General features: G+C 45.4%; 1 protein-coding gene across 1 annotated transcript; it reads left to right on the top strand.

Annotated features, from left to right (window-relative positions):
- The first annotated feature begins 3030 nt into the window (after positions 1-3030).
- UTP14A (UTP14A small subunit processome component) lies at positions 3031-19298 on the top strand. The gene is made up of 15 exons (XM_044305727.1): positions 3031-3146; positions 5635-5716; positions 5853-5923; positions 7860-7924; positions 8662-8804; positions 10709-10864; positions 11469-11588; positions 11674-11768; positions 13569-13692; positions 13778-13855; positions 14512-14863; positions 15878-16326; positions 16651-16847; positions 17757-17856; positions 18721-19298. The coding sequence occupies exons 1-15, from the start codon at positions 3124-3126 to the stop codon at positions 19009-19011; spliced, it is 2346 nt and encodes a 781-aa protein (XP_044161662.1). The 5' UTR covers positions 3031-3123; the 3' UTR covers positions 19012-19298.
- The last annotated feature ends 52791 nt before the right edge of the window (positions 19299-72089 follow it).

The raw sequence follows: 72089 nt of genomic DNA on the forward strand, positions 1-72089 counted from the left end.
TCTCATATAGTGCCATACAGTGACCACATGATGCCATACAGTGCCCACATAGTGCCATACAGATCTCACATAGTGCCATACAGTGCCCACATAGTGCCATACTGATCTCACATAGTGCCATACAGTGCCCACATAGTGCCATACTGATCTCATATAGTGCCATACAGATCTCATATAGTGCCATACAGTGACCACATGATGCCATACAGTGCCCACATAGTGCCATACAGATCTCACATAGTGCCATACAGTGCCCACATAGTGCCATACTGATCTCATATAGTGCCATACAGATCTCATATAGTGCCATACAGTGACCACATGATGCCATACAGTGCCCACATAGTGCCATACAGATCTCACATAGTGCCATACAGTGCCCACATAGTGCCATACTGATCTCATATAGTGCCATACAGATCTCATATAGTGCCATACAGTGACCACATGATGCCATACAGTGCCCACATAGTGCCATACAGATCTCACATAGTGCCATACAGTGCCCACATAGTGCCATACTGATCTCACATAGTGCCATACAGTGCCCACATAGTGCCATACTGATCTCATATAGTGCCATACAGATCTCATATAGTGCCATACAGTGCCCACATAGTGCCATACTGATCTCATATAGTGCCATACAGTGCCCACATAGTGCCATACTGATCTCATATAGTGCCATACAGATCTCATATAGTGCCATACAGTGCCCACATAGTGCCATACTGATCTCATATAGTGCCATACTGATCTCACATAGTGCCATACTGATCTCACATAGTGCCATACAGTGCCCACATAGTGCCATACAGATCTCATATAGTGCCATACAGTGCCCACATAGTGCCATACAGATCTCATATAGTGCCATACAGTGCCATACACTGCCCACATAGTGCCATACTGATCTCATATAGTGCCATACAGTGACCACATAGTGCCATACAGATCTCATATAGTGCCATACAGTGTCCACATAGTGCTGTACTGATCTCATATAGTGCCATACAGATCTCATATAGTGCCATACAGATCTCATATAGTGCCATACAGTGCCCACATAGTGCCATACTGATCTCATATAGTGCCATACACTGCCCACATAGTGCCATACTGATCTCACATAGTGCCATACAGTGCCCACATAGTGCCATACTGATCTCATATAGTGCCATACAGATCTCATATAGTGCCATACACTGCCCACATAGTGCCATACTGATCTCATATAGTGCCATACACTGCCCACATAGTGCCATACTGATCTCATATAGTGCCATACACTGCCCACATAGTGCCATACTGATCTCATATAGTGCCATACAGTGCCCACATAGTGCCATACTGATCTCATATAGTGCCATACAGTGCCCACATAGTGCCATACTGATCTCATATAGTGCCATACAGTGACCACATAATGCCATACAGTGCCCACATAGTGCCATACTGATCTCATATAGTGCCATACAGATCTCATATAGTGTCATACACTGCCCACATAGTGCCATACTGATCTCATATAGTGCCATACAGATCTCATATAGTGCCATACAGATCTCATATGGTGCCATACAGTGCCCACATAGTGCCATACTGATCTCATATAGTGCCATACACTGCCCACATAGTGCCATACTGATCTCATATAGTGCCATACTGATCTCATATAGTGCCATACAGATCTCATATAGTGCCATACACTGCCCACATAGTGCCATACTGATCTCATATAGTGCCATACAGTGCCCACATAGTGCCATACTGATCTCATATAGTGCCATACACTGCCCACATAGTGCCATACTGATCTCATATAGTGCCATACAGTGCCCACATAGTGCCATACTGATCTCATATAGTGCCATACAGTGACCACATAGTGCCATACAGATCTCATATAGTGCCATACAGTGCCCACATAGTGCCATACAGTGCCCACATAGTGCCATATTGATCTCATATAGTGCCATACAGTGCCCACATAGTGCCATACTGATCTCACATAGTGCCATACAGTGCCCACATAGTGCTGTACTCAGCTTCGGTCAGTGATTTTAGCCAAAACCAGGAGCGTCTCTAAACACAGAACAGGAGCAGATCTCTCCCTTAGGCCTCTTGCACTCGACTGTATGTATTTAGCGGTCTGCAAAAAACGGATCCACAAAAAATACAGATGACGTCCGTGTGCATTCCGTATTTTGCAGGGCGGAACAACCGGCCCCTAATAGAACAGCACTATCCTTGTCCGTAATGCGGACAATAATAGGACACATTCTATTTTTTTGGGGCGGAATGGAAATGCAGAAACGGAATTCACACTGAGTACCTTCCGTTTTTTGGGCGGACCCATTGAAATGAATGGTTCCGTATACGGTCTGCAAAAAAAAATAAAACTGATCGGAAACGGAATGAAAATACGTTTGTGTGCAAGGGGCCTTATACCTTACGTCTGTGGCTCCAATCACTGAGGGAAATCACTGACCGAACACTGAGGCTTCACACTGGTGTTAATGGTCGGTGCAGCAGGATTTTCCGCGCTGCGGCCGGATCTCCGTCAGTCTCCATTATAGTAAATGGGGCCGGACGGACTTCACACGCTGCACACGGTAGTTACGGATCCGGGAGGCTGTTCGCCTGCTGGAACCATTACCACCAGTGTGAACCAGGCCTGAGGCGGAGTTCACATTTCCGTTCTCCTGATCCATCAAAGAAGAAGAAAAAAAAACAGGATCCTGTAAAAAAAGGTGATGTGAAATAATAGATGTCTGATGATGTCTCCCTGGGAGCTGAACCGCAGCCCAGGCTCAGCCGCAGTCTGTGTGAACACTACTCTATGGGCTGGAGCTCCCTCAGTGTCCGGTGTGTGACTCCAGCGCCCTCTGTCATCTCACACTGGTAATACACGAGACCTCGCTCATGTTCTCAGTGCGGTGTCTTGGCGCCATCGTGCGGTCACTTTCCACCATTGCACACTGCGGTCTCTGCGGCGGGAGGGTCACGTGGTGCGCGTCACTGTGAGGGCAGCGATGCCGGGGATAGCGCGACAGTTTTGGCAGCGCAGGAAGTGGATTCGTTTTACGGCAGGAGGCCCACGTGTTGTATGGTGGTGAAGAGATGAGTCCAGCCAGGAAAAGAGGGTGAGTGGCGGCTGCAAGAGCGCAGGCAGCGGACTACAAGTCCCAGCATGCCGGGAGCGTGTCATTGCCCGAGAGTACTGGGACTTGTAGTGCCACACCAACTTGGAGAGGGGGGAGGTGGATATGGGAGAGATGGTATCTGCCAGACAGGTGACTGCGGTGTGTGTGGGGGTCTCACATCCAGGGACTGTGGTCTGTGTGGGGGTCTCGCATCCGGGGACTGCGGTGTGTGTGGGGGTCTCGCATCCGGGGACTGCGGTGTGTGTGGGGGTGTCGCATCCGGGGACTGCGGCGTGTGTGGGGGTGTCGCATCCGGGGACTGCGGCGTGTGTGGGGGTGTCGCATCCGGGGACTGCGGCGTGTGTGGGGGTGTCGCATCCGGGGACTGCGGCGTGTGTGGGGGTGTCGCATCCGGGGACTGCGGCGTGTGTGGGGGTGTCGCATCCGGGGACTGCGGCGTGTGTGGGGGTGTCGCATCCGGGGACTGCGGCGTGTGTGGGGTGTCGCATCCCGGGGACTGCGGCGTGTGTGGGGGTGTCGCATCCGGGGACTGCGGCGTGTGTGGGGGTGTCGCATCCGGGGACTGCGGCGTGTGTGGGGGTGTCGCATCCGGGGACTGCGGCGTGTGTGGGGGTGTCTCATCCGGGGACTGCGGCGTGGGTGGGGGTCTCGCATCCGGGGACTGCGGCGTGTGTGGGGGTGTCGCATCCGGGGACTGCGGCGTGTGTGGGGGTGTCGCATCCGGGGACTGCGGCGTGTGTGGGGGTGTCGCATCCGGGGACTGCGCTGTGTGTGTGGGGGGTGTCGCATCCGGGGACTGCGGCGTGTGTGTGTGGGGGTGTCGCATCCGGGGACTGCGGCGTGTGTGGGGGTGTCGCATCCGGGGACTGCGCTGTGTGTGTGGGGGGTGTCGCATCCGGGGACTGCGGCGTGTGTGTGTGGGGGTGTCGCATCCGGGGACTGCGGTGTGTGTGGGGGGCAAATACAGATGGGATAATCCGGGAAGGTACAAAGCGGTTCGCAGATGTAGGAGAACAGTCTAAGTCCAGAGACAAGCGCAGAAAAGGATAATGAAGCGCACCGGGCGAAGTCTGAGCTACAGCAGGATGAACCTGGAGTGAAGGAAATCAAAGTCTTAAGACCTGCGCAGGAAGTAACGAGAGAGCGCGCGATGTAGAAGCCCGAGACTATGCGCAGCAGCAAGTGGGAGTAAAGATGGGAGGAGGGGAGAGAAGGAAGGGACCGCCACAGTCAGCGCTCCCTTAACTGATCCCATCAGTACACATAACAATGTTGAAGCCATTGATACGTTTCCAGGCCAGTGAGGTCCTGATCAGAGGACTTGCAGATCATCCCGGCCCCTTCTACTAACACTCTGCCCGAATCCCCTGAAGACGCCAGGCTAGCTGGCGATACATGTCGGGGGGCAGCGTGTGAAGGAATTTTAGACAGCAGGTGCACGGGCTCCCAGAGAGACATTACTAAAGAGACTGTATGTGTAGCGCAGGAATTAAGCAAGAGTGAGCAGCAAACTGACCCAGCGCGCCATGTCCCTGCGGCGCATACACTGCACCGTTAACGAGAAGTAACCAAGTGACACAGCTGATACTTTTATTCAGTCAGTTTAAAGAGGACCTTTCACTACTCTACAAACGAAAAACTAACTATACCTGTGGGCAGAGCGGCGCCCAGGGGTCCCCCTGCACTTACTAGTAAGTCTGGGCGCCGCTCCGTTCGCCCGGTATAGGCTCCGGTGTCTGCGCTCCCTCTGACTGATTTCTTGTAGGAGGCGTGTCCCTTGCTGTAGTGCTGGCCAATCGCAGCGCACAGCTCATAGCCTGGCTATGAGCTGTGCGCTGCGATTGGCCAGCAGTGCAGCAAGGGACACGCCTCCTACAAGAAAACAATCAGAGGGAGCGCAGACACCGGAGCCTATACCGGGCGAACGGAGCGGCGCCCAGACTTACTAGTAAGTGCAGGGGGACCCCTGGGCGCCGCTCTGCCCACAGGTATAGTTAGTTTTTCGTTTGTAGAGTAGTGAAAGGTCCTCTTTAAGTATAAAAGCAACAATAAAAGTTACCTTTTAGTATGTAGTAAATAGCGCATGTAACAATGAGGCTTTTTTGGTCTTTCTGACCATTAGTAAATCATGCCCTTACAATAGAGTGCCCCCATACGGTAGAGTGCCCCCTTTACCCCCCCCACCTTACAGTAGAGTACCTCTTACATCCAGTGACGGGCAGGCATGAGGGGGGGGGGTCTCGTGGTCCGACGGGCAGGCATGAGGGGGGGGGGGGGGGTCTCGTGGTCCGACGGGCAGGCATGAGGGGGGGGTCTCGTGGACCGACGGGCAGGCATTAGGGGGGTCTCGTGGACCGACGGGGGATCTTACAGACTGATGAACATGGGGGGGCAGGAATGTAAGGGGGGGGGTAATCTGAGATGGTGTTGACCTGTCAGTGACCAGAGATGTGACCCTTGTTTTCAGCTGCAGCCTCCAGACCCCGATCACCATGGAGGAGGAGGGCCTCTTTGTGACGGAGCCTCCAATGAGCGCCAGCGAGGACGAGGTATGGACCAAGATTTTATGCTTCCTTCTTCTGTGACATGTGGAGCCGCAGCCTGAACTACAGAGAGGAGGCTCATAATTTACAGGGGGTTCAGGGGTTCATAGACTTATCTGACAATGTTCTCCTCTTCCTCCAGGAGGACAGCGATGCGGAGCGCCGGCACCGGAAGCTTCTGGACGCCATCTCTGCTCTGGACGGCAAGAAAAGGTCTGTGCAGCCATAGGGAGTGCGGCGGCGGCCTGTCATAGGGAATGTGTGCGCCCGGCCGCTCCGTCAGGAACATGGAAGAAAAAACAGATGTGAGTACCTGCCAAAAATGGACGCACACTAATGGTTAAAAGTATGTACAGCTTTACTGGATCAAATCTAAAAACTATTAAAACCCCAAAAAGGACTACAGGCCTCAAGTGCCCCCCCCCCCCCCCCAGCACATACATAATACGACCAAGGAAGGGTACAGAACGTGCTGAATGAGCTGAATCAAAAATAAAGTGCTGACCATAGAAAGTCAAAGAAATAATTCTATACAATATAATAATAAAGAAAACACGAGAAATAATATAATCAAGGAAACGTGATGTGACACCAAATGTGCAAATATAAAAAGTGCTAGAAAACCTAGGACCTGGAACAATGAGACCTCTTTCTGGGTGCAGTGAAGCTGAACCCCACGTGTATCACCGCCATAGGCTGTGTGCGGCTTCATCAGGGGTAATCTGCAAATATATTCAGTGGGCGGGCAACATCAATATCGTAAATATCTATCTATATATAACACATGCTAAAAAAATAAATAAAATGCAAATAAGAAATCAGCGTGATATTTGTCGTTCTTCCCTTGATACATCTCAGTACTGCACTCCTTACACACGCGCCGTCATTCACTGGCGCATGCGCTGTATGCATATTTGTTTCGATGTTGGGCATCGCACACTTCCTGTCTCTCCTGCGCTCCACCTCAAGCATGCGCAGTGGACGCTACGCGGTCTGATTAATCACGTGTTTTATACATTTGTTTGATTATGGGCTAAACAAAGGATCATGTTTATTTGCATATTACCCCTGATGAAGCCGCACACAACCTATGGCGGCGATACGCCAGACCCTGAAAGAGGTCTCCTAGTTCTCCGTCCATTGTTCCAGGTCCTATGTTTTCTAGCACTTTATATATTTGCACATTTGATGTCACATCACGTTTCGTGTTCTCTTCATTATGTTGTATTTTATTTCTTTGACTTTCTATCTCTGGTCATTCAGCAGAGTGATTGACCCGTTCTGTACCCCTTTATGTCGTATTATATATGTGCTGGGGGGGTGGGGGGGAGATACTCCTATATATTGTCTCGAGGCCTGCAGTCCTTTATGGGTTTGTTTTTCACTTTGGTCCAGTAAAGCTGTAGGTACTTTTAACCGTTGGTGTTCGTCATTTTTGGCATGTACTTACATGTGGGTTTTTGTTCTTCACATATGTGCGGATAGCACCCTTTCTTTACCTTTATATTTTGATGGTGCTCTCCAAAAGATTTTTGATCCATCAGGAACATGAGACACCCCGTTGTTAGATGTTGTGGGGGTCCCAGCAGTCGGACCCCCAGCATTCATACTTCACCATCCTGTGGGTAGAGGATAAGTCACACCTGGCACATCCCCTTCGGTGTCCGGACCAAGTGTCACTTTCCAAGCCTATAAGATTGTGGTTGGGAAGTTGTGGCAGCGGGCGGCTCTGAAGCTGCATGCGGCGGGCGGCTCTGAAGCTGCATGCGGCGGGCGGCTCTGAAGCTGCATGCGGCGGGCGGCTCTGAAGCTGCATGCGGCGGGCGGCTCTGAAGCTGCATGCGGCGGGCGGCTCTGAAGCTGCATGCGGCGGGCGGCTCTGAAGCTGCATGCGGCGGGCGAGCTTTAGCAGTTTGGCACAAGCCGCAGAGAGCGACTCTGACTCCGATTGGCTGGTTCGTGTCTCATGTTGCTGGTGTGATCATTCTTACAAACGATCCAACGGACGGCGGATCAATCACGCTGCCTCCGAGCTTAGAGGTCATTGGCGCACCCACAGCCCGGTCCCGGGTGCCATTGAGTTTGTGCAGCAGATAAGCAGCACGGAAGCTGCCCCGTGTCCTCAGCATGCACACTTTGTCTGTTGCAGGAAGAAGTTGTCGGAGCGGACGGAGGCAGGCCTCCAGGTGTCAGAGTTCGGCATCAGCGCTGAAGGTAGAGCCGAAGTTCTGTTTTTGTCTCCTTTGCTGTTCTATTCTGCAGCTTCTTAGTTATATCGGTTCATTGGAAAGCTGGGTGACCACCAGTATGTCAGTCATTGCAGTTCAAACTGCCTGAGAGGTGCACAACAAGACAGAATTGCAGTTCAGACCTCCAGGAAAGCTGGGTGACGACCCCAATAATAAGTAAGTAGCTGTGCTATTCAGGCATCTAGGAAAGCTGGGTGACGACCCCAATAATAAGTAAGTAGCTGTGCTATTCAGGCATCTAGGAAAGCTGGGTGACGACCCCAATAATAATGAAGCCACTGTGCTGTTCAGACCTCCAGGAAAGCTGGGTGACAACCTCAGGAGTCCCAGAGCTCCGGATTTATTCTACTACTGGGATATTTCTCTGCTGTAATACAACTGCTATGTCGGATCTTGAAGCGTCGGCTCAGCAGAGATCCCCCCCCCCCCCCCCCCACTCCCGTATAGAATGTGTCGGCAGATAAAGAACCATTTGGCCCATCTAGTCTGCCCAATATACTGAATACTATGGATAGCCCCTGGCCCTATCTTATATGAAGGATGGCCTTATGCCTATCCCATGCATGCTTCAACTCCTTCCTGTTTAATGAGGCTGATTAGCCTGTCAGGATCCTAGGAAAGCTGTGTGACTATATCTGGACCCTGCTTTCCTGGGCTGCTGCCTGTCGTACTCTGCCATCCTGTAATTTTTTTTGTTTTTAGGCGCTGGCGAGAAGATAAACCTGACAGATCTCATCGACTCCGTTAAGAAAGTGACCCCTCTGTCCAGCGTGAAGAAGCAGCTAACGAAGCTGAAGGAGACGAGGAGCGTGGAGCTGCCGCTCAGCAAGGAGGAGACGCAGAAGGTGCGCCCGGCGTGTGTGCCATGGGGGCTGCAGACTGTCTCACCTCTGGGACCGTCTATAATAGACCGCCTGTCCCACCTCCTTCCACCACTAGGGGGAGCCTTATAAAATGCAAAAATAGTACATAGATTTAGAAAAATCTAGAAATTGTGGTCTGTCCTGAAGGGGTTAAAGGATTCATAAAGTTTAAAGGGGTTCTACAGTTTGTTTTAACTGATGATCTATCCTCTGGACCCCCGCCGGTCAGATGCTGATGATCTATCCTCTGGACCCCCGCCGGTCAGATGCTGATGATCTATCCAGAGGTTCAGGCGAACTGCAGAACCCCTTTAAGGTTTTTTTCGGTTAAAATAGCTTTTTTTTTTTTAAGCTTGTGCCTGCGTCCAGCGCCCTGAAGGAGAAGGCCCGCATATGGTCACATGCACCGCTCCAGCCAATCGCTGGTGACAACCAGCAGCACATCGCCGCCGCATCATGTCTCCATGTGACCATGGGCGGCCGGATGCAAACAGCGCGGGGGAGCAGAGCTGTCAGGGCTCTGGTTGCCGGCACTATTACCGGAGCACCCCTTTACTAAACGTTTAATGTAAAATTTGGCATCTTTTGTGTCAATTCCTTACCATTTTTCAGGTCTCTGCTTGCTGTCAGTGACTGGACTGTGCTTGTTTACACACACACACACACACACACACACACACTGATAAGCTGTACAGATCTGTTCCTGTGGATACAATTGTAGCAGAGCCTCTTCTGTGAGAAGTACTAGGTCAGGATGAGACAGCAAGCAGAGATCTTGAAAGTGTTGGGGATTGTATGCATCAAAGGGGTGTTCCGGCTTCATGACATTGATGCCCTGCCCTCTGTTTCCCTGCGCGCTGTCTGCCTTGTACCCGTGGTGCAGTCTAATTCCAGCTCCTCCGTCCTGTTCACTTCAATGGTATGAGCAGTGGTAACTGCACTGCGCAGCTGCTACAGACAGCGCGCAGCTAAACTGAGAACGCAGCGCTCGCTCTAGAGCACTTCACGCGGCTGATGGAACCGGACCTTCCCCACTCTGATACTGACCCCCCCTATCCTGAGAACAGGTCAACAACTTCATGAAACCGGAACTCCTCTTCAAAGGGCTGTTTCTTGTTGTTTTTTTTTACAGTCGCAATGCAACTAAAATGTAAAGTCCTGCGGCAGCAGGTCTTAATTAACCCTGTTGGGTCTTAATTGCATCAAAATTCCCTGCTTTCCATTCATCATCATGGTTTAATACTGTTTTTAAAATAAAATAAAATCCTGTTTTAATCCCTTAGTAACCACCCATACACCTTTTTACGGCTGTCACTAAGAGCGAGAGCATGGCTGTAACATAACAGCCCGGATCGGCAGGAGCGCCAAGCTGAACTGTTTAACCCTTTACAAGCTGCAGGCAATGGCGCCCGCCACATGTAAGTGGTTGCAGAGGAAGCGGACTCCCTGTTTGTCCCATCAGCACCCCGCAAATTAGATTGCAGGGTGCCAGTGCAGCAGGCCAGGGCCTAATGAAGGCCCCAAGCCTGCCTCCGGCAATTCTCAGCAGGCTGTGGCTCTCTGGCGCAGCCTGCTGGTCAATGTCAGCATATCACTGACATTAGAATGCATTACACCATAGGAATAGTGCATTGTATTTGAGAAGCAGTTGAAATATTGCTTATTATGGGACTATTAAATGGTTAAAAAAAAAAAATATATATAATTTTTTTTGTTATGTATTTAAATGTAGCCCTTGATAACAAATGCCGAATATCTAAGCCTCAGGCTTGTCCGGCAGTTCCCTCTGCGCCGCAGTTGTATGTTCAGCGGTTGCCTCATCTGTAGTAGAAGTCGGGCAGTTGCTCTGTAGACAATTCCCTCTGAATGTATTTTATTTCTTACAGATCCAGAGAGTCGTCTCCTATAAAAGGACGTCAGAAGAGATCTCCAAGTGGGACAACGTAGTGAAGGAGAATCGAGGTGCGGAGAGGCTGGTCTTCCCCCTCAACGACCAGCCGCTGAAACCTGCGCCCATAGAGGACACCATGTCAGGGTGGAAAGTGGGTGACCCTGCATAGACCTCATAGATCTGTCTGTTGGGGGGGTTCTTTGTTACTTTTTGGACACAACTTGATTCTTTTTATTTCTTGTCTGGATGTATTTTATTTATATCTGTTCCCATTACTTACCATTCAGGGGTCCTTCCCCTAGGTCTAGAGATTGCTGTTCCATACTGGTTATGGCGCCCCCTGCTGTTCCATACTGGTTATGGCGCCCCCTGCTGTTCCATACTGGTTATGGCGCCCCCTGCTGTTCCATACTGGTTATGGCGCCCCTTGCTGTTCCATACTGGTTATGGCGCCCCCTGCTGTTCCATACTGGTTATGGCGCCCCCTGCTGTTCCATACTGGTTATGGCGCCCCCTGCTGTTCCATACGCAAGAAAAAGCAAAGGGTAATAGGAATACTAATTCCAAGGAAAAAGCTAACGCACCCCTCTAGAAAACACTTTTAACATTATGGTGTGTTTCAAGAATATTCACACCGTTTTGTTTTTATTATTTATTGTGTAACTTCGCTCCTGTTCCCGGTCATCGGTGTCTACTGTGAGATCCTGTGAAGATCCGAGGACGGGCCCTTGAATTCTGTGTGTCCTCCCTTTTAGGCGAGCACGCCGCTGGAGATGGAGATATTCAGCATCCTGCATAAAAACAAACAGCCCATCACTGATCCTCTGCTCACCCCCATGGAGGAAGCATCACTGAAAGCCATGAGCCTGGGGGAGGTGAGAGCAGATGCAGGGTGCAGCAGGCTGAGGGAGGGAGGGAGAGAGGAGAGGATGAGGAGGATTTACCTGTGTCTTGTTTTAGGCCAAACGGCGCCGAGCAGAGCTCCAAAAAGCAAGAGCCCTCCAGTCCTACTATGAGGCCAAAGCACGAAGAGAAAAGAAGATCAAAAGCAAAAAGTAATAATTCATTATATAAAGTACATTTTTATTCCTCGTTGTTACATCCTGTATTATACCCCAGAGCTGTACTCACTATTCTGCTGGTGCAGTCACTGTGTACATACATTACTTATCCTGAGTTACATCCTGTATTATACTCCAGAGCTGTACTCACTATTCTGCTGGTGCAGTCACTGTGTACATACATTACTTATCCTGTACTTATCCTGAGTTACATCCTGTATTATACCCCAGAGCTGCACTCACTATTCTGCTGGTGCAGTCACTGTGTAGGGACATTACTTATCCTGTACTGATCCTGAGTTGCATCCTGTATTATACTCCAGAGCTGTACTCACTATTCTGCTGGTGCAGTCACTGTGTACATGCATTACTTATCCTGTACTGATCCTGAGTTACATCCTGTATTATACTCCAGAGCTGCACTCACTATTCTGCAGGTGCAGTCACTGTGTACATACATTACTTATCCTGTACTGATCCAGAGTTACATCCTGTATTATACTCCAGAGCTGCACTCACTATTCTGCTGGAGCAGTCACTGTGTACATACATTACTTATCCTGTACTGATCCTGAGTTACATCCTGTATTATACTCCTGAGCTGCACTCACTATTCTGCTGGTGCAGTCACTGTGTACATACATTACTTATCCTGTACTGATCCTGAGTTACATCCTGTATTATACTCCTGAGCTGCACTCACTATTCTGCTGGTGCAGTCACTGTGTACATACATTACTTATCCTGTACTGATCCTGAGTTACATCCTGTATTATACCCCAGAGCTGTACTCACTATTCTGCTGGTGCAGTCACTGTGTACATACATTACTTATCCTGAGTTACATCCTGTATTATACTCCAGAGCTGTACTCACTATTCTGCTGGTGCAGTCACTGTGTACATACATTACTTATCCTGAGTTACATCCTGTATTATACCCCAGAGCTGCACTCACTATTCTGCTGGTGCAGTCACTGTGTACATACATTACTTATCCTGTACTGATCCTGAGTTACATCTTGTATTATACTCCAGAGCTGCACTCACTATTCTGCTGGTGCAGTCACTGTGTACATACATTACTTATCCTGTACTGATCCTGAGTTGCATCCTGTATTATACTCCAGAGCTGCACTCACTATTCTGCTGGTGCAGTCACTGTGTACATACATTACTTATCCTGTACTGATCCTGAGTTACATCCTGTATTATACTCCAGAGCTGTACTCACTATTCTGCTGGTGCAGTCACTGTGTACATACATTACTTATCCTGTACTGATCCAGAGTTACATCCTGTTTTATACTCCAGAGCTGCACTCACTATTCTGCTGGAGCAGTCACTGTGTACATACATTACTTATCCTGTACTGATCCTGAGTTACATCCTGTATTATACCCCAGAGCTGTACTCACTATTCTGCTGGTGCAGTCACTGTGTACATACATTACTTATCCTGAGTTACATCCTGTATTATACCCCAGAGCTGCACTCACTATTCTGCTGGTGCAGTCACTGTGTAGGGACATTACTTATCCTGTACTGATCCTGAGTTGCATCCTGTATTATACTCCAGAGCTGCACTCACTATTCTGCAGGTGCAGTCACTGTGTACATACATTACTTATCCTGTGCTGATCCTGAGTTACATCCTGTATTATACTCCAGAGCTGTACTCACTATTCTGCTGGTGCAGTCACTGTGTACATACATTACTTATCCTGTACTGATCCAGAGTTACATCCTGTTTTATACTCCAGAGCTGCACTCACTATTCTGCTGCTCTTTCCAGGTATCACAGGCTGCTGAAGAAAGTCAGACAGAAGGAAGTGTTGAAGAAGTTTGAGGAGCTGCGGAAGTTTAATCCAGATGGGGCCCTGGAAGAATTAGAGAAGCTGGAGAAAGCCAGGATGCAGGTGACTGGGGGTTGGGTGTTTGGGGGCCGGTGGTTGTTCTGGGGGTCGTCCAGGGATATGTCCTGACTCTTGTTTTCTCTTCCAGGAGCGGATGTCTCTCAAGCACCAGAACAAAGGGAAGTGGGCGAAATCCAAGGCCATTATTGCCAAATATGATGAAGGGGTGAGTGTGTCCTCTAGGTCCTGGGAGCAGTGTTCTGTACAGCCGGGTGCCGACTGCCGAGTCTTGATGCATCAGAAAATGCAAGCGACTATAGGAAACCATGAAAGTGACTGTGCAGTATTGGGATCAGTAATGGGAATGGCAACAGCAGCACATAGGATTTCAGGAGAAGGGTGTTCTGCTCTTGTGGAGGTCACAGGAAGACCGTTACATAGTGTAAATAGCAGGGTCCTCCCAGCAGCACAGAGTATTTCAGGAAAGGAGTGTGCTGATCATGTGGAGGTCACAGGCTAAGAGTTACATAGTGCAAGGAGCAGGGTTTCAGCAGCACAGAGGATTTTCAGGAGAGGAGTGTGCTAATCTTGTGGAGGTCACAGGATGAGAGTTATCTAGTGGAAGGAGCAGGGTCCACAGCAGCACAGTGGATTTTAGCACAGGAGTGTGCTGATCTTGTGAAGGTCACGGGATGAGGTTTACATAGTGGAAGGAGCAAGGTCCCAGCAGCACAGAGGATTTTTAAACAGGAGTTTTCCTTGTGTGAGGTTACATAGTGGTAGGTGACCGTCTCCCAGCAGCACGAAGTATTTCAGGAGAGGCATTGCTTCCCATACCTTTTGTTATCTGGTCAGTCATGTGCCTCCATCTTTATCATTTAGGCGCGCAGAGCCATGCAGGAGCAGCTCCAGAAGAACAAGGAGTTAACCAGGAAAGTTGTGGTGGTGTCCGAGGATGAGGAGGAGGAAGAAGAGAAGGTGGAGGAGATCATCCCGGACTTTGTCAATGAGGCACAAATGAGTCTGGAAGGAGCGAACCCCTGGATGACAGGAAAGCTGAGGAACGATGCAAAGGATCCTGAGACCCAGGAGGAGACGCAGGTGGAAGAAGAGGTGAATGCCAAGACCGACGAGCAGGAGGAGGAGGAGGAGGAGGTGGAATCGGAGGAAGAGGCATTACTGCACGAGTTCCAGGGCAGAAGACGCCTGCGCAAAGAACTGGGCCCAGAGCCGGGTGAGTATGGGTCCTGCCCGATCACTGAGCATGGTATGATCCCAGCTAAGTACCGGTGGCGAGGTGACCAGTACAGGGCCGTATATGGACCACCATAGGGGTGAGCAACCAGCTGTTGTGAAACTACAACTCCCAGCACACTCCATTCAATCCTGTGGGAGTTGTAGTTTCACAACGTCTTGCCTGCCAGAGGTTGCTGATCCCTGTTATAGAGGGTGAGGTCCACAGATTGAGAACCCAGGAGGGGCCCCCCGACAACGTTGGCTGACCCTGGAGCGGATGCCTTCTGAAAAGAGTAGGTTGTCGACTGTGTCCAACCCTCTTTAAAGAGGACTCCTAACCTCTCCTGACACATCTCCTGTGTGTCACCCACCCCCCCCTTCCCCCCCCCCCCATGCTGGAACATCTTTTCTTTGAGTTCCTCTGTTACTCTTCTTGGAAATGTATGAATATATTGACACCTGGGCGTTAGCGGTTGGGGGGGGGTCTCTACGCTGCTTATCATTGCCCAATCAGTGCTTCCTGTGCAGGAGCGCTCCTTGTGACAGAGAATGGTCGCGGCTTGCCCCATTGAGGGACTTTTTACCTGTCGCCCTCAGAGGCAATGTTCTTCCAGTGATGATAACTTTAGACAAGAGCTGGAAAAAAACATTTTTGTCGTTGTCAATTTTTTGTTTCAATATTTCCAGGAGGAATAACAGAGGAACATTGCAACAAAGTGTGAGAATAGATAATTCAGAAAAAAGCTTTAATTCCTCAGAGGTGCTATAACTGAAGGTCTCTATGCACCTGTAACAGACCCTCAGCTGTGAGAAGCATTACATTTGTGCAAGTTGTCAGTCACTGGCATGTGTCCATTCAAATCCATCTAGCAGAGGTGTTGAAAGTCTATTAGAAAGTTGCAGAACGTTTTATCTATTTCAAATCCGTGCTTTCCTTGAAGGCCTCATTCGCACACAGCAGACGCTCTGTAGATTTGTCGCCACCTTTTCTAAACTTCTCCATCTTAAGCAGGGACGGTAGCGGACAGCGCGGCAGAGGACGGCGCCCGAGAAGTGTCGCAGTTCAATACGCTATTCCAGAGGTTACTGGACCAGAACAAGAAAGAAGAGCAAGCGCAGGAAAACATGGCGGCCGAGGAGGAGGAGGAGCCAGTGACGGCTGAGGAGCAGGTGGAGCAGGACAGAACCGAGGAAGAAGAAGGTCCGGTACTATTAGAGAGCCTGGAGAGGAACCGCACCCTGGAAGATCTCGAGGCTCTCGGGGAACAGGAGCTGCTGGATGAGGGGGTCTCTCAGCGGGACAGGCCCCCCAAGAAGCTGGCGGAGAAGACCTCACAACCAACCGGGAAAAAGCGATCCAAGAAATCAAAACTCATCGACTCGAAGGACATTCTGCCGACTAAGGCGCGACCGGTGCAGGCGCCATTGCTGCCCACTACAGTGGAGGCAGAGGAGGAGGAGGTGAGTAGGAAGATTTAAAGGGGTAGGTTCCCAGTTGTACAGTCACCTTGGGCAGTGGCATATAACAGAGGAGGAGGGTTCCTGGTCCTAAAGACTTATCTCCTCCATTCACATCCAGAGCTGCGTTCAGAACATTCCTAGATTCCCTTTTTAAGTCGCAGGGTCACACCCCTCGCTGCTGCCCCCTGCCGGTACGGGGGGGAAATGTCAAGGTTGCACTGGGCTCCTGGTAGAAAATTCAGCAGCACCTAAACCGTAAGTGTACTGACGGACGGACGGACCTACCTCACCCCTTGTGCCGTTGTGTTCCCATTGCACGTTTAGATTGATGACGACGCCGAAACGAGTCAGAAAATGATCATCCAAGAAGCGTTCGCCGGTGATGATGTCATCGGCGACTTCCTGAAAGAGAAGCGCGACGCAGCCAAAGCCGCGAAGCCCAAAGACGTCAGCCTGGTGCTGCCGGGCTGGGGAGAGTGGGGCGGGACCAACCTTAAAGTCAGCAAGAAAAAGCGGCGCAAGTAAGTGTCCCGTAAAAAGCGCGCAGAAAAGATTGCGCTTTATGGCAGTCTCTCTCCAGTCCACGATGTTTTATTTATTTTCCCCTCCGGTTCCCAGTTAGTTAATGTATTTTTTGCGATGGTCGTCTCTTCCGCGCTCTCGCCCCGAGGATGCCGCCTCATGTAATAATTAGTTGGCATCTCTCCGGTTTAGATTAACCCCTTGTGGACCATCCTAACGTTAGAGCGTCAGTATAACCTATCCCGCCCCCCGGAGGAGTTGTCCGCGACCGTTCTCTGGCTGATTTGTTAGTGTTGGAGCCGGAATCTAAAAGGAAAGTTTATTATTTTTATTCTTTATTTTTTTTTTTTTTTTTTTGTTGTTTGTTCAAAAATTGTAAAGATTTAAAGCAAGCGATTTCCTCCATTCCCCTCCCCCCCTCGGGGCGCACATTAATATGAATATTGCTTGTTCTTGGAAGCCCTTTGGGGAGCGCGGAAGCTGCTGACGCTTGTGTTTTTGCTTTGAAAAGTGTAAATTGGAGAGAGTCCCCTGTGCCGGTGCCGGGATGGTCTGCGCCGCGCTCCAGTTAGCATGCCGCCGCCGCGCAGGGGAAGCGAGCACACTGACAGCTAGGGACTTCCTGCAACGTTTATTATATTTTATTCTATATTTTTTTTGTAATTAAATAGAGGTGAGTACAGGTTAACGAGCAACAGAACGGAAGGAAATGTATCTCATGTTAACCGTTCGCTTACTGGAGAGAAGTTGCTCTGCTCTTACCGCATTGCGCCTTTACAGCTGGAAACCGCGTGCTGAACGGTTCTGCCTCTGAGCGCTGTCGGACCAGGCTGCTGCAGGGTTCGCCAGGTTTAGTTAAAATTCCATCCACTAGTTAAAGTTGGTTGAAGAACTTTATTTTTTTTTAGGTTTATTATTAAAGCGCCCCCTGCGCCTCCACGGAAAGACGAGCGCCTTCCTAATGTCATCATAAACGAGAAGAGGAATATAGAGGCTGCGGCCCATCAGGTGGGTGCGGAGGACAACGGGGGTCTCCTGGGGATGATGATGATGGATGATTGATCTGCAAGCTTAAGGATTTATGTGATATTCAATGTCTATGTGAAATCATGAATTTTTGGGGGTGCCCCCAATAATGTGCCCCGATCCCTTAAGCCATTTTGCACATTAACTCTGTATTTTATGGTGAAGAACTGTATCGTACGTACCATGTACTGATCTATAAGGAACTTGATATCTTATACTCCAGTCACTTCCAAAGCTGCATTCACAGTTCTTCACGTTATGTATAATGATTAGGTTACGTTTACACTAGCCTCGAGGTTTCAGTTCTTGTAACAGCCCCTTCAGACAGTGAAGCTAGCCCGGGTATTGCTTCTATGGCAGTATTGTAACCCCCTCGGGGGGGGGGGGCAGAATACTGTGTTGAAATCAAGCATTGTAAATATTCTTAAAGGAGCATCCCTTTAAGTTATTTAAATTACCCAAGTGCTGTCCGACTGCAAATGAGCAGCAGAAGAATTGTGAACGCAGCTCTGGTTGTGACTGGAGTAGAAATTAACACTGTCATGACTGTGGAATTATTTATAGATTGGTGTCAGCTTGCAACGATGGCGATGTCCTGAGCGTTTCCAGTGCATTCTGGGAGATGTAGTGTATTTTTGCATAAGACTATTGTAAAGCATCTGGTGGAAGCTCGAGCTGCAAATCAGTATAGAACATTCCATAGAAAGACTGATCCAAAAGGGGCAGCAGTAAGGGGGTTCCCGCTTCCTAAAAGGAAAGCAGCAGACTTTTGAATGCAGCTCTGGGTGTGAATGGAGAATATGCAATTCAATTCTTAACATTTCATGAATTTCTTCTGTCCTCCAGGTTAATGAGCTGCCGTTCCCCTTTAACAGCCGGCAGCACTTTGAGAGCAGCATCCGGGCCCCGGTGGGCAGCACATGGAATACCGAGGGGGCCGTTCAGAAGCTGACGACCCCACGGGTGATTACCAAGCAGGGGCACATCATTGAACCCATCACCGAAGACGTCTTCCAGAAGCACAGTGCCACCAAGAAAGCGGCCATAGAAGTGGAGGAGCCAAAGCCGCAACCAAACCAGCAACCCCCGAAAAGACCTAAGAAGAGCAAAAAAATGACAAAAAAAAAGAAAAAATAGAATAGGGACAGTGACCTTCACCCCGGACGGCCGGGTCAGCAGCTGGAAGGGTCCCTGACTGAGGACCCCGGGGACCTGATGTTTAACCCATTGTGCTGCCTCCAGCTTTGTATGTGGGAAATTGCTTGAATAAGAATTAATCATGATAAATTATTAACGAAACCAAGTGCGAAGAAGTGCGACCCCAACAAGTGTCCTGCGGTGACCCCAGCCTGGAAACGCCCATAAAGCAGCCTGTGACCACCTGACGGCACTCTATAGCGCCCTCTGTTAACCTGAACACTTCACTAAAAATGTTTTTTTTTTTTAAAGGCCCACAAGGATAATAGATGCTCCTAAACCGAAGAGATTGTACAGTGTAAAGAGTTTCTTCTATAAAACATAAAAATAAAAACATCAGTTGTAATAATTATTTCCTGTATATGCAGAGTGACTCCATTAGCAGAATAGTGAGTGCAGCTCTGGAGTATAATACAGGATGTAACTCAGGGTCAGTACATGATAAGTAATGTATGTACACAGTGACTGCACCAGCAGAATAGTGAGTGCAGCTCTGGAGTATAATACAGGATGTAACTCAGGGTCAGTACATGATAAGTAATGTATGTACACAGTGACTGCACCAGCAGAATAGTGAGTGCAGCTCTGGAGTATAATACAGGATGTAACTCAGGATCAGTACAGGATAAGTAATGTATGTACAGTGACTGCACCAGCAGAATAGTGAGTGCAGCTCTGGAGTATAATACAGGATGTAACTCAGGATCAGTACAGGATAAGTAATGTATGTACACAGTGACTGCACCAGCAGAATAGTGAGTGCAGCTCTGGAGTATAATATAAGATGTAACTGAGGATCAGTACAGGATAAGTAATGTATGTACACAGTGACTGCGCCAGCAGAATAGTGAGTGCAGCTCTGGAGTATAATACAGGATGTAACTCTGGATCAGTACAGGATAAGTAATGTATGTACACAGTGACTGCACCAGCAGAATAGTGAGTGCAGCTCTGGAGTATAATACAGGATGTAACTCAGGATCAGTACAGGATAAGTAATGTATGTACACAGTGACTGCACCAGCAGAATAGTGAGTGCAGCTCTGGAGTATAATACAGGATGTAACTCAGGGTCAGTACATGATAAGTAATGTATGTACACAGTGACTGCACCAGCAGAATAGTGAGTGCAGCTCTGGAGTATAATACAGCATGTAACTCAGGATCAGTACAGGATAAGTAATGTATGTACACAGTGACTGCACCAGCAGAATAGTGAGTGCAGCTCTGGAGTATAATACAGGATGTAACTCGGGATCAGTACAGGATAAGTAATGTATGTACACAGTGACTGCACCAGCAGAATAGTGAGTGCAGCTCTGGAGTATAATACAGGATGTAACTCAGGATCAGTACAGGATAAGTAATGTATGTACACAGTGACTGCACCAGCAGAATAGTGAGTGCAGCTCTGGAGTATAATATAAGATGTAACTGAGGATCAGTACAGGATAAGTAATGTATGTACACAGTGACTGCACCAGCAGAATAGTGAGTGCAGCTCTGGAGTATAATACTGGATGTAGCTCAGGATCAGTACAGGATAAGTAATGTATGTACACAGTGACTGCACCAGCAGAATAGTGAGTGCAGCTCTGGAGTATAATACAGCATGTAACTCAGGATCAGTACAGGATAAGTAATGTATGTACACAGTGACTGCACCAGCAGAATAGTGAGTGCAGCTCTGGAGTATAATACAGGATGTAACTCGGGATCAGTACAGGATAAGTAATGTATGTACACAGTGACTGCACCAGCAGAATAGTGAGTGCAGCTCTGGAGTATAATACAGGATGTAACTCAGGGTCAGTACAGGATAAGTAATGTATGTACACAGTGACTGCACCAGCAGAATAGTGAGTGCAGCTCTGGAGTATAATACAGGATGTAACTCAGGATCAGTACAGGATAAGTAATGTATGTACACAGTGACTGCACCAGCAGAATAGTGAGTGCAGCTCTGGAGTATAATACTGGATGTAGCTCAGGATCAGTACAGGATAAGTAATGTATGTACACAGTGACTGCACCAGCAGAATAGTGAGTGCAGCTCTGGAGTATAATACAGGATGTAACTCAGGATCAGTACAGGATAAGTAATGTATGTACACAGTGACTGCACCAGCAGAATAGTGAGTGCAGCTCTGGAGTATAACACAGGATGTAACTCAGGATCAGTACAGGATAAGTAATGTATGTACACAGTGACTGCACCAGCAGAACAGTGAGTGCAGCTCTGGAGTATAATACCAGTTTTTAATTTAGGACTTAGCAATGCAAAGTATTCACTCATTGACAAGAAATCCCGCACAAAGAAGTTGTATTTAAACAGTGTGTGGCTGTAATAATGATAAATGTAAGTGATTATAACAGTGGAGCAAAGGAGAAATTTATTGGGAAAAACTGTGGAATTGAAAGATGTTGGACCACCTCTAGCCTGGATACGAGATCAGATACGGCCTCTAGCCTAGATACGAGATCAGATACGGCCTGGATACATGATGAGATACGGCTGGACATTGAAGCTTACAGATTCTGTATGGTATCCTGCGACACATTTGCCCACAGGTGTCACAGCTGGTCCCATAAATACTGGACTGACGATAAATCTGGTGACCGCCCAGAAAGGGTTGTAATCTGGAGGAGACATTCCTGGTGCCTTCTGCTGTTTTATCCTGCTAAAAAAAATTGGAAGCCCTGCCCGGAGAGGAACACGTGGCGGCAGGATGTCCTGCACGTATCGCTGAGCTGTTGGTGTCCTCGTATCACTACTAGGAGTGACTGACTGTCATATGCGATGGCTGCTCTCCAGATCATCACCAGCAGTGGGGACAATGTGTCGCTCCACAGCAAATGCAGGATAGAAGCCCTCACCACCAGACCTCCATAGTCCAACCTGACCGGATCCTAACCAGAACCTGGATTGGTGTCAACTGGGTGAAATGTCTGAGTGAATTGTAGAGGCATGTCTAGCTGTCAACCATCTCTCACCAAGAGGTACACTGCTCTAAAGTAGGCTCTGAGAGCCTCTTTATCGGGCAGCAGGGAAAGCACTTTCACGCCCTCTTGTGGCAATACCCAGTGTGTAATCAGAGCAGACCTGTAATCATCTACATATCTGCAGGACGAGTGCTGCAGCATCTGACATTTCTGGCTGGCTGGTGTAGATGTCAGTGGTGTTCTACACCAGAAAAGTGGGATAGAAAATGTGGCGGGGCCTCCAGACCCCCCCGACCGTCTCCACACCCTATTTCGCAGAGAAACGGCAATTTTAATCCAAAATGTCGTTGAAAAGCTTGCAGTCCTGCAGTTTGCGACTTTTCACGCCACATAAGTGCTGTACCTTTGTGATAAATCTGTTCGTGTCTCCAATTTAGGGCTCAGGCACATAACTTATTTCCTGTCCGTTCCGTTTTTTTTTGTTTTTTTCTGCGGACCGTATGCGGAACCATTCATTTCAATGGGTTCTGCAAAATATTACGGAATACACACGGACGTCATCCGCATTTTTTGCAAAGCGTGAGCTTCTAATTGAAGGGTTTTTCTGTAATTAAATCCTAATCATTCTATAATGCAACTTTTTAATGTTCTCTGCTTCAGTTTCTATTTTCAAACACTCTGCTTACTGTCAGTGAATAAGATGATTTCCATGTTTTCTCCAGGGGGACTTGGCCGGTAACCTTGGCTGGCGACCCCTCGGCCTCTTCGCTGTCACCGTGGATAAAGAACTGCGCAGCGTTTTAGGGGCTTCCATTAATTTATCTTTTTATCTTTTATCTTCAAGTTTCAGATCTATCTATACAGGACTGCACCGCCCCTTTAAAAAAGGCGGCGCAGGGTGAATGCGCCATATCAGTAATGTGCGGTCATAGACCGGTCTCCAGGGATTCATACATTTCCACCCACTTTTCCTCTGCATAGTAAGTGGCGTCGCTCCTTATGCAGATTTAATAAAGGGACATAAATGGAAATTTTACATTTATTACCGACATTTATTTTCTGCGCACAGAACGTGTATCACAATGCGGAGGACGCTGCGTCTCTCGTCTCAGCAGATTCTATCACCGTTCATCATGGATCCGAGTTACTTGTGTGGGATGTAAATGGGTTAGAGGAAAATGATTCCGAGGACGGACGACAGACAGAATTAGAATACACTTAAAGGGAACCTGTCACCAGTTTTATGGTGTCCTAACTAAGGGCAACATAAATAAGTGACTGATTCTCTTAGCAAAATGCTGGGTCACTTTCTTTAATTGACCCAGTCAATCTGCCAACATCTTGTATTGAAAAGCCCCAGCTGATAATGATGAGTCCTGAATATTCATGAGCTCCTGTCCCTCCCCGCCCACCTGCTGCTGAATGACGGTTTGTTTCCATATGAATCAGCAGCAGGTGGGCAGGGGAGTGGCTATAGCTCTGAATTAAATATACGCTGGACTCAATGACATCACGCTGGACTCAAATCAGCTCATTAGCATGCGGCATCTTTGTGTGTATATTATGAGGTAACCATCTGTCACACCAGTAAGTGAATGCATCTAAGGCACTTTTTAGTAGTTAATGATTGTATATAATTAGTTAGATTATAATCAAATATCCACATGACAAGTTCCCTTTAAGGTCATGTGAGTTACATCAGCCTCTACAACCACATTGGCGAAGCGTCGCTGTTGAAATCCTAGTCACTCACACACCAGCTGTCCTATACTAAGCCTATAGCAACCAATCAGAGCTCATATTAATGACCTGTAGCTAAATAGAAGCTGAGCTGTGATTGGCTGCTATATCCAGGCCGACTGCCTCCACAGACAATGGCTCCTGGAGTCTGGCGGTTCGGTTACTAAGCCTATTTTTTGACAAATAATTGGAAAGCGCCGGGTGAAAATTTCCACTCAAAACAGTCTATGACGTTCCCCGTGCAAAATTTTGTGATTGTAAATGTGACGGTGCGGATTCCTTTAGCGGAGATATACACACATACATACACTCAGCTTTATATGTTAGATATAGCTCTGTCTCGTATGCAGATGTACAGTACATGATTTACAGACAGACTGAGAGGCAGTACTATCTGTACCTACATCATATACAGGGAGAGACTGAGAGGCAATACTATCTGTACCTACATCATATACTGGGCGAGACTGAGAGGCAGTACTATCTGTACCTACATCATATACAGGGAGAGACTGAGAGGCAGTACTATCTGTACCTACATCATATACAGGGAGAGACTGCGAGGCAGTACTATCTGTACCTACATCATATACAGGGAGAGACTGAGAGTCAGTACTATCTGTACCTACATCATATACAGGGAGAGACTGAGAGGCAGTACTATCTGTACCCACATCATATACAGGGAGAGACTGAGAGGCAGTACTATCTGTACCCACATCATATACAGGGAGAGACTGAGAGGCAGTACTATCTGTACCTACATCATATACAGGGAGAGACTGAGAGGCAGTACTATCTGTACCTACATCATATACAGGGAGAGACTGCGAGGCAGTACTATCTGTACCTACATCATATACAGGGAGAGACTGAGAGGCAGTACTATCTGTACCTACATCATATACAGGGAGAGACTGAGAGGCAGTACTATCTGTACCTACATCATATACAGGGAGAGACTGAGAGGCAGTACTATCTGTACCTACATCATTTACAGGGAGAGACTGAGAGGCAGTACTATCTGTACCTACATCATTTACAGGAGGAGACAGAGGCAGTACTACAGTCCTGATCAAAAGTTTAAGACCACTTGAATAATGGCAAAACATCCTATTTAGCATGGCTGGATCTTAACAAGGTTCCAAGTAGAGCTTCAACATGCAAAAAGAAGACATGGGAGTGAGACAAAACATTTTTTTCAGCATTTATGTTAATAAAACCAACGAATAAACTGAAACAGGCTGTTTTTCAGCTGATTAAAAGTTTAGGACCACACCTCCCAAAAAAAACTAAACCCCCCCAAAACAGAAATCCAACTTCCAAACATGAACTCAGTAATGAGTAGCTCCGCCGTTATTGTTTTGGCATGCTTGATGCAAGCGTTTCCATGAGGTGAGTGGGAACATTTCTCCAAGTGGTAAAGATGGCCTCACGAAGGCCATCTACTGTCTGGAACTGTTGTCCATTTTTGTAAACTTCCCTTGCCATCCATCCCCAAAGGTTCTCAATTGGATTTAGATCAGGGGAACACGCAGGATGGGCCAAAAGAGTGATGTTATTCTCCTAGAAGAAGTCGCTTGTCCTGCGGGCATTGTGTACGGTAGCATTATCCTGTTGAAAAACCCAGTCGTTACCACATAGACGAGGGTCCTCAGTCATGAGGAATGCTCTCTGCAACATCTGGACATAGCCAGCGGCCGTTTGACGCCCCTGCACTTCCTGAAGCTCCATTGTTCCACTGAAGGAAAAAGCACCCCAGACCATTATGGCGCCCCCTCCACTGTGGTGCGTAGAAAACATCTCAGGTGGGATCTGCTTGTCATGCCAGTAACGTTGGAAACCATCAGGACCATCAAGGTTACATTTTTTGTCTCATCAGAGAATAAAACTTTCTTCCACCTTTGAATGTCCCATGTTTGGTGCTCTCTTGCAAAGTCCAAGCGAGCAGTTCTGTGGCGTTCAAGGAGACGAGGTCTTTGAAGACGTTTTTTGTTTTTGAAGCCCTTCCGTCTCAGATGCCGTCTGATGGTTATGGGGCTGCAGTCAGCACCAGTAAGGGGCTTAATTTGGGTCGAGGATCGTCCAGTGTCTTGACGGACAGCCAATTGGATCCTCCGGCTCAGTGCTGATGAAATTTTTTGGGTTTTCCACTTGACTTTTTTGTTCCATAACCCTCAGGATCATTTAAGACATTCCAAATGACTGTCTTACTGCGTCCCACCTCAGCAGCGATGGCGCGCTGTGAGAGACCCTGCTTATGCAGTTCAACAACCCGACCACGTTCAAAAAGGGAGAGCTTTTTTGCCTTTGCCATCACAACGTGTGACTACCTGACAGAAGATGACAATGAATCCACATCTTTGCACATATTTGGCCTGTTTCAGTTTAATTGTTATTTTCAATTAATTTAATGCTCAAAAAATGTTTTGTCTCACTCCCATTTCTTCTTGTTGCATGTTGAAGCTCTACTTGGAACCTTGTTAAGATCCAGCAATGTAAAATATGATTTTTTGCCATTTTTTAAGTGATCTTAAACTTTTGATCAGGACTGTATCTGTACCTATATCATTTATAGGAGAGATAGGGAGGCAGTACTATCTGTACCTACATTATTTACAGGGTGATACAGGGAGGCAGTACTATCTATCTACATCATTTATAGGAAGAGACAGGAAGGCAGTACTATCTGTACCTACATCATTTACAGGCAGAGACAGGGAGGCAGTAATATCTGTACCTACATCATTTACAGCAAAAGACAGGGAGGCAGTACTATCTGTACCTACATCATTTACAGGATAGACAGGGAGGCAGTACTATATGTACCTACATTATTTACAGGTAGAGACAGGGATGCAGTACTATCTGTACCTACATCATTTACAGGGGAAGACAAGGAGGCAGTACTATCTTTACCTATATCATATACAGGGAGAGACTGCGAGGCAGTACTATCTGTACCTACATAATATACAGGGAGAGACTGAGAGGCAGTACTATCTGTACCTACATCATATACTGGGCGAGACTGAGAGGCAGTACTATCTGTACCTACATCATATACAGGGAGAGACTGAGAGGCAGTACTATCTGTACATACATCATATACAGGGAGAGACTGAGAGGCAGTACTATCTGTACCTACATCATATACTGGGCGAGACTGAGAGGCAGTACTATCTGTACCTACATCATATACAGGGAGAGACTGAGTGTCACGGACGGTGTACAGGAAACAAGGCAAAGCAACATGTATAAACGACTCGCTGCATCCAAAAACTAAGGAACCAAGGGAGACTCCTGCAGAAGACCTGGCACTTTCCCTGGCTGCTCAGCCTATGCAAAGATCCGAATGGTGGAGGTTTGCATATCCACGAACCTTGACTATAAAGCCCTGAGCACCCTACAATAGTGAGGGGACACGAGTCCGACCACCGGCTCCCTACACAAGATACGGAGGGAGTCAGGGTCACCTGGGATCCAGCAAACAGATATTAACAGATAAAGGTACACTTAGCTTTGAAGCAAACAGGAGGCCAGATCAGCGTGCACACACACTCCAGGAAGTAATATAAGCCGCTCAGAAAAGCCTTCTGGGGAAGAATTTAAAGGGAAGCAATTAACACATGACAGCTGAGAGAGGCTGACGAGAGGAGGAGCTGAATACCACAACACAGAAATTCAAGGAGGAGGTTCTGAAAGGCCTCTGTCAGAGCTTCTCAGCTGTCTGGTTGTGACAGTACCCCTCCCTCTACGAGTGGACTCCGGACACTCAGAACCCACCTTCTCAGGATGGGACCTATGGAAAGCCCTGATGAGACGAGAGGCCTTAATGTCCGTCACTGGGACCCACATCCTCTCCTCAGGACCATACCCCTCCCACTGAACAAGGTCCTGAAGAGAACCGCGGACAAGACGAGAATCCACAATCCTAGATACCTGAAATTCAAGATTCCCATCAACCATAATCGGAGGAGGAGGCAAAGGCGAGGGTACAATGGGTTGAACATAAGGTTTCAATAAGGACTTATGAAAAACATTATGGATCTTCCAAGTCTGAGGAAGATCAAGACGGTATGCAACAGGATTGATGACAGACAGGATTTTGTAAGGCCCAATAAACCTAGGACCCAACTTCCAGGAGGGAACCTTCAATTTGATATTCTTGGTAGACAACCACACCAGATCACCAACATTCAGGTCCGGACCAAGCACACGTCTCTTATCAGCCACACGCTTATATCTCTCACTCATGCTCTTTAGATTATCTTGAATCTTTTGCCAAATAGATGACAAAGACGAGGAGAATCTGTCCTCATCAGGTAAACCAGAAGACCCCTCTCCCGAGAAAGTCCCAAACTGTGGATGAAACCCATATGCACCAAAAAATGGTGACTTATCAGAGGACTCCTGACGACGGTTATTTAAAGCAAACTCAGCAAGGGACAAAAAAGAACACCAATCCTCTTGATTCTCCGCCACAAAACAACGCAGATATGTCTCCAGATTCTGATTGACGCGCTCTGTCTGGCCATTCGACTGCGGGTGGAAAGCAGAAGAGAATGACAACCGAACCCCCAAGCGAGAACAGAAAGCCTTCCAGAATCTGGAAACAAACTGCGTGCCCCTATCAGAGACTATGTCTGAAGGAATACCGTGCAGTTTGACAATGTGATCAACAAATGCCTGCGCCAGCGTCTTAGCATTGGGCAAACCAGGAAAAGGGATGAAATGCACCATTTTGCTAAAACGGTCCACCACCACCAGAATCACAGTCTTCCCCGAGGAACGAGGCAGGTCCGTGATAAAGTCCATGGACAGATGTGTCCAAGGACGGGAAGGAATGGGTAAGGGAAGGAGAGGACCTGATGGCCGTGAATGAGGGACTTTGGCACGAGCGCAAGTCTCGCAGGCTGCCACAAAACCCTCAACCGACTTACGAAGCGCAGGCCACCAGAATCTCTGAGCGATGAGATCCAGTGTGGCTCTTACCCCCGGGTGCCCAGCAAGGACCGTATCGTGGTGTTCTTTAAAAATCTTGTGTCTTAAAGCGAGAGGCACAAACAACCTCCCAGGAGGACAAAGATCAGGAGCCTCTGACTGGGCTGCCTGCACCTCTGCCTCCAATTCAGGAAAAAGAGCAGAGACCACCACACCTTCAGCCAAAATGGGACCCGGGTCTTCAAAATTCCCGCCTCCCGGAAAACAACGTGACAGGGCATCTGCCTTCACATTCTTAACTCCAGGGCGGAACGTGACAACAAAATTAAACCTAGAAAAGAACAACGACCATCTGGCCTGTCTCGGGTTCAGACGCTTGGCTGACTCCAAGTAGGCCAGATTTTTATGGTCAGTAAATACGGTAATAGGGTGTCTGGCTCCCTCTAGCCAATGGCGCCATTCCTCAAAAGCCAACTTGATGGCCAACAATTCCCTATCTCCCACATCGTAATTTCTCTCTGCGGAGGAGAGTTTTCTTGAGAAAAAGGCACACGGTCGCCAATTGGCAGGAGAGGAACCCTGAGACAAGACCGCCCCCACACCCACCTCAGAAGCATCAACCTCAACTATGAAGGGTAACGAAACATCAGGTTGCACCAAGATGGGAGCGGAAGCAAAACTCTCCTTGATATCAGAAAAAGCCTTACGCGCCTCTACTGACCAAGAAGAAAAATCTACCCCCTTTCTGGTCATATCAGTGAGTGGTTTAACAATAGAAGAATAATTCAAAATGAACTTCCTGTAATAATTGGCAAAGCCCAAAAAACGCATCAGCGCCTTTTGATTCTCAGGAAGCTCCCACTCAAGCACAGCGCGGACCTTCTCGGGGTCCATGCGAAAACCAGAAGCGGAGAGAAGAAACCCCAGAAATTGAATTTCTGGAACCGCAAACACACATTTTTCCAGTTTCGCATATAATTTATTCTCCCGCAGGATGAGCAAGACCTGACGTAAATGTTCCTTATGAGTTTTGAAATCGGGAGAAAAAATCAAAATGTCATCCAAATACACCAATACAAATTTTCCCATCAAATGATAAAAAATGCTGTTCACGAAATGCTGAAAAACGGCTGGGGCATTCATCAAACCAAAAGGCATAACCAAATTCTCAAAATGGCCCTCAGGGGTATTGAAGGCCGTCTTCCATTCGTCCCCTTCTCTGACCCTGACCAGGTTGTATGCCCCTCTTAAATCTAATTTGGAAAAGACTTTAGCCCCAACAACCTGGTTAAATAGGTCCGGGATCAGAGGAAGCGGATAAGGGTCACGAATTGTGATATTGTTCAGCTCCCTGAAATCCAGACAAGGTCTTAAAGAACCATCTTTTTTCTTAACAAAGAAAAAAACAGCGGCAACAGGTGACTTCGAGGGTCGTATGTGTCCCTTTCTCAGGCTCTCAGAGATATAAGCACGCATAGCGATCCTCTCAGGTTGGGAAAGATTGTATAAACGAGATTTAGGCAGCTTGGCATCTGGGATGAGATTAATAGGGCAATCGTACTCCCTGTGCGGGGGCAAATCCTGAACTCCACTCTCAGAGAAGACATCCGAAAATTCAGAGAGAAAAGATGGTACAGTCTTAGTAGCAACCTCAGAAACAGATGTCATGAGGCAATTCTCTCTGCAAAAGTCACTCCAACCATTTATTTGCCTCGCTTGCCAATCAATGGTGGGGTTATGTTTAGTGAGCCAGGGCAGCCCCAACACTAGAGGAGTCGGCAAACCGCTAAGGACGAAACATGACACATCCTCAACATGAGCATCACTCACAATTAAACGGATATTGTGAACTATGCCCTTTAATGACTTCTGAGAAAGTGGAGCGGAATCAATCGCAAAAACCGGAATATCCTTTCCCAAAGTGCACACCTGGAAACCATGAGTTATCGCAAAGTGATTATCAATGAGATTGACCGCTGCTCCACTATCCACAAAAATCTCACAAAAAATGTTCTTGCTCTCTAGCGCCACCCTAGCCGGCAGGACAAAACGGGAACTACAAGCAAACGGAAAACCTTCAATCTCCGCCTCAACCCTGCCAATAGTAACAGACGGAACATTTTTCAAAGATTTTTTCCTCTTTGTTTCTTTATTATACCCAGAGAACTGCCTGAATCTCCTAGAGGGACAAATATTTGCCAAATGATTAATACCTCCACAACAAAAACAAACCCTCCCATGCGGGCTGAATCTTCTATTGTCAGAAGCAATCAACCCCAGCTGCATGGGCTCCTGCTCAGAAGGGGCTGACAGCGACTGAGACCCCTGCGCAGAGAATGGGACCGCTGCACAGTCCTGGGACCGAGTATGACAGGAAGGAGAGATCTCTCCTCTCTCTCTAAGACGCCTGTCAATACGAACGGCCTGAGACATAGCAGAGTCCAAAGAAATAGGCCTCTCATGAAAGGCAAATGCATCTTTCAATCCCTCTGAAAGACCATGGCAAAATTGACTTCGGAGTGCAGCATCATTCCAACCAGTATCAACTGCCCATCTCCGAAATTCTGAGCAGTATATTTCTGCGGATTGTTTACCCTGGCATAGGAGACGTAGTCTAGACTCCGCCAGAGCAATACGATCCGGATCATCATATATCTGACCCAGGGCTAAAAAGAATTCATCCACTGAACGGAGGGGCCGTGCCCCCTCCGGCAGCGAAAAGGCCCAGGACTGAGCGTTACCCCTGAGCAGCGATATAATGATCCCCACCCTCCGTTCCTCATCACCAGAAGAATGGGGAAGAAGGCGAAAATGGAGTTTGCAAGCCTCTCTAAAACGCACAAAATTCTCACTACCCCCGGAGAACGTATCCGGGAGCGAGATCTTAGGCTCAGAGCAAACTCCATGAACGCCAGCTGAACCGGTCACTTGAAGCTGAGAAAAAGTCCTGCGGAGATCAGCTACCTCCAATGAAAGACCCTGAAGGCGTTCAGCCAAAAGTGAAACCGGATCCATGCTTGAGACGGTTATGGCGGCTTATAATGTCACGGACGGTGTACAGGAAATAAGGCAAAGCAACATGTATAAACGACTCGCTGGATCCAAAAACTAAGGAACCAAGGGAGACTCCTGCAGAAGACCTGGCACTTTCCCTGGCTGCTCAGCCTATGCAAAGATCCGAATGGTGGAGGTTTGCATATCCACGAACCTTGACTATAAAGCCCTGAGCACCCTACAATAGTGAGGGGACACGACCACCGGCTCCCTACACAAGATACGGAGGGAGTCAGGGTCACCTGGGATCCAGCAAACAGATATTAACAGATAAAGGTACACTTAGCTTTGAAGCAAACAGGAGGCCAGATCAGCGTGCACACACACTCCAGGAAGTAATATAAGCCGCTCAGAAAAGCCTTCTGGGGAAGAATTTAAAGGGAAGCAATTAACACATGACAGCTGAGAGAGGCTGACGAGAGGAGGAGCTGAATACCACAACACAGAAATTCAAGGAGGAGGTTCTGAAAGGCCTCTGTCAGAGCTTCTCAGCTGTCTGGTTGTGACACTGAGAGGCAGTACTATCTATACCTACATCATATACAGGGAGAGACTGAGAGGCAGTACTATCTGTACCTACATCATATACAGGGAGAGACTGAGAGGCAGTACTATCTGTACCTACATCATATACAGGGAGAGACTGAGAGGCAGTACTATCTGTACCTACATCATATACAGGGAGAGACTGCAAGGCAGTACTATCTGTACCTACATCTTTTACAGGCAGAGACAGGGAGGCAGTATTATCTGTACCTACATCATTTACAGCAAGAGACAGGGAGGCAGTACTATCTGTACCTACATCATTTACAGGAAGAGACAAGGAGGCAGTACTTATCTATACCTACATCATTTACAGGAGAGACAGGTAGGCAATACTAGCTGTACCTACATCATTTACAGGAGAGACAGGGAGGCAGTACTATCTGTACCTACATATTTTACAGGAAGAGACAGGGAGGCAGTACTATATGTACCTACATTATTTACAGGTAGAGACAGGGAGGCATTATTCCTGTAAATGATGTAGTTACAGGTAGGCAGTACTATCTGCACCTAAATCATTTACAGGCAGAGACAGGGAGGCAGTACTATCTGTACCTACATCGTTTACAGAAGAGACAGGGAGGCAATACTATCTGTACCTACATCATTTACAGGAGAGACAGGGAGGCAGTACTATCTGTACCTACATCATTTACAGCAAGAGACAGGGAGGCAGTACTATCTGTACCTACATCATTTACAGGAGAGACAGGGAGGCAGTGCTATATGTACCTACATCATTTACAGGAGAGACAGGGAGTCAGTGCTATATGTACCTACATCATTTACAGCAAGAGACAGGGAGGCAGTGCTACTGTATCTGTACCTACATAATTTACAGGAGAGACGGGGAGGCAGTACTATCTATAACTACATCATTTACAGGAAGAGACAGGGAGGCAGTACTATCTATACCTACATTATTTACAGGAGAGACAGGGAGGCAGTGCTACTGTATCTGTACCTACATAATTTACAGGAGAGACGGGGAGGCAGTACTATATGTACTTACATAATTTACAGGGAGAGACAGGGAGGCAGTACTTTCTGTACCTACATTTTTTACAGTAGAAACAGGGAGGCAGTACTATCTGTACCTACATCATTTACAGCAAGAGACAGGGAGGCAGTACTATCTGTACCTACATCATTTACAGGGAGGCAGTGCTATCTATACCTACATCATTTACAGGAAGAGACAGGGAGGCAGTACTATCTGTATCTACATAATTTACAGGAGAGACAGGGAGGCAGTCTTATATCTGTACCGACATCATTTACACCGAGGCAGTGCTATCTATACCTACATCATTTACAGCAAGAGACAGGGAGGCAGTGCTATCTATACCCACATCATTTACAGCAAGAGACAGGGAGGCAGTACTATCTGTACCTATATCATTTACAGGGAGGCAGTGCTATCTGTATCTACATCATTTACAGGAAGAGACAGGGAGGCAGTACTATCTGTACCTACATCATTTACAGGGAGGCAGTGCTATCTGTACCTACATCATTTACAGCAAGAAACAGGGAGGCAGTACTATCTGTACCTACATCATTTACAGGAGAGACAGGGAGGCAGTACTGTCTGTACCTACATCATTTACATGAAGAGACAGTGAGGCAGTACTATCTGTACCTACATCATTTACAGGGAGAGACACGGAGGCAGTACTATCTGTACCTACATCATTTACATGAAGAGACAGTGAGGCAGTACTATCTGTACCTACATCATGTACAGGAGAGACAGGGAGGCAGTGCTATCTGTACCTACATCATTTACAGGGAGGCAGTACTATATGTACCTACCTCATTTACAGGGGAGACAGGGAGGCAGTACTATCTGTACCTACATAATTTACAGGAGAGACAGGGAGGCAGTGCTATCTGTATCTACATAATTTACAGGAGAGACAGGGAGGCAGTGCTATCTGTATCTACATCATTTACAGGAGAGACAGGGAGGCAGTACTATCTGTACCTACATCATTTACAGGAGAGACAGGGAGGCAGTACTATCTGTACCTACATCATTTACAGGAGAGACAGGGAGGCAGTACTATCTGTACCTACATCATTTTCAGGAGAGACAGGGAGGCAGTACTATCTGTACCTACATCATTTTCAGGAGAGACAGGGAGGCAGTACTATCTGTACCTACATCATTTTCAGGAGAGACAGGGAGGCAGTGCTATCTGTATCTACATCATTTACAGGAGAGACAGGGAGGCAGTGCTATCTGTACCTACATCATTTACAGGGAGAGGCAGGGACAGAACCTGTCCTCATTAGGTTTTTATTCTGCACGGCTTTGGTACCAGACTTCACGTAGTTTGTTGCCATTTTTAAAGACTATATATAAATATGAGATAAATGATATTCTGGTGTTACCGGGCGGAAAGTGTTCTCTCCTCCATCCTTCTGTTTTGATGGACAGTGCATTTCTGTATCTCCTGCCATAGTTGTATAATTTCATCCTGTGGGGCTTTTGCTACATTAAAATAATACTTAAAAAAGAAGCATATGCGGTATGCAGCATGACACAAGATTACGGTAATAGCCACAGGCCTGGGCTCGCACAGCATTGCTGCAGCTTTATGGCTATTTCTGTAATTTTGCAGCACAGAATAATCTCTGAGTTGAAAGCTTTAGAGAGAAGAGCAGAATTCACGGGTCACATCTAATGCTGCAATAAAACAGTGGTGTGTCACAGATAGAGCTGCACTCTGTAAAGCCACAGCTGGCAGCACAGCAGATGGAGATCAGCGCAGCATCCTTCTAACCCAACACACACTAATGTCTGCAGCCATGCTGCTACTCAAATGGGTTTAGGAAATTAAACTGCCCTTCATACCCAGGAAACGACCCCTAATATATTGTCACATTAACTGAGCCGTAGCCAAAGGTAACAAAAAGTCCAGACTATAAAACATAAAGCAACAGGTCAGAGGAATTCTCCTGTAATGGTATAAATAGTCTGTGTGTGTAATTTCAGGATTAAATTAAAATGTACTCTGACCTTTACAAGTGAACTTAATGGGACCTTCTCTAACCTTCTGAATGCACATGTCCAACTGGTCAATGTTTCACTACTTTTTGCACAACTTGCTGTTCTCTAACAAAGCGCTTAACGGTAAAATTCACAAGGGCTTTATCCATGAATCACCCAATACATTTCCTGGTTCAATTAGAATTGGTATTTAAACAGTCCTCCTCATCATCATGCTGTTCACATTTTGACAACATGAGACCAAGACGACACCTAACAATTGATCAACAGCATTTCCCATTGCAGGTGTCAGTTAAATCTAGTTATAGTTAGAGTTATATCTAGTATTATACTCCAGAGCTGCACTCACTATTCTGCTGGTGCAGTCACTGTGTACATACATTACATTACTTATCCTCTACTGATCCTGAGTTACATCCTGTATTATACTCCAGAGCTGCACTCACTATTCTGCTGGTGCAATCACTGTGTACATACATTACTTATCCTGTACTGATCCTGAGTTACATCCTGTATTATACTCCAGAGCTGCACTCACTATTCTGCTGGTGCAGTCACTGTGTACATACATTACTTATCCTGTACTGATCCTGAGTTACATCCTGTATTATACTCCAGAGCTGCACTCACTATTCTGCTGGTGCAGTCACTGTGTACATACATTACTTATCCTGTACTGATCCTGAGTTACATCCTGTATTATACTCCATAGCTGCACTCACTATTCTGCTGGTGCAGTCACTGTGTACATACATTACTTATCCTGTATTGATCCTGCATTACATCCTTTATCATACTCCAGAGCTGCACTCACTATTCTGCTGGTGCAGTCACTGTGTACATACATTACTTATCCTGTACTGATCCTGAGTTACATCCTGTATTATACTCCAGAGCTGCACTCACTATTCTCCTGGTGCAGTCACTGTGTACATACATTACTTATCCTGTACTGATCCTGAGTTACATCCTGCATTATACTCCAGAGCTGCACTCACTATTCTGCTGGTGCAATCACTGTGTACATACATTACTTATCCTGTACTGATCCTGAGTTACATCCTGTATTATACTCCAGAGCTGCACTCACTATTCTGCTGGTGCAATCACTGTGTACATACATTACTTATCCTGTACTGATCCTGAGTTACATCCTGTATTATACTCCAGAGCTGCACTCATATATTCTGCTGGTGCAGTCACTGTGTACATACATTACTTATCCTGTACTGATCCTGAGTTACATCCTGTATTATACTCCAGAGCTGCACTCACTATTCTGCTGGTGCAGTCACTGTGTACATACATTACTTATCCTGTACTGATCCTGAGTTACATCCTGTATTATACTCCAGAGCTGCACTCACTATTCTGCTGGTGCAGTCACTGTGTACATACATTACTTATCCTGTACTGATCCTGAGTTACATCCTGTATTATACTCCAGAGCTGCACTCACTATTCTGCTGGTGCAGTCACTGTGTACATTACATTACTTATCCTATACTGATCCTGAGTTACATCCTGTATTATACTCCAGAGCTGCATTCACTATTCTGCTGGTGCAGTCACTGTGTACATACATTACTTATCCTGTATTGATCCTGCATTACATCCTTTATCATACTCCAGAGCTGCACTCACTATTCTGCTGGTGCAGTCACTGTGTACATACATTACTTATCCTGTACTGATCCTGAGTTACATCCTGTATTATACTCCAGAGCTGCACTCACTATTCTCCTGGTGCAGTCACTGTGTACATACATTACTTATCCTGTACTGATCCTGAGTTACATCCTGCATTATACTCCAGAGCTGCACTCACTATTCTGCTGGTGCAATCACTGTGTACATACATTACTTATCCTGTACTGATCCTGAGTTACATCCTGTATTATACTCCAGAGCTGCACTCACTATTCTGCTGGTGCAATCACTGTGTACATACATTACTTATCCTGTACTGATCCTGAGTTACATCCTGTATTATACTCCAGAGCTGCACTCATATATTCTGCTGGTGCAGTCACTGTGTACATACATTACTTATCCTGTACTGATCCTGAGTTACATCCTGTATTATACTCCAGAGCTGCACTCACTATTCTGCTGGTGCAGTCACTGTGTACATACATTACTTATCCTGTACTGATCCTGAGTTACATCCTGTATTATACTCCAGAGCTGCACTCACTATTCTGCTGGTGCAGTCACTGTGTACATACATTACTTATCCTGTACTGATCCTGAGTTACATCCTGTATTATACTCCAGAGCTGCACTCACTATTCTGCTGGTGCAGTCACTGTGTACATTACATTACTTATCCTATACTGATCCTGAGTTACATCCTGTATTATACTCCAGAGCTGCATTCACTATTCTGCTGGTGCAGTCACTGTGTACATACATTACTTATCCTGTACTGATGCTGAATTACAGCCTGTATTATACTCCAGAGCTGCAGTCACTATTCTGCTGGTGCAGTCACTGTGTACATACATTACTTATCCTGTACTGATCCTGAGTTACATCCTGTATTATACTCCAGAGCTGCACTCACTATTCTGCTGGTGCAGTCACTGTGTACATACATTACTTATCCTGTACTGATCCTGAGTTACATCCTGCATTATACTCCAGAGCTGCACTCACTATTCTGCTGGTGCAGTCACTGTGTACATACATTACTTATCCTGTACTGATCCTGAGTTACATCCTGTATTATACTTCCAGAGCTGCACTCACTATTCTGCTGGTGCAGCCACTGTGTACATACATTAATACTTATCCTGTACTGATCCTGAGTTACATCCTGTATTATACTCCAGAGCTGCACTCACTATTCTGCTGGTGCAGTCACTGTGTACATACATTACTTATCCTGTACTGATCCTGAGTTACATCCTGTAATATACACCAGAGCTGCACTCACTATTCTGCTGGTGCAGTCACTGTGTACATACATTACTTATCCTGTACTGATCCTGAGTTATATCCTGTATTATACTCCAGAGCTGCACTCGCTATTCTGCTGGTGCAGTCACTGTATACATACATTACTTATCCTGTACTGATCCCCAGTTACATCCTGTATGATACTCCAGAGCTGCACTCACTATTCTGCTGGTGCAGTCACTGTGTACATACATTACTTATCCTGTACTGATCCTGAGTTACATCCTGTATTATACTCCAGAGCTGCACTCACTATTCTGCTGGTGCAGTCACTGTGTACATACATTACTTATCCTGTACTGATCCTGAGTTACATCCTGTATTATACTCCAGAGCTGCACTCACTATTCTGCTGGTGGAGTCACTGTGTACATACATTACTTATCCTGTACTGATCCTGAGTTACATCCTGTATTATACTCCAGAGCTGCACTCACTATTCTGCTGGTGCAGTCACTGTGTACATTACATTACTTATCCTATACTGATCCTGAGTTACATCCTGTATTATACTCCAGAGCTGCATTCACTATTCTGCTGGTGCAGTCACTGTGTACATACATTACTGATCCTGTACTGATGCTGAATTACAGCCTGTATTATACTCCAGAGCTGCACTCGCTATTCTGCTGGTGCAGTCACTGTGTACATACATTACTTATCCTGTACTGATCCTGAGTTACATCCTGTGTTATACTCCAGAGCTGCAGTCACTATTCTGCTGGTGCAGTCACTGTGTACATACATTACTTATCCTGTACTGATCCTGAGTTACATCCTGTATTATACTCCAGAGCTGCACTCACTATTCTGCTGGTGCAGTCACTGTGTACATACATTACTTATCCTGTACTGATCCTGAGTTTCATCCTGTATTATACTCCAGAGCTGCACTCGCTATTCTGCTGGTGCAGTCACTGTGTACATACATTACTTATCCTGTACTGATCCTGAGTTATATCCTGTATTATACTCCAGAGCTGCACTCACTATTCTGCTGGTGCGGTCACTGTGTACATACATTACTTATCCTGCACTGATCCTGAGTTACATCCTGTATTATACTCCAGAGCTGCACTCACTATTCTGCTGGTGCAGTCACTGTGTACATACATTACTTATCCTGTACTGATCCTGAGTTACATCCTGTATTATATTCCAGAGCTGCACTCACTATTCTGCTGGTGCAGCCACTGTGTACATACATTAAATTACTTATCCTGTACTGATCCTGAGTTACATCCTGTATTATACTCCAGAGCTGCACTCACTATTCTGCTGGTGCAGTCACTGTGTACATACATTACTTATCCTGTACTGATCCTGAGTTACATCCTGTAATATACACCAGAGCTGCACTCACTATTCTGCTGGTGCAGTCACTGTGTACATACATTACTTATCCTGTACTGATCCTGAGTTATATCCTGTATTATACTCCAGAGCTGCACTCGCTATTCTGCTGGTGCAGTCACTGTATACATACATTACTTATCCTGTACTGATCCCCAGTTACATCCTGTATGATACTCCAGAGCTGCACTCACTATTCTGCTGGTGCAGTCACTGTGTACATACATTACTTATCCTGTACTGATCCTGAGTTACATCCTGTATTATACTCCAGAGCTGCACTCACTATTCTGCTGGTGCAGTCACTGTGTACATACATTACTTATCCTGTACTGATCCTGAGTTACATCCTGTATTATACTCCAGAGCTGCACTCACTATTCTGCCGGTGGAGTCACTGTGTACATACATTACTTATCCTGTACTGATCCTGAGTTACATCCTGTATTATACTCCAGAGCTGCATTCACTATTCTGCTGGTGCAGTCACTGTGTACATACATTACTGATCCTGTACTGATGCTGAATTACAGCCTGTATTATACTCCAGAGCTGCACTCGCTATTCTGCTGGTGCAGTCACTGTGTACATACATTACTTATCCTGTACTGATCCTGAGTTACATCCTGTGTTATACTCCAGAGCTGCAGTCACTATTCTGCTGGTGCAGTCACTGTGTACATACATTACTTATCCTGTACTGATCCTGAGTTACATCCTGTATTATACTCCAGAGCTGCACTCACTATTCTGCTGGTGCAGTCACTGTGTACATACATTACTTATCCTGTACTGATCCTGAGTTACATCCTGTATTATACTCCAGAGCTGCACTCGCTATTCTGCTGGTGCAGTCACTGTGTACATACATTACTTATCCTGTACTGATCCTGAGTTATATCCTGTATTATACTCCAGAGCTGCACTCACTATTCTGCTGGTGCAGTCACTGTGTACATACATTACTTATCCTGTACTGATCCTGAGTTATATCCTGTATTATACTCCAGAGCTGCACTCACTATTCTGCTGGTGCAGTCACTGGGTACATACATTACTTATCCTGTACTGATCCTGGGTTACATCCTGTGTTATACCCCAGAGCTGCACTCACTATTCTGCTGGTGCAGTCACTGTGTACATACATTACTTATCCTGTACTGATCCTGGGTTACATCCTGTGTTATACCCCAGAGCTGCACTCTCTATTCTATGAACTTTGCTTGTTCAGTGTCTGCTCAGAGTTTATTCTAGTGTTCAGTCTCTGTACAATCATCTGAAAATGTATCACAACTGGTGTAAAGGAACACTGGTTTTGTTGCACATGGCAAACAATCACATTCTGCCTTTCTTAAAAATGAGAAATGGAATCTGATTGGTTACTATGAGCAACTAACCCAGTTTTGCTTTATACCAATTTTGATCAATCTTTTCCAATTTATTTACAGTTGAAAATGTGCAATTTTCGGTAGAATTTTCACCAATAAATTGGATGCACAGATATAGTACGCCTCATCAGAGAAGGAGTGGCTTTAGCATAAGGCCTCTTTCACACCAGAGTGGCGGATTAGGTCCAGATGCGTTCAGTGAAACCATCTTGCAATGAAGTTCAGTCAGTTTTGTTTGCGATTGCGTTCAGTTGTTCAGTTTTTTCCTCACGAGTGCAATGTGTTTTTATGCGTTTTTCACACGCGTGATAATAAACTGAAGGTTTACAACATCTCTTAGCAACCATCAGTGAAAAACGCATCGCACCCGCACTTGCTTCCGTATGCTTCCGTAATATAGAACATGCTGCGTTTTTCGCGCAACGCAGAACTGATGCGTGAAAATAATGCTCATGTACACAGGGCCATTGAAATGAATGGGTCAGGACTCAGTGCGGCTGCTGTGAAGAAACTGTATCCTTTAATGTGTTCTGTTGCTATGGGTTACCATTGTTCTTGTAGCAGTGGTCAGACTGTTAAGTGACTTGCTGTGACCACGCCAGCCTGTAACGTCAGCCATGTGTGGTTCGCCACGTGCGAGATTCTGTCCGTTTCGCCTTGTCTTGTGCCTTTAGACCGGGTTCATATGACGTTTTTCCTATCCGTTTAACATATAGATAAGACGTATACTTTAAACGGATGCCTCAGACTGATGCCGTACAGTCGCATCCGTTCACACATAGAGTTCCACTGTAAAAAAAAAAATGCCTATGTTTTTTTTTTTTACCATACCCTGCAGGATACAAGAACGGTGTTATGCGTTTTTGTATATTTTTTTTCTAACATATACGTCAATCGGAGGCATAAAACTTGATGTGAACCGTCTCATGAGAAGCAAGGAATGGCGGGAGACGTATTGGAGATGCCTGTGGGGATCAGATCCCTCACTAAAGCAGTGTGGTCCCTCATGACGCTGGCGTGTTCCCCAGAGGAGATATATAGAATGTAGACAGGCCTCATGGTCAGACCTAGAAGTGCCACCATAGAGAGAGGCAGCACCTCAGGGCAAATGAGGCTGCAGCATACAGGTGAGAGGTAGTCCCCGCATCTGGACAGCAGCCTGGACCTACATAACAGCACCAGCCTAGGACCGAGACCAGCCACTTTATATAGATTTAATGCCCCAGGGAGCGGGGAACCTTGGTGCATCAATTTCAATATCTCCCTCTGCAACTCTGCAGCATCCAGCACTGCCACCACCCCATCCAATGCATCCTGCACAGGCTCTGCCTAGAGTCCCGATGCTCTAAGGCAGCCCCAGTACTGTAAGTGACCATGGATGGACAGCAATGTGACTGCTCCTCATGGGGCTAGTAGTTTGGGGCGGTGTACCCTTGTTGACACAGCACCCTCTGTCTGCAGTAGTACATGTCTCTGAACACCTCGTACTGGCTACATTGAGGTCGACGTCTATTAATGGATTCCATCTTCTCTCATGCCCTATGGACATGATGGATCCTGTTGTCTTCTTCATGCTCTCCCCACATAGGACTTCTGTTGATTGATCATGTCATATCCCTCATGCTCTATGGACATTACACTTCTGTTGATGGATCCTATTGTCTCCCTCATGCTCTATGGACAGTAGACTTCCTGACCTTTCTTTGCTTATCCCTCTGTACTGCGTTCTCCTCTTGGTTTTGACCCAGTCCGTTCACTATCCGTTATTTGTCTTGTATGTCCTTCCTGCACGTATCCTAAGTTGGGGACTGCCGTCCAGTTGTCCCCTGTCATCAGGACTCGTGAGGCAAGTAGGCAGGACCAGGGGTGAGGGTGGAGCGCAGTGGTCACTATCCTCCCGCCTGTGTGTGTGTACGTGACCGTTATACATACTCTATGGACATTAGACTTTTGTTTTGTTTTGTTGTCTTTCTCACACTGTACAGACAATAGACTTTTATTAATGGAACCCGTCTTTTTTTTCATGCTCTATAAACATTAGACTTCTGTTGATGGATCCTTTCATCTCCCTCACATTCTATGGACTTTAGAATTCTGTTGATAGAGCCTGCCTTCTCCCTCATGCTGTGTGAACATTCGACTTCTGTTGATTGATCCTGTCATCTCCCTCACTTTCTATGGACATTAGACTTCTGTTGATAGAGCCTGTCTTCTACCTCATGCTGTGTGAACAATTGACGTCTGTTGATGGATCCTGCCATCTCCCTCTTTCTGTGTGGACATTTTACTTCTGTTGATGGATCCTATTGTCTCCCTCATTCTCTATGGACTTTAGACTTCTGTTGATAGAGCCTGTCTTCTACCTCATGCTGTGTGAACAATTGACGTCTGTTGATGGATCCTGCCATCTCCCTCTTTCTGTGTGGACATTTTACTTCTGTTGATGGATCCTATTGTCTCCCTTATTCTCTATGGACTTTAGACTTCTGTTGATAGAGCCTGTCTTCTACCTCATGCTGTGTGAACATTTGATGACTGTTGATGGATCTTGTCTTCTCCCTCATTTTCTTTGGACATTAGACTTCTGTTGATGGATCCTGTCGTCTCCTTCATGTCTATGATCTGGATATACACTCACCTAAAGAATTATTAGGAACACCTGTTCTATTTCTCATTAATGCGATTATCTAGTCAACCAATCACATGGCAGTGGCTTCGATGCATGTAGGGTTGTGGTCCTGGTCAAGACAATCTCCTGAACTCCAAACTGAATGTCAGAATGGGAAAGAAAGGTGGGCTACAACAGCAGAAGACCCCACCGGGTACCACTCATCTCCACTACAAATAGGAAAAAGAGGCTACAATTTGCACGAGCTCACCAAAATTGGACTGTTGAAGACTGGAAAAATGTTGCCTGGTCTGATGAGTCTCACTCTCGATTTCTGTTGAGACATTCAAATGGTAGAGTCCGAATATGGCATAAACAGAATGAGAACATGTATCCATCATGCCTTGTTACCACTGTGCAGGCTGGTGGTGGTGGTGTAATGGTGTGGGGGGTGTTTTCTGGGCACACTTTAAGCCTCTTAGTGCCAATTGGCCATTGTTTAAATGCCACGGGCTACCTGAGCATTGTTTCTGACCATGTCCATCCCTTCATGACCACCATGTACCCATCCTCTGATGGCTACTTCCAGCAGGATAATGCACCATGTCACAAAGCTCGAATCATTTCAAATTGGTTTCTTGAACATGACAATGAGTTCACTGCACTAAAATGGCCCCACAGTCACCAGATCTCAACCCAATAGAGCATCTTTGGGATGTGGTGGAACGGGAGCTTCGTGCCCTGAATGTGCATCCCTCAAATCTCCATCAACTGCAAGATGCTATCCTATCAATATGGGCCAACATTTCTAAAGATGCTACCAGCACCTTGTGGAATCAATGCCACGTAGAATTAAGTCAGTTCTGGAGGCAAAAGGGGGTCCAACACCGTATTAGTATAGTGCTCCTAATAATTCTTTAGGTGAGTGTATTTCAGGCTGGGGTCACATGGCTGTCGTGTTGAATCCCAGAAATGTCTCCATCTGGTCAGATGAAGTCTGGGGAGGTATGAGGCCCTGTAAGCCCTAGCAATGCATGTCTGGCTGTAATTACAAGGCGCGCACATGGCCCTGAGAAGATATACTCTTCCTTGTGTGATATTGATCACTGTCAGTTTGGACTTCATCATCCCATGCAGCGCAGCGAGGGGCGAAAGGTCCTTTCATTAGAGAGAAGATTCACTGCAGACTCAATTAGCGCTGAACATTTTGATTTTTTTTTCCTTTCTTTTTTTGTTTCCCTTTCATGTCTTTAGCTCACAGTTGGGTTTCTCTGTTTTATCCTTGGTTCTGCATCATGATGAGTTCACACACACATGAACGGGCAGAAATCTGTAATCCGTATGCTGCCACAGAGGTACAGGGTTAATTTAAGGTGAAGGTTGTGACCTCGGAGGGAAGGTTAAGGTGCAAAGGTGACACATTGCTGCAAATATTGCTGATTTCCTATTTGGCTGCAGTGGCAGGTGACTGCCTGCAGGTGGCAGTGTTGCTCTTCTGCAGTGAATCTCTGCAAAAGGTGAAAGTGAGAATCCTGCAAATATAAGTGATTGGAATACAGACAGGAATGTGCGGTGATACAAGGGCCTAGAATTCTGCACCTTCCTAATTTCTCCAAACAGAAGAATACATTGTTAATTACAGGCTACAAGCGGCACCGCGGTGCCAATAGTAGGACCCTTCGCCTTCCTGGCCAAATATATGACCCTTTAGTCTGTACAATAATATATTACCGACTGATAATAACCTAATCATAGGAAATCGACACAATGTAGCGCTATAGGGCAGTGTCAGCGGCTGCAGATGCGCTAATGTGGATAATGCGCTATCCCAGAGTCCATTATGTCCTGTAGACGGAGTGAAATGGTTAATACAGTGACCACTATGGCTGGGCTACTGGTGTTACTGGAGGAACATTGCATCAGTGTTCCCTGTAAACCGCGCAGCTTCCCTTATGCCTCCGCTCAGGACCTCTGCGCTCACCAATAGCGAATTATTAGAAAAGGGGCTTTTGGGTCGGCAGCCTCGGGCCCCAGGTTTCCACGGGGCCCCTGGCCATCAATCCAAAACACCCACTCTCTTAAAAGCCTGCAGTGTATTGCCAGTCTTCATAAGCGGAACAAACAGAATACTGGACGGAGAGGGCGGGGTGAACGAGGAAGGTCAGGTGACCTCTGGACGTCAGGTCACGTTCTGACCTCGGGGTCATTTTCACAGACTGTTCCCCGCCATGTAAGGCCTCATGCACACGACTGTGTATGTATTTTGCGGTTCCCAAAAAACGGATACGCAAAATTACGTCCGTGTGCATTCCGTATTTAGCAGAACGGAACAGCCAGCCCCTAAGGCCTCTTTCAGCCCGTTTGTGGGCTGTTTTTTGCGTTCCGTATACGGTTCGTATACGGAACCATTCATTTCAATGGTTCCGCCAAAAAAATGTAATGCACTCCGCATGCATTTAGTTTCCGTATTTCCGTTTTTCCATTCCGTTGAAAGATAGAACATGTCCTATTATTGCCCGCAAGTCAATGGGCCCGCAAAAAAAACTGAATATATACAAAATGTACTCCGTATGTCTTCCGTATCTGTTCCGTTTTTTGCGGAACCATCTATTGAAAATGTTATGCTCAGCCCAATTTTTTTCTATGTAATTACTGTATACTGTATGTGCCATACGGAAAAACGGAATGGAAACACAACGGAAACAAAAAATGGAACAACGGATCCGTGAAAAACGGACCGCAAAATACTGAAAAAGCCATATGGTCGTGTGAAAGAGGCCTAATAGAACAGCCCTATCCTTGTCCGTAATGCGGACAATAATAGCACATGTTCTATTTTGTTGCGTAAAGGAAATATCTGCCCCTGCCGCTCACCGCCGCAGCCCGGACTTCATGTAATGGTGCATACCTGTTCCCTACTCTGGGGAAGCCCACCCTGGCAATGCACACAATTTCACTGGGTGGCCCTAGAGCTCAGAACAGGCACCCACCATACTGCCCACAGTGCCCTTACGTCAGGACGTTCCTGTGCGGCGCTCCAAGCTGGCCCCGCCTCCTTCCTCATGTGCTGCTGCTACTGGAAGAGGAGAACATGTGCAGCGCGGCAAAAGAGGGGGGGGGGCGGCATGTTCTTAGACCTAGCCCCCCAGCCAAAGTGTTGAAGTGTATATTGTACATCATGGTGTAGGGATTATACTGTATATTGTACATCATGGTGTAGGGATTATACTGTATTGTATGGGATGGTGCAGGGGTTATACTGTATGCTCTTTGATGTGACAATGGTTTTGCTATCGCCCCCCTTTGATAGCGCCGACCTCGCTCAGCAGCTGCCAAGGCTTAGAGGTCACATTAACCCCCAAGATTTGCATATTATTATGTGGGATTGGGGAGTAACTTCACTGAAATAATAATTATATCGCAACTGGGTATTTAAATAGAAAAATATCGCTGAAAAAAGTAAATTACCCTTAAAACATCACTTTTATTATTAAAGACTAAAAATATTCCCACATCAAAAAACATGAATTAAATATATAGAAAAATATTGTAAAGGAGGCAAATAACACAATATGGGGGTATATTATAATAGGCATCCATTGTTACCACAAATGTGGTTACTCACAATACTTTGGACCTCAGTAGTGGAGGGATTGTATTCGCCAGGTCACTCTATGGATGCACTTGAATATTAATTGCTGCAGCGCTATTTATTAATCCTTGGACCATTCCGGGGGTAAAGGTGATGACTGAATCAATTCCGCTTATAGGCCACGGGATTCTGTCCGTACTAGTGATGATCGAGCATGCTCGGCCGAATACCGAATGTGCTCGAGCGCAATGCTCGAGTCTCCGCCCACACTTTTCTTTGCTGCTACGCAGCAAATAAACGCACAGGTAAGTACTGCCCTCACTGTAATGCCGTAGCCATGTTGGCTGCTGGCATTACAGTGATTGGCTGGCCGGAACGCGTCATCGGGTAATATATAGCAACTGATGACACGTGTTCGGCTCATTCTTAGTCAGAGAGAGCTGTGCTGAGGAAGGGACAGACAGTGCAGGGAGTGACTTAAGAATATTTTTACCAGGAAAACTTTTCAGAGATCCAAAAGTCCTTTTGAGGACTATTGTGTGTGGCAGCAGCAATATCTTTTTTTTTTAAAGCGCAAACTGCACTAAATAGCTAAAACTTTACAGACCTAAAAGTAATTTTTTTTAAGCTAAATAGCGTACAATAGTTAGGCCGCTGAAGACAGCGATATTAGCTGCGCCACATCTCCAGTGTAAAGTGTGCACATCCCAAAAATATCTGACATCCAGTGCACTTTTTCCGTAGACGGTGTCCGCTGCGGACAGCGACATTACCAGGGCCACATCTGCAGTGTAATGTGTGCACTTAAAAAATGTATCTGTGACATACAGTGTAATTTTTACGTAGACGCTTTGGACAGTGACATTACCAGTGGTACCTCTCCTGTGTGACGTTTCCACATCCCAAATACCTTTTTAAAATCCTACGCTACTGTACGTGTGACAGACTTTCAAGCATATATAACAGTTAACATGAAGAAGGCGAGCAGTAAGGGACGGGGCAGTGGTCGTGCTGCTGATGGTGCACGCAGAGGCCGTGGCCCTGGGCACGTTCAAACTGTGCCTGCTGCCAGAGCACAAGAAAAACAATCATCCATGATACCTTGCTTTATGTCCCAGTTTGCAGGGCGGCGCAGGACACCACTCTTGAAGTCAGACCAATGCGACCAGGTGGTCGGTTGATTGCAGCAGATAATGCTTCCAGTCGCTTAAGCACCACCCTGTCTTCCACCAAGTCCAGTGAGGAGGTGGTGGACGATGAAGTCACTGACCCAACCTGGGAAGGTGGAAAGCCGAGCAAGGAGAGCAGTACAGAGGGGGAGGGTGCTGCTGCACCGCAACAGGCTGGAAGTGGGGTGGCAAAAGGGAGAAGGCAGGCCACACCAAACAGGCCCGCAACTGTTCCACGGAGCATCTCCTTGTGGAAATCTCCCTTTATTTACGAAAGTTCGGACAAAAGAATAGTAGTTTGCAACCTGTGCCGTACCAAAATGAGCCAGGGCGTGAACACTAGAAACCTCACCACCACCATCATGATCCGCCACATGGCATCTAAGCACCGTAATAAGTGGGCCGAACACCTGTGTCTGTGTTTGCGGGTCACACCACTGCCTCCTCTTCCCCTGTGTTACGTGCTGGCCAATCCCCTTTCGAAGGCGCAGGCCCAGATGCCTCCCGCCCTGCATCTGAACCTTCGCAAGCACCATCAGCGACCACATCCACTTCCGTGTCCCAGCGCAGCGTACAAATGTCCTTACCCCAGGCATTTGAACTCAAGCGCAAATACCCAGCCACCCACCCACAGGCCATAGCACTAAATACGAAACTTTCCAAATTACTGGCCCTGGAAATGCTGCCATTTAGGCTTGTGGACACTGAGGCCTTCCACAGCCTGATGTCGGCAGCCGTCCCGCGTTCCGCAGTCCCCAGCCGCCACTATTTTTCAAGGTGTGCGTGCCCGCCTTACACCAACATGTGTCCCGTAACATCACCCGTGCCCTGACCAACGCAGTTACGGGGAAGGTCCACTTAACCACGGACACATGGACAAGTGCATTCGGCCAGGGACGCTACATTTCCCTGACCGCACACTGGGTGAACGTTGTGGAGGCCGGGAGCGAGTCATACCCTGGGATGGCTCAGGTGCTACCGACGCCAAGGATTGCGGTCCCTATGTCGATCAGGGTTTCTGCCAGCACCTACGTTAGTGGCTCCAACCCCCACTTCTCCTCCTCCGTCTCCTCCTCCACTTCCACCTCCGAATTATCCGCCTGCAGCACCAGTCAGCCATCAGCCGGTAGCTGGAAGCAGTGTAGCACTGCAGTGGATAAGCGGCAACAGGCCGTGCTGAAGCTGATATGCGTAGGGGACAAACAGCACACCGCCGCAGAGCTGTGGTAGGGGATAAGAGACCAGACTGAGCTGTGGCTCTCGCCACTCAAACTAGGAACAGGCATGGTTGTAACTTGGTGGCGGCTTTGGAGCTCGGCTGGAATACCAGCTGCAACATGGTCGTCTTCTTTCCAGTCAGCTTCCGCTATTTACAAGCGAGGAGTGGGCATGGATGTCTGACCTCTGAGGTTTTAAGAAACTTTAAGGAATCAACACAGATGGTGAGCGGCGATAATGCTATTATCAGCGTCACCATCCCACTTCTATGTCTACTCAAACGCTCGCTGCTCACAATTAAGGATGACGCTGTGCATGTGGAAGAGGTGGAAATGGGGGAAGACATTACATAGAGTGATAGCCAGACCACCCTCCGTTCGTCTTCTCAGAGCGAATTGGACGATGAAGAGGAGGAGGATCAGGAAACGGTTGCCTCCGCTACAGAGGGTAGTACCAATGGAAGTTTAATTCCATCTGTTCTGCGTGGGTGGGCAGAAGAGGAGGAAGAGGATGAGTAGATTGAGAGTCACTTCCTGATGACCACAGTGAAGTCTTGACTGTTGATACTCTGGCACACATGGCTTCATGTTAGGCTGCCTTTACAGCGACCTGCGCGTTATACGCATTTTAGACAACACGGATTACTGGTTTTTCACCCTTCTCGACCCCCACTACAAAGAGAACTTCTCATCTCTCATTCCTCAGGTGGAGAGGACGAGCAAAACTGGGAATACCAGAAGGTCCTTGTTGAAAAATTGCTCCAAAAATGTCCGGCAGAGTCTGTCCTTCCTTGGCCAACTGAGGAGGGGAGTCAAGGGGCACACAGCACTTCCTACGGAGGCAGGGCAACACTCTCCAAGGCCTGGGACATTTTGATGACACCACGCCAGCAACCTCACCCTGATGCGTGGCCTACTGTTACAAGGAGGGAACATTTTTGAAAGATGGTGAAGGAGTACATAGCAGACCGTGTCTGCGTCCTCAATGATCCCTCAGTGCCTTACAACTACTGGGTGTCCAAGCTGGACACATGGCACAAACTGGCGCTCTACGCCTTGGAGGTGCTGGCCTTCCCTGCCGCCAGTGTTTTGTCTGAGCGGGTATTTAGTGCTGCTGGTGTCATCATAACAGATAAGCGCATCCGCCTGTCAACTGAAAATGCTGACAGGTTGACTCTTATAAAAATGAACAAGGCCTGGATTGACTACGACTTCTTGACTCCACCAAAGGAAAGCTGATGAACATAAAGGCACTTTTAATGTGTTGTTTATAATATACGGAATACACTGTACTCCCATGCACCCCTTCCACAAACAAGGGTATATGGTTGATTATTCCTTTTTTTCATCCTCCTCCTTCTTTTCCGTCATATCAACATACGTATTCATCGCATATAATGCACTCGCATATATGCCCTTCGCATATAATGTTTTACAGGGTCAGCTCATCTGCAGGCCCTCACCTACAATCTTTTACAGGGTCAACTCAACTGCAGGCCCTCGGATATAATGTTTTACAGGGTCAGCTCACCAGCAGGACCTCACCTACAATCTTTTACAGGGTCAGCTCACCTGCAGGCCCTCGCATATAATGTTTTACAGGGACAGCTCACCAGCAGGCCCGCACCTAAAATCTTTTACAGGGTCAGCTCACCTGCAGGCCCTCGCATATAATGTTTTACAGGGTCAGCTCACCTGCAGGCCCTCGCATATAATGTTTTACAGGGTCAGCTCACCAGCAGGCCCGCACCTAATATTTTTTACAGGGTCAGCTTACCTGCAGGCCTTCACCTACATTCTTTTAGAGGTTCAGCTCACCAGCAGGCCATCAATCATCATTTTTCAAGGGTGTATAATACCCTCCTTTATGTGTAATAAAGGGTGTATTGGAGTGCCGGTTCCTTGTAATTTTTGGCAGCCCTTTCCCTTAGTGCATAGGCTTTATGAGTGTAGGAGTCCCACTACCTGAACAATTGTACCACAATGTGAATGAGGCCTCCTTTATGTGATATACAGGTTGTATCGGAGCCTCTTCCTTGTAATTTTTGGCAGCACTTGCACTTTATGTACAAGTAAATATACAGGAAAGAATGTTTCCTAACAATTTTTCCTCTAAAATCGATTTTATCTTCGGTTTTGTGCGTATTATTGTCAGTCTGTAAAAGTGGCATACTACTCGGACAACATCGTTCCCAGCAGCGACCTGGGAGTCCAAGATGCATCCAGACATCCTCCCCATGCTGTTCCTGAACCATTTCAGTGGTGTTTCCATCAATTTAGGAACTTTTTGTATGAACCGGCAGAGCAGGGGAACTCTTCAGAGTAGGGGGTGCCTGGTTTAATGCCCAGGTTCTCCCATTGACTTCCATTGTGCTCGAGTGCTCTCCTAAAAGTGATAGCCAGATAATCTAGTATTACATCCCTTATGTCTGGGTCCATTTTAAGGAGGTCCCAATATTTTGATAAGATCTTCCGCACCTTTCTACTCCGATCATCATAGGTCCCCTATGATTAGTGTTGATCACGAATATTCGAATTTCGAATTTTTATCGCGAATATAGCCACTTCGAAAATTCGCGAATATTTCGAATATAGTTATATATTCGTAATTTCGAATATTCGTTTTTTCCGTTTTTTTTTTTTTTTTTTTTTTATCAGTACACATGATCCCTTCCTGCTTCTAGCTTGTGGGCCAATAAGAAGGCTGCAATATACTTGACTTTAGGAGTAGTGATGAGCGGCAGGGGTCATATTCGAAAATGCACGATTTTTTTTTCTTGAAAAAATCGGCAAGGTAATTAGTGTGTAATATGCGAATTTTCGTAATGCGAATTTTCGGATTCGAATTTTATTGCGAATTTTTCAACTTTAAGACAAAGAAGATTATAGCACTATGTTAGCTAAATTGCTCTATATTCGTTTTTTTCGAATATTCGCTATATTGCTATATATTCTTGATTTAGAATATTACAAATATTCGAAAAAACGAAGTTATAGCAATATAGCGAAAATTCGAAAAAAACGAATATAGAGCAATTAAGCTAATATAGTGCTATAATCTTCTTTGTCTAATAGTTGAATTTTTTTTCTCATCTGAAGTTCAGATTGGAAAAAAATTACAACTATAAAAAAAAGATTATAGCACTATATTAGCTAAATTGCTCTATATTCGTTTTTTTCGAATATTCGCTATATTGCTATATATTCCGAATATTCGAAAAAACTGTTATAGCAATATAGCGAATATTCAAAAAATCGAAAATAGAGAAATTTAGCTAATATAGTGCTATAATCTTTTGTTTTTTTTTCTTGAAAAAAATCGGCAAGGTAATGATTGTGTAATATGCGAATTTTCGGATTCGAATTTTTATTGCGAATTTTTTAACTTGCAACTATTAGACAAAGAAGATTATAGCACTATATTAGCTTAATTGCTCTATATTCGTTTTTTTCGAATTTTCGCTATATTGCTTAACTTCGTTTTTTCGAATATTCGTAATTATAGCAATATAGCGAATATTCGATAAAAACGAATATAGAGCAATTTAGCTAATATAGTGCTATAATCTTTTTTTTATAGTTGTAATTTTTTTCCAATCTGAACTTCAGATGAGAAAAAAATTACAACTATTAGACAAAGAAGATTATAGCACTATATTAGCTAAATTGCTCTATATTCGTTTTTTCGAATTTTCGCTATATTGCTATAACTTCGTTTTTTCGAATATTTGTAATATTCTAAATCAAGAATATATAGCAATATAGCGAATATTCGAAAAAAACGAATATAGAGCAATTTAGCTAACAGTGCTATAATCTTCTTTGTCTTAAAGTTGAAAAATTCGCAATAAAAATTCGAATCCGAAAATTCGAATTACGAAAATTCGCATATAACACAATCATTACCTTGCCGATTTTTTGCAAGAATTTTTTTTTTCGAATTTTCGAATATTCGAATATTCGACGAATATTCTAAAAAATATTCGCGAAATATCGCGAATTCGAATATGACCCCTGCCGCTCATCACTACCTATGATGTGCATAACATGCTTTCTGTCTATTTCCATATTCTTACTCATCTTAGACTCTGAATCTAATAATTCTGTTCTGTCCTTATTGAGGGCATATTTAAAGGCACTATTTAGCACCTTTTGTGGGTATCCCCTTCTGATAAATCTGGTCTGTAAATCCCTGGCCTGACGGTGGAAATCCTCCTTATTAGAGCAGTTTCTACGTATATGCAGATACTGTCCTTTTGGTATACCACATCGTAAGCTAAGGAGATGATGGCTTTCCCATCTTAGAAGGCTATTCGTAGCAGTGGGTTTTCAATAAGTCTGAGTTTGTATAGTACCATTTTGTAGCGTGATGTCCCTGAGATGATACAGGGTTACCCCCTCAGACTCCAAAAAAACTCCTGATAACCCAGAATATTTTGAGGGCTGTGAGGAGTCCAGGTTTCTTGGCACAACTCTGCTTTGTGACCCACATCATCCAGATCTACCTCTGGTACGACCACCACTACCTCCTCCAGATGTAAATTTACTTGTGAATAATTGTTCTACGTCAGAGGAGGACATTCCTTATTTTTCTCTGTCAGATTTAAATCTGCTCTCTTTTCTCTGAACAGATCCCTCCTGAACTGTTTATGTTTTCGATCCTTAATGGAGGCGTAAAATTTCTCCACTGATGTTTGCAAACTAGTTTAACGTTTTGAAAAATCCAGATCACTCTTACAGTCATGTGAAAAAATTAGGACACCCTTTGAAAGCATGTGGTTTTTTGTAACATTTTTAATAAAAGGTTATTTCATCTCCGTTTCAACAATACAGAGAGATTAAAGTAATCCAACTAAACAAAGAAAACTGAAGAAAAGTCTTTTCAAGATCTTCTGTAAATGTCATTCTACAAAAATGCCTATTCTAACTGAGGAAAAAGATAGGACACCCTCACATGTATTCCCTCTTAAATTGGCTCAGATCTCACACAGGTATATCACACCAGGTGCACATAATTAGTAGATCGTTACTCTGCATGTTGAATGAGGCTTGCCCTATTTAAACCTCAGACATTTAGTTTGGTGTGCTCCTGACTGTTGAAGTGAGAGTGAGCACCATGGTGAGAGCAAAAGAGCTGTCAGAGGACTTCAGAAAAAAGATTGTAGCAGCCTATGAGTCTGGGAAGGGATTTAAAAAGATCTCAAAAGATTTTGAAATCAGCCATTCCACTGTCCGGAAGATAGTCTACAAGTGGAGGGCTTTCAAAACAACTGCCAACATGCCCAGGACTGGTCGCCCCAGCAAGTTCACCCCAAGAGCAGACCGCAAGATGCTAAAAGAGGTCTCCAAAAACCCTAAAGTGTCATCTCGAGAACTACAGCAGGCTCTGGCTACTGTTGATGTAGAAGTACATGCCTCTACAATCAGAAAGAGACTGTACAAGTTTAACTTGCATGGGAGGTGTGCAAGGAGGAAACCTTTGCTTTCCAAGAGAAACATCGAGGCCAGACTGACATTTGCCAGAGATAAAGTTGACAAAGACCAGGACTTCTGGAATAATGTTCTTTGGACAGATGAGTCCAAAATTGAATTATTTGGACACAACAGCAGAGGACATGTTTGGCGTAAACCAAACACAGCATTCCAAGAAAAGAACCTCATACCAACTGTGAAGCATGGAGGTGGAAGTGTCATGGTTTGGGGCTGCTTTGCTGCAGCAGGACCTGGTCAGCTCACCATCATAGAATCCACGATGAATTCTACTGTGTATCAGAAGGTGCTTGAAGAACATGTGAGACCATCAGTTAGAAAATTAAAGCTGAAGCGGAACTGGACCATGCAACATGACAATGACCCAAAACATACTAGTAAATCAACCAAAGATTGGCTGAAAAAGAAGAAATGGAGAGTCCTGGAATGGCCAAGTCAAAGTCCAGATTTGAATCCCATTGAGATGCTGTGGGGTGACTTGAAAAGGGCTGTACGTGCAAGAAACCCCTCAAACATCTCACAGCTGAAAAAGTTCTGCATTGAGGAGTGGGGTAAAATTTCCTCAGACCGATGTCGAAGACTGGTAGATGGCTACAAGAACCGTCTCACTGCAGTTATTTCAGCCAAAGGAGGTAACACTCGCTATTAGGGGCAAGGGTGTCCTATCTTTTTCCTCAGTTAGAATAGGCATTTTTGTAGAATGACATTTACAGAAGATCTTGAAAAGACTTTTCTTCAGTTTTCTTTGTTTAGTCGGATTACTTTAATCTCTCTGTATTGTTGAAACGGAGATGAAATAACCTTTTATTAAAAATGTTACAAAAAACCACATGCTTTCAAAGGGTGTCCTAATTTTTTCACATGACTGTATACTTTTTCAGAATATACTCCTAAGGTTTACGCATGCACAATACTGCCAGTTGATGCTACATTCCGGTAATGGGTATTCATTAACTCTTGAGCGTGCGTGTGCGTAGAGGGTATTACTGAGTCGGGCGCCTGCCCAGTACTGCGAATTCTCGCCATCAGTCAATTCCTGAGTGGACGCAACCTACCAGGATAATGTATATTTTAGCTCCTGGGCGAGCGCAAGCACTATGGATATTCTTTAGTTGGTGCATGTGCAGTATTGTGGTTTGACGCCACTTGCCAGGAGTACGATTTCTGACTGGACGCATGCGCAGTGGGTGTGTGTGCACATTGCGGACGCATGCGCAGTGGATCGGGACACACGCTGATCGCGGCATTGGATATTTAAACCGGCAGCGGGAATTTGTCCCTTGCTGCAGATCAGTACATTTTTCCTTTGTAAAAACTGAACAGAAGTATTCATTGAGGCAGTCAGCTAGTTCTTTATCTTCTTCCATATACCTTCCTTCTTTAGTTTTTAATTTGGTAATTCCTTGTTTTAGTTTCCTTTTTTCATTTATGTATCTGAAGAATGCCTTATCGCCTTTTTTCCCTGACTGAGCTCATTTCTCTTCTGCCTGTGCTTTAGAAGCTCTTATAACTTGTTTGGCCTCTCTCTGCCTAATCTTATAAATTTGTCTGTCATCCTGGTTTTTTTTTTTTTATATAATTACTAAATGCTATTTTTTTTTTTTTTAATGATTTTGGCCACTTCTGCTGAGTACCACAGTGGCCTCTTCCTTTTTTTTTTTTTTTTTGCTTTTACTGACAAGCCTAATGCAATCTTCTGTTGCCTTCAATAGTGCCACTTTTAAGTAGTCCCATTTCTCCTGGACTCCATTGAAACTGTTCCAGTCTGATAGGGACTCGTGTACCACTAATCTAATTTTTGAAAAGTCAGTTTTTCTAAAAATCTAAAACTTTAGTTTTTGTGTGGTGTGACTTATAGTAAACCACACTGACTGGTGATCACTAGATCCCAAGCTTTCCCCTACAGTAATATCAGATACCAAATTCCTATTTGTGAATACTAAATCTAAAATGGCCTCCTTCCGGGTTGGCTCCTCCACTACTTGCTGTAGAGATAATCCCAGTAGGGAGTTTAGAATATTATAGTGCTATACATTCGTATTTACAAATATTCAAATTTTTATTTTTTTATCTGAGCACATGATCCCTCCCTTCTTCTTGCTTGTGGGCCAATGAGAAGGCTGCAATGTCTTTGTCCGAGTTTAGCAACATCCCTAGCAACCAATATGAAAGTTCCCTACCCCTTTACTATAAAAGGCTCCATTCACACATCGGCAATTGTGCGGAACGTGTCGACCCATTCATTCTCTATAGGGACGGAATGGATGCGGACAGCACACAGTGTGCTGTCGGCATCCGCATTTCCGTAGTGCGCCGCCGATCTTCCAGTCCGCGGCTCCGGAAAAAAATAGAACATGTTCTATTCTTGTCCGCAATTGCGGACTTGCGGACAAGAATAGGCATTTCTTTGTGGGTGCCGGCCAGGTGTATTGCGGATCCGCAATGCACTACGGACGTGTGAATGGACCCTAAGAACCTCCCCAGCAGCCATTTTCCAAAGTCTATTGCAGTTATGAAAGAGACAGCAGTGTCATTGCTGTGCTCTGCGTTATTACATTAGACAGTTAACTTATATATATATATATACTTCAGATAGTTAGGGGGAGATAGTCAGTGTAGTTTAGATAGTGATATAGTGCTGCTGTCCATACATACATGCTACAGACTTAGTGCTGTGATGTCACAAGCTGCATGTATTGCGAAAAAATACTTGAATTCTCGAATTCGCAAATATATGACGAATATTCTACAAAATATTCACTAAATATCGCGAATTCGAATATTGCCTCTGCCGCTTATTACTAGTAGTTATATTCTTGTACATAGGAGCAGTATTATAGTAGTTGTATTCTTGTACATAGGCGCAGTATTATAGTAGTTATATTCTTGTACATAGGAGCAGTATAACGCTGGGTTCACACCTAAGCGTTTCGCAAACGCGCGTTTTTATGCGCGATTTTATGCGCGTTTGGGTGATTGACAGCAGTGTTGTCCAAAGAGTCTATGGCCCAAACGCGCGTCAAACGCGCCAAAAAAAGCTCCTGTACTTGTTTGAGCGTCGGGCGTTTTACAGCGCGATCGTACGCGCTGTAAAACGCCCAGGTGTGAACCATTCCCATAGGGAATCATTGGTTCTTGCCTGTTGTGCGTTTTACAGCGCGTAGGAACGCGCTGTAAAACGCTCAGGTGTGAACCCAGTGTTATAGTAGTTATATTCTTGTACATAGGAGCAGTATTATAGTAGTTATATTCTTGTACATAGGAGCAGTATTATAGTAGTTATATTCTTGTACATAGGAGCAGTATTATAGTAGTTATATTCTTGTACATAGGAGCAGGGGCGGATTAAGTGCATGATAGGCCCGGGGCTGTCTACCCAACTTGGGCCCCCCCCCCCCCATTTTAGTTTAGTTTTTTTAGTTTTTTTTGTATGAAGAGGCTGCGGTGCTTTATGAGCGCCACAGTCTCTTCTTAGGCCATATGACATCTTCAGACAAAAAAAAAATACCCCAAATTGGGTCCTAAACTGAAAAATTTGGTCGTCAAATTTCAAATACATATAATTGTAATAAAAAAGACATGGAGGAGAATACAGCACCACATACCTGTTACATCCAGTGACATCTCCTGTCATGTAGACCTTCTATTTCCTCTTCTCCTCCATTTGACCCAGACCACCATGGCAAATTCTTTTAGCTGCATCTCGTCTCTACGGTTTGTAACACAGACACGTTAGATTCCTCAATTTTTCCATCAACCTCCTCATCCTGGTGTCCCCACAGTGTCATCCTGCCACCCCCAATACTGTGCCCGTTGTGCTCCCCAATGCCCCAGGAACTATACTGCTGAAAAAATAGTGACCCTGAAAGATATAATTGGGGTAATTTATCAAACTGGTGTAAAGTAGAACTGGATTTCCAAAAGAGCTGTCAAATATGAAAGGTGGAATCTGATTGGCTGCTATGGGCAACTAAGCCAGTTCTGCATTACACCAGTTTGATAAATTACCCCAAATGTCCCTATAGTGTCCACAGCAGCTATAATGTCCCCTAGAGACCCCCAGTAATAATACCACCCTCTATTGTGCTCCAGGCAATAATCCCTGTATAGTGTCCCCAGAAATAATAGAATTGCCCCTATAGTGCCTCCCCAATAGCAACACCCCCATATAGTAATTTCCACCACACTGCCCCCACATAGTAATCCCCCCATAGTAATTTGCCCCCAAACTGCCCCCATATAGTAGTTTGCCCCACACAGTAATTTGCCCCCACACAGTAATTTGCCCCACACTGCCCCCACATAGTAATTTCCACCACACTGCCCCCACATAGTAATTTCCACCACACTGCCCCCACATAGTAATTTCCACCACACTGCCCCCACATAGTATTTTGCCCCCACATAGCAATTTTCCCACATAGCAATTACCCCACACTTTCCCCACATAGAAATTACCCCACACTGTCCCCACATTGCAATTTCCCCCACACAATAGTTTCCCCCACATAGTAATTTGCCCCCACACTGCCCCCACACTGCCCCATATAGTAATTTGTCCCCACATAGCAATTTCCCCACACTGCCCCCACATAGCAATTTGCCCCCACACTGCCCCATATAGTAATTTGCCCCCACACTGCCCCATCTAGTAATTTGTCCCCACATAGTATTCCCTCTCATAATAATTTGCCCCCACACAATAGTTTTCCCCACACTGCCCCCACATAGTAATTTGCCCCCACATAGTAATTTGCCCCCACATAGTAATTTGCCCCCACATAGCAATTACCCCACACAGAAATTACCCCACACTGTCCCCACATAGAAATTACCCCACACTGTCCCCACATAGCAAGTACCCCACACTGCCCCCACACAATAGTTTCCCCCACATAGTAATTTGCCCCCACATAGTCCCCACATAGCAATTACCCCCACACAATAGTTTCCCCCACACTACCCCCAGATAGAAATTTGCCCCCACATAGTAGTCCCTCCCATAATAATTTGCCCCCACACAGCAATTTGCCCCCACACAATAGTTTCCCCCCACACTGCCCCATCTAGTAATTTGCCCCCACATAGTATTCCCTCATAATAATTTGCCCCCACACTGCCCCATCTAGTAATTTGCCCCCACATAGTATTCCCTCATAATAATTTGCCCCCACACTGCCCCATCTAGTAATTTGCCCCCACATAGTATTCCCTCATAATAATTTGCCCCCACACTGCCCCATCTAGTAATTTGCCCCCACATAGTATTCACTCATAATAATTTGCCCCCACACTGCCCCATCTAGTAATTTGCCCCCACATAGTATTCCCTCATAATTATTTGCCCCCACACTGCCCCATCTAGTAATTTGCCCCCACATAGTATTCCCTCATAATTATTTGCCCCCACACTGCCCCATCTAGTAATTTGCCCCCACATAGTATTCCCTCATAATAATTTGCCCCCACACTGCCCCATCTAGTAATTTGCCCCCACATAGTATTCCCTCATAATAATTTGCCCCCACACTGCCCCATCTAGTAATTTGCCACCACATAGTATTCCCTCCTATAATAATTTGGCCCCATACAGCCCCCACATTCCCCCCCATGTAATCGATTTATCTTCCCTAATAGGTCCTCCTGTGTCCCCCCCCCCCCCCAAAGTAGGCAAATGAAATAAAAAAATAAAAAATGAACAAAAAATGAAAAAATAAATACTCACCTATGTCCAGGGCCAGGCGCTTGCTCGCAGAGGAAGGCGGGCAGGATGAGTCAGGCGCGTCACAGTGCTGCGTCCCGGCACAGGCGCGCGATGACGTCATCACGCACGCCTGCGCCGGGATTTCACTACCGCATAGGCCTCAGGCCTACAAGGCCTGAGGCCTATGCGGTGAATGCCGGTGATCGGCGACGGGACAGGGAGCTATGCGCTCCCGTGCCCCGCCGCAGTATGTGGGCGTTCGGGTCAGCGTTGGGCCCCCTAGCGGTGCTGGGCCCGGGGCTGCCGACCCGAACGTCCCTATTGTAATCCGCCACTGCATAGGAGCAGTATTATAGTAGTTATATTCTTGTACATAGGAGCAGTATTATAGTAGTTATATTCTTGTACATAGGAGGCAGTATTATAGTAGTTACATTCTTGTACATAGGAGCAGTATTATAGTAGTTATATTATTGTACATAGGAGCAGTATTATAGTAGTTATATTCTTGTACATAGGGGCAGTATTATAGTAGATATATTCTTGTACATAGGAGGCAGTATTATAGTAGTTATACTCTTGTACATAGGAGGCAGTATTATAGTAGTTATATTATTGTACATAGGAGCAGTATTATAGTAGTTATATTCTTGTACATAGGAGCAGTATTATAGTAGTTATATTCTTGTACATAGGAGCAGTATTCTAGTAGTATATTCTTGTATATAGGAGCAGTATTATAGTATATATTCTTGTACATAGGAGGCAGTATTATAGTAGTTATATTCTTGTACATAGGAGGCAGTATTATAGTAGTTATATTATTGTACATAGGAGCAGTATTATAGTAGTTATATTCTTGTACATAGGAGCAGTATTATAGTAGTATATTCTTGTACATAGGAGCAGTATTATAGTAGTTATATTCTTGCTACATAGGAGGCAGTATTATAGTAGTTACATTTCTTGTACATAGGAGCAGTATTATAGTAGTTATATTCCTTGTACATAGGAGCAGTATTATAGTAGTTATATTCTTGTACATAGGAGCAGTATTATAGTAGTATATTCTTGTACATAGGAGGCAGTATTATAGTAGTTATACTCTTGTACATAGGAGGCAGTATTATAGTAGTTAATTATCTGTACATAGGAGGCAGTATTATAGTAGTTATATTCTTGTACATAGGAGCAGTATTATAGTAGTTATATTCTTGTACATAGGAGCAGTATTATAGTAGTTATATCTTGTACATAGGAGCAGTAATTATAGTAGTTATATATTGTACTATAGGAGCAGTATTATAGTAGTTATATTCTTGTACATAGGAGCAGTATATAGTAGTTATATTCTTGTACATAGGAGAAGTATTATAGTAGTTATATTCTTGTACATAGGAGGCAGTATTATAGTAGTTATATTCTTGTACATATGAGCAGTATTATAGTAGTTATATTCTTGTACATAGGAGCAGTATTATAGCAGTTATTTTCCTGTACATAGGAGCAGTATTATAGTAGTTATATTCTTGTACATAGGAGCAGTATTATAGTAGTTATATTCTTGTACATAGGAGCAGTATTATAGTAGTTATATTCTAGTACATAGGAGCAGTATTATAGTAGTTATATTCTTGTACATAGGAGCAGTATTATAGCAGTTATATTCTTGTACATAGGAGCAGAATTATAGTAGTTATATTCTTGTACATAGGAGCAGAATTATAGTAGTTATATTCTTGTACATAGGTGCAGTATTATAGTAGTTATATTCTTGTACATAGGAGCAGTATTATAGTAGTTATATTCTTGTACATAGGAGCAGTATTATAGTAGTTATATTCTTGTACATAGGAGCAGTATTATAGCAGTTATATTCTTGTACATAGGAGCAGTATTATAGTAGTTATATTCTTGTACATAGGAGCAGAATTATAGTAGTTATATTCTTGTACATAGGAGCAGTATTATAGTAGCTATATTCTTGTACATAGGAGCAGTATTATAGTAGTTATATTCTTGCACATAGGAGCAGTATTATAGTAGCTATATTATTGTACATAGGAGCAGTATTATAGTAGTTATATTCTTGTACATAGGAGCAGTATTATAGTAGTTATTTTCCTGTACATAGGAGCAGTATTATAGCAGTTATATTCTTGTACATAGGAGGCAGTATTATAGTAGTTATATCCCTGTACATAGGAGCAGTATTATAGTAGTTATATTCTTGTACATAGGAGCAGTATTATAGTAGCTATATTCTTGTACATAGGAGCAGTATTATAGTAGTTATATTCTTGCACATAGGAGCAGTATTATAGTAGTTATATTCTTGTACATAGGATCAGTATTATAGTAGCTATATTATTGTACATAGGAGCAGTATTATAGTAGTTATATTCTTGTACATAGGAGCAGTATTATAGTAGTTATTTTCCTGTACATAGGAGCAGTATTATAGCAGTTATATTCTTGTACATAGGAGGCAGTATTATAGTAGTTATATCCATGTACATAGGAGCAGTATTATAGCAGTTATATTCTTGTACATAGGAGCAGTATTATAGTAGTTATATTCTTGTACATAGGAGCAGTATTATAGTAGTTATTTTCCTGTACATAGGAGCAGTATTATAGCAGTTATATTCTAGTACATAGGAGCAGTATTATAGTAGTTATATTCTTGTACATAGGAGCAGTATTATAGCAGTTATATTCTTGTACATAGGAGGCAGTATTATAGTAGTTATATCCATGTACATAGGAGCAGTATTATAGTAGTTATATTCTTGTACATAGGAGGCAGTATTATAGTAGTTATATTCTTGTACATAGGAGTAGTATTATAGTAGTTATATTCTTATACATAGGAGACAGTATTATAGTAGATATATTCTTGTACACACTATAGGAGGCAGTATTATAGTAGTTATATTCTTGTACATACGAGCAGTATTATAGTAGGTATATTCTTGTACATAGGAGCAGTATTATAGTAGTTATAGTCTTGTAGATAGGAGCAGTATTATAGTAGTTATATTCTTGTACATAGGAGCAGTATTATAGTAGTTATATTCTTGTACATAAGAGCAGTATTATAGTAGTGATAGATATTATTGTACATAGGAGGCAGTAGTTTATTAGATATATATAAGTAAAGGTTAAGTGCAGGATGTGATGGGTTAATACTGTTAGTGCTTCTGCTTTTCTCCTTTTTTTCTCCTCGTGATTGGCATTGGATGGACGGTCGATTTGTATAAACTAGTTTCAGTTTTCTCAAAATGACTTTGAGTCTTAAGCTTCTGAGACCTCTCAAGTATCCTTCTTTTTCCATTAAGCGGCTCAAGGACACCAGTGTGTGCCTTTTCTCTGTGTTTGTGAGACATCTCAGCTAAAAGATACAATGTTATTCTGATCTCCACTCATTTGAAAGCCGAGCTCTAGAAAACCACAAATGGTGGCTCCAATTGTACTGTTCTGGCTTCTTATTTCCTAACCGGGTTAAGATCACGACTTTGACCTTTTCGAATGCAATTGTAAAGTGATTTTATACAGAAACATCTATTTATCTAAATAAGAAAATAGTAACAGCAGTGTCACAAAGGATACAAGGTACAGGTTCAATCCCTCCAAGACCATCGGTTATTGGTCCATGGATATCTAAAAGAAAAAACGAGGCAGCACTCTAACTCAGGTGAAAAGGTGGTGGATATGCTCCAGCCGACAGGAACGAGGCGAGGAGAAGTGATTGCCGTAGGCCGTGCCCAGTAGGGACAAGTAAAGGTGGCGGAGGGCCAAGGGTAATTTCTCTATATTCTACTTTATCTCTGTCCTCATGATACATTTGAATGCTGCCTCAGGACATGGGAGCAATGTCTACCTGCCGTGCCATTCCCTCTGATAAGCTATAGGAACTAGGACTGAAGCCTATCAGAGGCCAGGGCAGGCGGCTCAATGGCGCCATCATCACTGAAATGGGCTGCATACAGCTCAGGACACAGACTGGACGAGGCCCGTGTCCTGACAGCCACATGGAGGTTAGTATTTGTCTGGTATTTTTCTTTGGAAGCCACTATGGGGGGCACTATTATGACATAGGGGGAGCATTATAGGTACATTGGTTCTACTGGGAGCAATAAAAGGGGCATTTTGTACTGGCACATACATTGATTTTACTGGCACTCATTCAGTTTTTTTTGTACTGGCAAACATTTTAAGGTGACATTTTTGTACTGGCAGACATTAACATAAAAGGGGCATTTTTGTACTGGCACACATTATAAGGAGGTACTGTTTGTACTGGCACATATTATAAGGAGGTACTGTTTGTACTGGCACATATTGTAGAACAGAAGACCGGCACTTCACAGGTAGAATCTTCACTTTTTATTTTAGCATGGAGGAAACAGCGCAGATGCGACACGTGTTTCGGCTCAGGTATGAGCCTTTGTCAAGCCTTTGTCATGCTTGACAAAGGCTCATACCTGAGCCGAAACACGTGTCGCATCTGCGCTGTTTCCTCCATGCTAAAATAAAAAGTGAAGATTCTACCTGTGAAGTGCCGGTCTTCTGTTCTACATTGTAAGTGGGCTTTTCATACCCTGGACGCGAGCACCACGACTCTGCAAGAGGAGTGCCGACTGTTTTTCCCTTTGGCACATATTGTAAGGGAAATTTTTGTACTGGGACACATTATAAGGTGTTTTATTCCTATTGAGGCACTATGGGGGACATTATTACTATTAGGGGTACTGTAGGGGCATTATTATTTCTTGGGCACCATGGGGACATTACTATTTGGGACACTGGTACCACTAAGTCTACTATGGCAGAGAATTATTACTATTGGTGGGACTTTTGTGAGCACTTTTACTGTGGGGGGAACCCAGGAGAATAAGCTTAGCACAATTATTTTTGGAGTACATTATGTTTTCGGGATTGTTACTATCAGAGACACAATTTGCTGGGCGCAGTTATTTTTTTAGAACACTGTGTGTCGATAATTATAAAAGAGGGAACTATCTGTGTGGTGCTCAGATTTTTAGGGGGATTATCTGTATCTGCCCTATAGTATTGGAGAGGATAGTGCAGACAGTATTAGAGGTGGCAGGATGGGGTGTTGAGAAGGTGGGGAGGAGGATGGAAGAGTAGGAAACTAAGATGTCTGTGTGTCAAACTCGGCAGAGACAAGAGATGGCTGAAAGAAATCATCATGGTGATGGTCTGAATGGAGAAGATATTAAGGAAAGAGAACATCAGAGGAGATGTCACTGGATGTAAGAGGTATCTGGCACTGTATTACCCTGTATACTTTGTAACGCTGCATGTAATGTTTTTATGCATGGCTTTAACAGTAGGATTGGAGGAAAGGGGTTAGGTTGAGAATTTGGAATGGGGGTGGGGGGCAGAGGGATTGGGGCACCGTTTACATTTTTGCCTCAGGCAGCAGAAAGGCTAGGAGCACCCCTGCCAACAGAAACATTTCAGCCGAGCACAATGAGGCCTTTCTCAAGCAATGTGGCATCTGCTAATGTGAGATGTGTACATATGTGAACAAACTAATCAAATAATTAAGAATCAAAAATAAGTATGTATCATTCAATATACAGAAGTAACAATGCGAAAAGTGATACATAACAAAATAAAAACTATTACATATAAAGGTAAAGTCTATAAAATTCTTAAGCAGGTAACGGTAGTAGGGCACACCAAACACTTAATGCCACACGGAGCGTTAATTTGCACGTTATTTATTAGAAGTAGTAACATATGATAATTAAAACATATTAAAATACTAAAGACCTAAAAAAACATATAATGTCTAGGGATGAGCGAACTCGAACTGTATAGTTCGGGTTCGTACCGAATTTTGGGGTGTCCGTGACACGGACCCGAACCCGGACATTTTCGTAAAAGTCCGGGTTCGGGTTCGGTGTTCGTCGCTTTCTTCGCGCTTTTGTGACGCTTTCTTGGCGCTTTTTGAAAGGCTGCAAAGCAGCCAATCAACAAGCGTCATACTACTTGCCCCAAGAGGCCATCACAGCCATGCCTACTATTGGCATGGCTGTGATTGGCCAGAGCACCATGTGACCCAGCCTCTATTTAAGCTGGAGTCACATAGCGCCGCCCGTCACTCTGCTCTGATTAGCGTAGGGAGAGGTTGCGGCTGCGACAGTAGGGCGAGATTAGGCAGATTAACTCCTCCAAAGGACTTGATTAACTGATCGATCTGCAGCTGTGGATCATTGAGCTGCTGATCCTCAATTGCTCACTGTTTTTAGGCTGCCCAGACCGTTTGTCAGTCACATTTTTCTGGGGTGATCGGCGGCCATTTTGTGTCTTGTGGTGCGCCAGCACAAGCTGCGACCAAGTGCATTTAACCCTCAATGGTGTGGTTGTTTTTTGGCTAAAGCCTACATCAGGGTGAAGCTGTCACACCAAGTGCATTTAACCAGCAATAGTCTGTTCATTTTTTGGCCATATACAAAATCAGGGGCAAGCTGCGCCTGTCACCAAGTGCATTTAACCCTCAATGGTGTGGTTGTTTTTTGGCTAAAGCCTACATCAGGGTGAAGCTGTCACACCAAGTGCATTTAACCAGCAATAGTCTGTTCATTTTTTGGCCATATACAAAATCAGGGGCAAGCTGCGCCTGTCACCAAGTGCATTTAACCCTCAGTAGTGTGGTTGTTTTTTGGCTAAAGCCTACATCAGGGTGAAGCTGTCACACCAAGTGCATTTAACCAGCAATAGTCTGTTCATTTTTTGGCCATATACAAAATCAGGGGCAAGCTGCGCCTGTCACCAAGTGCATTTAACCCTCAATGGTGTGGTTGTTTTTTGGCTAAAGCCTACATCAGGGTGAAGCTGTCACACCAAGTGCATTTAACCAGCAATAGTCTGTTCATTTTTTGGCCATATACAAAATCAGGGGCAAGCTGCGCCTGTCACCAAGTGCATTTAACCCTCAATGGTGTGGTTGTTTTTTGGCTAAAGCCTACATCAGGGTGAAGCTGTCACACCAAGTGCATTTAACCAGCAATAGTCTGTTCATTTTTTGGCCATATACAAAATCAGGGGCAAGCTGCGCCTGTCACCAAGTGCATTTAACCCTCAATGGTGTGGTTGTTTTCTGGCTAAAGCCTACATCAGGGTGAAGCTGTCACACCAAGTGCATTTAACCAGCAATAGTCTGTTTATTTTTTGGCCATATACTACATCAGGGGCAAGCTGCGCCCGTCACCAAGTGCATTTAACCCTCAGTAGTGTGGTTGGTCAAGCTGTGACACCAAGTGCATTTAACCAGCAATAGTCTGTTCATTTTTTGGCCATATACTACATCAGGGGCAAGCTGCGCCCGTCACCAAGTGCATTTAACCAGCAATAGTGTGGTTATTTTTTGGCCATATCCCAGTCTAATTCTGTCACTAAATCCATACCGGTCACCCAGCGCCTAAATACTAGGCCTCAAATTTATATCCCGCTAAATCTCTCGTTACCGCTGTCCTGTTGTAGCTGGGAAAGTTATTTAGTGTCCGTCAAAGCACATTTTTTGTTCTGGGTTGAAGTACAATTCCCAATTTAGCAATTTCATAATTTAGTGGTTTCTGCTATATCAGAGCTATTTGAAATCTATCCCTAAAAGGGTATATAATATTGAAGGTGCACATAGGGACATTCAGAATAACTTCACACACACCCGCTACTGTGTATTTCCAAGTCTAATTCTGTCACTAAACCCATACCTGTCACCCAGCGCCTAAATACTAGGCCTCAAATTTATATCCTGCTAAATCTCTCGTTACCGCTGTCCTGTTGTAGCTGGGAAAGTTATTTAGTGTCCGTCAAAGCACATTTTTTGTTCTGGGTTGAAATACAATTCCCAATTTAGCAATTTCATAATTTAGTGGTTTCTGCTATATCAGAGCTATTTGAAATCTATCCCTAAAAGGGTATATAATATTCAAGGTGCACATTGGGTCATTCAGAATAACTTCACACACACCCGCTACTGTGTATTTCCAAGTCTAATTCTGTCACTAAACCCATACCTGTCACCCAGCGCCTAAATACTAGGCCTCAAATTTATATCCTGCTAAATCTCTCGTTACCGCTGTCCTGTTGTAGCTGGGAAAGTTATTTAGTGTCCGTCAAAGCACATTTTTTGTTCTGGGTTGAAATACAATTCCCAATTTAGCAATTTCATAATTTAGTGGTTTCTGCTATATCAGAGCTATTTGAAATCTATCCCTAAAAGGGTATATAATATTCAAGGTGCACATTGGGTCATTCAGAATAACTTCACACACACCCGCTACTGTGTATTTCCAAGTCTAATTCTGTCACTAAACCCATACCTGTCACCCAGCGCCTAAATACTAGGCCTCAAATTTATATCCTGCTAAATCTCTCGTTACCGCTGTCCTGTTGTAGCTGGGAAAGTTATTTAGTGTCCGTCAAAGCACATTTCTTGTTCTGGGTTGAAATACAATTCCCAATTTAGCAATTTCATAATTTAGTGGTTTCTGCTATATCAGAGCTATTTGAAATCTATCCCTAAAAGGGTAGATCATATTGAAGGTGCACATAGGGTCATTCAGAATAACTTCACACACACCCGCTACTGTGTATTTCCAAGTCTAATTCTGTCACTAAACCCATACCTGTCACCCAGCGCCTAAATACTAGGCCTCAAATTTATATCCAGCTAAATCTGTCCTTAGTGCTGTAGCTGGGCGAGTTATTTAGTGTCCGTTCAAGCACATTTCTTGTTCTGGGTTGAAATACAATTCCCAATTTAGCAATTTCATAATTTAGTGGTTTCTGCTATATCAGAGCTATTTGAAATCTATCCCTAAAAGGGTATATAATATTCAAGGTGCACATTGGGTCATTCAGAATAACTTCACACACACGCTTCTGTGCATTTTAAAGTCTAATTCTGTCACTAAATCCATACCGGTCACCCAGCGCCTAAATACTAGGCCTCAAATTTATATCCCGCTGAATTTGAATACAATACATTGGGCCAAATAATATATTTGTTGTTGTGGTGAACCATAACAATGAGAAAAACATCTAGTAAGGGACGCGGACGTGGACATGGTCGTGGTGGTGTTAGTGGACCCTCTGGTGCTGGGAGAGGACGTGGCCGTTCTGCCACATCCACACGTCCTAGTGTACCAACTACCTCAGGTCCCAGTAGCCGCCAGAATTTACAGCGATATATGGTGGGGCCCAATGCCGTTCTAAGGATGGTAAGGCCTGAGCAGGTACAGGCATTAGTCAATTGGGTGGCCGACAGTGGATCCAGCACGTTCACATTATCTCCCACCCAGTCTTCTGCAGAAAGCGCACAGATGGCGCCTGAAAACCAACCCCATCAGTCTGTCACATCACCCCCATGCATACCAGGGAAACTGTCTCAGCCTCAAGTTATGCAGCAGTCTCTTATGCTGTTTGAAGACTCCGCTGGCAGGGTTTCCCAAGGGCATCCACCTAGCCCTTCCCCAGCGGTGAAAGACATAGAATGCACTGACGCACAACCACTTATGTTTCCTGATGATGAGGACATGGGAATACCACCTCAGCATGTCTCTGATGATGACGAAACACAGGTGCCAACTGCTGCGTCTTTCTGCAGTGTGCAGACTGAACAGGAGGTCAGGGATCAAGACTGGGTGGAAGACGATGCAGGGGACGATGAGGTCCTAGACCCCACATGGAATGAAGGTCGTGCCACTGACTTTCACAGTTCGGAGGAAGAGGCAGTGGTGAGACCGAGCCAACAGCGTAGCAAAAGAGGGAGCAGTGGGCAAAAGCAGAACACCCGCCGCCAAGAGACTCCGCCTGCTACTGACCGCCGCCATCTGGGACCGAGCACCCCAAAGGCAGCTTCAAGGAGTTCCCTGGCATGGCACTTCTTCAAACAATGTGCTGACGACAAGACCCGAGTGGTTTGCACGCTGTGCCATCAGAGCCTGAAGCGAGGCATTAACGTTCTGAACCTGAGCACAACCTGCATGACCAGGCACCTGCATGCAAAGCATGAACTGCAGTGGAGTAAACACCTTAAAACCAAGGAAGTCACTCAGGCTCCCCCTGCTACCTCTTCTGCTGCTGCCGCCTCGGCCTATTCTGCTGCTGCCGCCTCGGCCTCTTCCTCCGCCTCTGGAGGAACGTTGGCACCTGCCGCCCAGCAAACAGGGGATGTACCACCAACACCACCACCACCACCTCCGTCACCAAGCGTCTCAACCATGTCACACGCCAGCGTTCAGCTCTCCATCTCACAAACATTTGATAGAAAGCGTAAATTCCCACCTAGCCACCCTCGATCCCTGGCCCTGAATGCCAGCATTTCTAAACTACTGGCCTATGAAATGCTGTCATTTAGGCTGGTGGACACAGACAGCTTCAAACAGCTCATGTCGCTTGCTGTCCCACAGTATGTTGTTCCCAGCCGGCACTACTTCTCCAAGAGAGCCGTGCCTTCCCTGCACAACCAAGTATCCGATAAAATCAAGTGTGCACTGCGCAACGCCATCTGTGGCAAGGTCCACCTAACCACAGATACGTGGACCAGTAAGCACGGCCAGGGACGCTATATCTCCCTAACTGCACACTGGGTAAATGTAGTGGCAGCTGGGCCCCAGGCGGAGAGCTGTTTGGCGCACGTCCTTCCGCCGCCAAGGATCGCAGGGCAACATTCTTTGCCTCCTGTTGCCACCTCCTCCTTCTCGGCTTCCTCCTCCTCTTCTTCCACCTGCTCATCCAGTCAGCCACACACCTTCACCACCAACTTCAGCACAGCCCGGGGTAAACGTCAGCAGGCCATTCTGAAACTCATATGTTTGGGGGACAGGCCCCACACCGCACAGGAGTTGTGGCGGGGTATTGAACAACAGACCGACGAGTGGTTGCTGCCGGTGAGCCTCAAGCCCGGCCTGGTGGTGTGTGATAATGGGCGAAATCTCGTTGCAGCTCTGGGACTAGCCAATTTGACGCACATCCCTTGCTTGGCGCATGTGCTGAATTTGGTGGTGCAGAAGTTCATTCACAACTACCCCGACATGTCAGAGCTGCTGCATAAAGTGCGGGCCGTCTGTTCGCGCTTCCGGCGTTCACATCCTGCTGCTGCTCGCCTGTCTGCGCTACAGCGTAACTTCGGCCTTCCCGCTCACCGCCTCATATGCGACGTGCCCACCAGGTGGAACTCCACCTTGCACATGCTGGACAGACTGTGCGAGCAGCAGCAGGCCATAGTGGAGTTTCAGCTGCAGCACGC

The sequence above is a fragment of the Bufo gargarizans genome, chromosome 9, assembly GCF_014858855.1.
Source record: "Bufo gargarizans isolate SCDJY-AF-19 chromosome 9, ASM1485885v1, whole genome shotgun sequence".
NCBI lineage: Eukaryota > Metazoa > Chordata > Amphibia > Anura > Bufonidae > Bufo > Bufo gargarizans.

Bases quoted from the DNA above. Each gene is read 5' to 3' on its own strand.
- UTP14A (XM_044305727.1), top strand. From the start codon at position 3,124: ATGAGTCCAGCCAGGAAAAGAGG. The intron at 7,925-8,661 runs GTAGAGCCGAAG...TTTTGTTTTTAG, and splicing joins GTTCGGCATCAGCGCTGAAG to GCGCTGGCGAGAAGATAAAC. The intron at 11,769-13,568 runs GTAATAATTCAT...TGCTCTTTCCAG, and splicing joins AAGAAGATCAAAAGCAAAAA to GTATCACAGGCTGCTGAAGA.